Source organism: Sinohyriopsis cumingii, chromosome 17 (genome assembly GCF_028554795.1).
Source record: "Sinohyriopsis cumingii isolate HCF-2022 chromosome 17, ASM2855479v2, whole genome shotgun sequence".
Lineage (NCBI taxonomy): Eukaryota > Metazoa > Mollusca > Bivalvia > Unionida > Unionidae > Sinohyriopsis > Sinohyriopsis cumingii.
In genome coordinates, this window is record NC_142977.1 from 109,304,238 (window position 1) to 109,376,326 (window position 72,089).

The following is a 72,089-nucleotide window of genomic DNA, read 5'->3' on the forward strand; positions in this document are numbered from 1 at the left end:
GATAAAAATCATTTAAGGTCCGAGATCTGAACTCCGATACAATTAAGGTCACAAGCCGTTGGAACTTTATCTTGCGTCTGACGTTATAAAATGGGGGGGGGGGCGGGCTATGTCAGTATTAAAGAGACAGAACAAAAGAGAACTCTCTCCCTGACGGTTTCCAAGGTAAAAAATTGTTTTAATAAACTAAACGGAATAGATAAATCGATAACAGCAGCCATAACCACTGTTATCTCTCTTTCCCTCTGGAAATATATATATATATATATATATATATATATATATATATATATATATATATATATATATATATATATATATATATATATATATATGTTTTACCACGTTTTCAAATATGCTCGAATATCTGTAATATTAATATCAGCAATTGTTTACATTCAGGGAATGGATCTAGATAAGCTATTCAACACGTGTCCAATCCCAAAATATTTCATAAAACGAAGATGAATCATGCTTAAAACAAAAGAAAACAAAAACCCAGTATTTTACTGGAGATATTACTGTATAGTTTAAAGCAGCCGATAAAACACGAAGTAGGAAATGAGCGCAAAGAGGGCTGCAATGACGCTTCGCTACACGGCCATTATACATTTAAGCAAATTATTCTTTGATCCTAGTTAAATGAAAATTAAATATGAATTATTATAATTCTCGCACGACAATAAGTATATAAATAAATATATAAATATAAATAAATAAGTCGCGCACAAATATAAATCACTTGCGAACGGAATTTTGTTTTTAAGGAACAACCATGTATTTTGCGCGCGGAGAATAACTGTTTTCCGTAAGATTATATTTTACTTTGCGTCACTTATTCATTCTCGTGTACGACATACTTATTGCTCGTTCATTTATTTTTAATTTCTGTGCGTATTATTTTTTCTGGGTCAGATACAGTAATATGTTATTTATCATCGCTTATTTTCTGTACGCGACATAATAATTTATATACATGCCATATTTATTCACACGTGTGACATATTCATTTATTCTTTTTTTTTATTTTATACATGAGGAGAGTTTCAAATACGCTCAAGACGATGATGAAAAAAGATTCACAATAATAGTATGGTTTAAAAAAAATATAAAATACACGAGGAAGGATTAGCTTTGAGGGAACTGGGATAAAATCTACGGGGAAAATGAATAGTTCGGAAAGAAAATACAAAGCTTCATACAATATGAAAAGAATACAAACATACAGATAGGTGAAGTTTATTGGGTTTTTAGTGTATACCAACAACAGTGAGAAAGTCAATATATAATACGGATTCTCAAACGCGACATAACAATTTCCTTTCGGGAATAATTCCTTTGTACTATGTCTAATTAAGTTCAGGCCCTGTAGTTATTTCGTGCCTCTCTCTCTCTCTGATTTTGGATTTTTAACGTAGCTTTAAAACATTTTCAGTCATATCTTTACGATGTCTGCCGTGTGACAGTTTATAGTGATGACTAGTACTGGGGCATCATACCGCAGACATCGTTGTAGCATCATGTCCCACCCAGTCACATTATCCTGACACCAGATCGACCAGTCCTAACACTAACCTCTTAATGTTGAGCGCCAAGTTGGTAGTACTATTTTTATAAGACTCAGCCGGGTTTCGAACCGCGACCTTCCGCATATTTTTCTCTATCTTGGTCATCTTAACGCACCCCCCCCCTTCCGATACATGCCACACTTAATCAATGAATATTATTTCTTCAAAAAAAAAAGTTGTAAAAATACCATGAAGCGAAGATACGTTCATTTCTACCAATCTCTGTATTAAATTTATGGCTAGAACATCTAATTATGAAAAAGTCATTACGAATGTGCATAGATAATTTTAAATGTTCAGTAATTACTTTTATTACTTATATTACAGAGTTTGCGGACAGGTTCATCTTTTCATGCCAATTTTGATACATATATTTCTTTGTACTCTTTGAGAAACCTCATGCATGACATGTTTAATATTGCCAACATTTTGAGAAATTAAACGCCAAAGCCAAAAATAACGAACAAGTTATATACTCGTGACGTCACTGAGATTTGATCGCTGTAAGACAACGATGCCGTATTTTGTATCGATTTGCAGGGTACACGTGACGTCACTGTAATTTGATCGCTGTAAGACAACGATGCCGTATTTTGTATCGATTTGCAGGGTACACATGACGTCACTGTAATTTGATTGCTGTAAGACAACGATGCCGTATTTTGTATCGATTTGCAGGGTACATGTGACGTCACTGTAATTTGATTGCTGTAAGACAACGATGCCGTATTTTGTATCGATTTGCAGGGTATACGTGATGTCACTGTGATCTGATCATTATAAGACAGTGATGCAGTGTATAGGTGATAACCATTTGCAGTTCACACCAATATCGTATAATTGAAAACGGTAACAAACTCAAATGTCCTGAAAGTTTTCCAGTCGTACAAAAAATTAACTGAAACATAGCACCATATATTTTTATCTTTTCAAAGTTAATGTAGCAGTGATTCGATAGTACTTTTTTATATATTGTTGTTGCATCTAGTGAAACAACACATTTGTCATTCATTCTAGCTCACTCCCAGCTATATAAAATGTCCCCTTTCTAGCGTAAAATTTCCAAATTTGTAGCAATTATATATTAGTACTTTTGTTCTCCCCACGAAATAAATATACTTGTATATACATAAGTTATCATTTCTTTTAAATATTATTTTAGATAATGAAATAAAAGTAATATTCTTGTCATTACTATAAAAAAACCATAACAACATGGCTTCATAACCATTTCCATAACAGATATGTGGAAATAAAAAAGCACCATAATAACGCGGCTTCACAACCTGGGACCTCATTTCAACTTTTGTTTGGGGGGGGGATGGGGAGGGCAAATCTTGATTGGGAGGAGCAAAACTTGATTCATGCAAATATCAACGCGCTGGCTCAGGCTGATTAACAGATTAGAGAGATAGTAATAGGGACGTCATTTAAATTTTTTTTTGGAGGGGGAAAAACTTGACGGGCTTGTTATTTTTCGTACATTGGCTACAGCAATTTTACAGCACATGCAAATTCAGGGCATGGCAAATGCCCCCCCCCCCCGCCTCCTCCTCCCCCCATGACGTCCCTGTTCACAACCATTTCCATACCACAGATGTGGAAATAAAGAACAGAATTTAGCTCAGGTGGCAAGGGATAATTACGTAAATTGGCCCCTGTCAAATTTCTTAACTTAAGGCTATGGTGTTACTTTTTCAGCTATTATTGTTTACTGACCAAAGATACAGACATATTTGTGAAGTAGGCGTTTCAGGCTTGTGTGTTTCTTGAAACTGATGTGAGGCGTGTACACCTCTCATAGTTACTATGCAGCATGTACAAAGTAAAGCACCAATAGTCGGCTAGGAAGAAAAGGTACCTTCTTCCCCGCCCCCCCCCCCCCCGGGCAGTAAACACGTGGCAAGTAGGGCAAGTAGATTAACTCAAACACGGCTTGGATGACATCTATTTTCAGTTGCACCAACCTGTTTAGTACACAATGTTTTGCAGAATTATCACCTAGGACAAGGGCTTGTGTTTGCACTGTGAGCGTCACATGGTGTCAAAAATGACCTTCAGACGTGAAAAATGAAGGTATAAATTTTGGGTTTGGGTTGCATAAACTTGTTTTGCTATGAACTGCCATTGATTTCAAGTGGATAGTATCTTATGCTTTGCTCTATTATAGCTATCCAAAAATATGGACCTTTTTGACTTCACTTGTGTATTTTTTAATGATTTTGTTTTAAAATACAAGGCCGCTGAATGCGGCATTAAATTTGTGCATAAAAACTGTCCCCTGCCCCCTCAAGATTCGCTGTAGCTTACACCTTGTTGTTCCTCTACCTGCCTGAAAACAACAGATCGGCGCGAAAGCTGTTTTGGGTAAATGACATAGTTTATATTTACAGCAATAGGGCGACTTCCAACGTGGGTTATTAAACGTATATATACGGTAAAGTTGACTGTTCGGAGTTCATTTTAAGGTCATGATTTGGAGACATATTAAATGAAAGGTTATTTATTCAGTCTTTAAGGTGTAATTCTATATTTTTTACTATACGGTAGTCGACGCCCTTTCCAGATCTGAAAGAAGGTAACGCATAGACATGCATTCAAGACAGAATAGAAAGAATGATGGACACAAAATAGAGAGCACATAGCTGTCTTATATCAATCAAACCAAACGAGTGATTCGTTGTTTGCGAGAAATTGTATAATATTTTATGATCTGTCGACTGGATGACTGATTAATTCGATTTCAGATATCCACGATATCCAGATATTAAAATAATGTTCTCTTCAGAATGGTATATACAAGTTTCTTTTGAAAGCTTGCCATTAGCTTCTCGTGGGTCGGTGGTTCTTCCCGGTTTTTTCCCCCGGGTTCTTCCTCCACCATTGATATTGGCCGCCATGTATAGCCAGCCTATCGTGTGCTGAAAAATGGCGTTAAACCCTAGAACAAGAAGAAGAAGAAGTTTCTTTTACACTGTAAAAGATCGTCAGGTCTTAAAAAAGATTTTTTAAATGCTTAATAAGTAAGCATCATGTATATGTTTGTGTCTAATCCAGTCTGCCCCTAGGAGAGTTTTGCACGAGCTCAGTGCAGGACAGTTTACCGTTAATGCATTCTACATGTTACGGCCATATACTGAGGTGGTGTTTTTTTTTTCTCCAACTTTACTAAAAGATTGTGTTTTTCGAAACACGAAGGTATGGAAGGGTTTGAGAGTAAAAATATGCTTTTAGCATGACACGTTGTGTGATGTCAGGTATGTCATAAGTCATGCAAAGGATATATTAAAAAAATGCTTGGTTGTTGTTGTTGTAGCGCTTAACGCCATTATTCAGCACAAGATATGCTATACATGGCGGCAAGTATTAGTGGTGGAGGAAGAAGACGGGAAAAGCCCGGAAAGAACCACTGACCCATGAGAAGCCACTGGCAAGCTTTCTCTCATACCCACATTGGCCACTCGGGGCCCCCAACTGCTTGATTTTATAACTACAGAACAAGAATTTTTGCAGTGTACTATGCAAAATTCCTATCTACTGGTTTAATCTCCTGGTTTTGTCACATGTATGTATTGTACAAATACAATAATGTACAGATAATGTACAGATAATGCACATGTATAGATCCAATAATGTACAGATAATGCACATGTATAGATAGAATAATGTTTATTTTGTTCATCTGAAATTGTTGTAAAAAATGAAGTGTCGATCCTGATGTGGCATAGCAGGCTGTTCTAGGTTTATGTTGTTCACTTAAAACTATAGTTCACATGAACAGCGCAGACCCAGATGGGGCATAGCCAAATGTGCTGGCTGCTCTGTGTCTGTGTTATTCACTAGGAACTGTAGTCCAAATAAACAGCATAGATCTTGATATACAGGTGCATTTTCTGATATTAGATTTTGGTCAATGCTCCATGCAGTTGGATCCATATTCATACATGCCAACCCCACCCCACAGGTATAAGCATAATTAATGCTATTATAAGTAACAAAAAGCATAATTTGGGCGTAAAAAGTGTAATCCATATATTAATACCTGAATTACGATTTACAATTTCAACGGAAGCAAAAAATTACCTGTAAAAGAAAAGACCAATAATAACTGTGTATTTATTTACATAAAAGATTTTCAAACTCTGACCGCACTGTTTTCCACATGTACTTCTCAACATCAACCTGAAAAAATGAATGGATATCAGATACACCTAAAAAATGAATGGATATCAGATACACCTAAAAAATGAATGGATATCAGATACACCTAAAAAATGAATGGATATCAGATACACCTAAAAAATGAATGGATATCAGATACACCTAAAAAATGTGGACAGAGGTTAAATTAAAGTATATTTATTCAGAACAGTTACTCATAAATCACAATGCTGACTGCATTAACGTTACCAAACCAATCATCTCATCTGCTCCACTATGGCATCATTTTATAAACCACCACAACAAAAAGTAGGTCACTATAACTAACGTTTAGTGAGCATGAATTCTCTTAAATGAATGCCCTTTAAAAGATTTATGATTGTACAAGCAATAGAGTTCAAGATCAGTAGATGAATGTCAGAACTTTCACCACTGGAGCATGAAAATTAGGTCACAATGACCTGATTTTTCTCATGTTAACTAGTACCCATCGAGATGAATGCACCCACCATGTTTCAAGTTAAGACATTCAAACAGGATAAGAGAAATGAAGTTTGAAGTTGAATACTAAAATTTAATGTAATCACCGTGACCTACTTTTGCCCATTATAAATTAAACCCCTCAAAACAAATGCAATCAACATGTTCTATGACTTTACATGGAACAGCTGCGAAAAAAAGGATGCAATAAAAAAACTTAATGTTGATACCTCCATCCATCCAAAATTCCACTGGAATTGAGATACCAACCAGTATGTCTCACCTAAGCTTTCCAAGAGAGACATTAAGCAAGAGGCCCCTGCAGGGACTGACACTCTTCTTGCCAAAATGTTGTTTCCAGGAATTCAAGATAAGTCCATTTTAACTGTTGAATGTTGAAACTATCTCTGATAGTTTTGAGTAAAATCAAGAATGTTTTAAATTAGCTGCTCTGACAGTCATACTGAATTCAAGATCAATAGTTTTCAGAAGGTGTTTGGTGGAAACATCATATTAATTTGGCCATGAACTCAGGAGCATTTGTGATACCAATAATATCAGATTATCAAAAATGGCCAGCAAGACAGCCATATTGGAAGTTGATTGGAACAGTATTAATTTAGAACCAACAGGTTAAATGTTGATCATAAGGAGTCTTACATTGCAACCAGTCTTAAGTAGTCCCACATACAGTCCAACCAGTCTTAAGTAGTCCCACATACAGTCCAACCAGTCTTAAGTAGTTCCACATACAGTCCAACCAGTCTTAAGTAGTCCCACAATCAAACACAGTCAAACTTGTCTTAAGTAGTCCCAAAATCAAATACAGCCCAACCAGTCTTAAGTAGTCCCACATACAGTCCCACCAGTCTTAAGTAGTCCCACATACAGTCCAACTTGTCTTAAGTAGTCCCACAATCAAACACAGTCCAACCAGTCTTAAGTAGTCCCACATACAGTCCCACCAGTCTTAAGTAGTCCCACAATCAAACACAGTTCAACCAGTCTTAAGTAGTCCCACAATCAAATACAGTCCAACCAGTCTTAAGTAGTCCCACAATCAAATACAGTCCAACCAGTCTTAAGTAGTCCCACAATCAAATACAGTCCAACCAGTCTTTAGTAGTCACACATACAGTCCAACCAGTCTTAAGTAGTCCCACAATCAAATACAGTCCAACCAGTCTTAAGTAGTCCCACAATCAAATACAGTCCAACCAGTCTTAAGTGGTCCCACAATCAAATACAGTCCAACTTGTCTTAAGCATTCCCTGAATAAAACACAGTACAACTTGTCTGAAGCAGTCCCACAATCAAACTAGTCTGAAACAGTCCCACAACTAAATACAGTCCAACAAGTTTTAAGCAGCCTCACAATCAAATAGTCTAACTCATCACAATCAAACACATCAAACTAGCCTTAAACAGTCCCACAGTCAAGTACAGTCCAACCAATCTTAAGCAGTCTCACATACAAATACAGTCCAACCAGTCTTAAGCAGTCCCACATACAAATACAGTCCAACCAGTCTTATGTAGTCCCACAATCAAATACAGTCCAACCAGTCTTAAGCAGTCTCACATACAAATACAGTCCAACCAGTTTTAAGCAGTCCTACATACAAATACAGTCCAACCAGTCTTAAGCAGTCTCACATACAAATACAGTCCAACCAGTCTAAAGCAGTCCCAAATACAAATACAGTCCAACCAGTCTAAAGCAGTCCCACATACAAATACAGTCCAGCCAGTCTAAAGCAGTCTCACAATCAAAAACAGTGCAACCAGTCTTAAACATATCCACTTCCAAATACAATCCAACCAGTTTTAGGCAGTTCCACGATCAAACAGGTCAACCAGTCTTAAGCAACAAACAATGTGTCCCAGGTAAACTAGGTCATATTATAATAAAGTGGCCCAGGTAAACTATGCTGTATTATATCTTTGCTTGGTCCAAAGTGGCCCAGGTAAACTAGGTCATATTATATCTTTGCTTGGTCTAGAGTGGCCCAGCTAAACTAGTCATATTATATTAAAGTTGCCTAGGTAAACTAGGTTGTATTATATATATGCTTGGTTTAAAGTGGCCCAGATAAACTAGATCATATTATATCGTTGCGTGGTTTAAGTGGCACAGGTAAACATGGTCATATTATATCACTGCTTGGTCTAAAGTGGCCCTGGTAAACTAGGTTGTATTATCTCATTGTTTCAATATAATGTTTTCATGTTTGCCTTTGCCACCAAAAACTAATGGTGAATTTCAGGTGTTTCATTTTCTTTGTGTTTGCTAAACTGGGGCTAAAGTACTTGTGGAACTCATGTATTGGAGACGTCTACCACTTATCACCAATAAATGTCAACCCAGTTTAGCTTACTGGAAAATGGAAAGCAAAGATAATAACCTGCAATCGTATTTAAACACATTATATAACAGAAGTAGATCCACTTTACTGAGACTGTGTACTGTCTACATCAAGATGCCAGGTATATCATCACACTGTATATTCAGGAGTTGTGGAGCATTTCTGTAGTTTTTACTCTTGCTGAGTTACTTGACCTGCAGGTAATCCAAGCCATAATAGGGGTAATTAAAACAGTTTCCTGGTATAATTGTTGCCTATTCAATCACCTGTTTTAACAGCCTTTTCTTTAAGTTCCAGCTTCAATCAGCTGTAAGATAATACACCTTGTGTCCATGAAAGTTATGTACTATTGAAAATTATTTCAAATTTCGAAAATAAAGTGTCTGGAAAATTGGAGGATCAGAATATTGTACATTGACAATGTAATAAAAAATTTGGACTTCTTTCTAAAAATCTTAATCATATAATTATGATGGCTGCAAAACAACAACAACAAAGAAAGAAGTGTGACAAACTCAAAGGTAACCTATTGGCACTTACCTGAATGTTGTGACTCCTTGCAAGGTGTGGTTTTCTACAAAATTCTCTCAAGCGTTTATATAGCTGATTTGGTGTATTGTACAGGTATGATTCTAGAAGTCAAAAATGAGGTGTGTCAGAATTTTTCCCAGAAAAAATGGAAGTCTTGAGAAATATTCAAATACATGCAGAATATTTATCACACTTTTCATTGCATGCATCAAATACACAAATACATGTAATATCATGATAATCGTAACTCTGCTTCAAAAGTCAACTCTATTAACCAATCACTTGTGTTGAACAGACTCTTTTTAAAGTCACTTCCAAAATTATTTTTGAATTTTTCTCAAATATAAAGTTAAATCCAGTACTCCATCATTAGTATGCTGTCCATGGCAGCCATACAGTGTAGCATACAGTGTAGCAGCTTAAAATGAGACTACTTCATAATGAATATATTTTACATAAAATTTTACTGCCAGGACAGTGTATCCATGACCATACTTGCCTTAAAACAGGATATGTGTAATAATTAACCATGTTATAACAAGAACTGTGTTATAATGAACCATGTTATAACAGGAACTGTTATAATTAACCATGTTATAACAGAAACTGTGTTATAGTTAAACATGTTATAACAGGAACTGTGTTATAGATAACCATGTTATAACAGGAACTGTGTTATAATGAATGACCTTAGAGTGAGGGAATGCTGTACTACAAAGTGCTTAAATGATTCATAAGATAGCTATGTTTGATATGCTTGCAAAAATGATTAATAAAGCATATGTCCTTTCAGCCCTTTCTACTTCTTAACAACTAGCTGAAATTGATCACTCATGTTGAAACACTGGTTCTTGAATAAAACTCTGTTCAGGGGAGAGAACTGGTATATAGAGAACAATGCCTTGTACTGCGCAGATAAATATAATTCATCCAATATAATGGGATTTATGAACATAACTATGTTATTTCAGGGACAGTGTTATTATGAGGTGCTTTACAGAAAGATCCATTATTACAGCCATTTAATATCAGGGACTGGCTTATAATGAAGAACTTTAGTGAGATCAATGACCATACATACTATATCAAAGACTGTGTTATACTTAGGTACTTTATGGTGAAATCCATGACCATAGCTGTGTTATATCAGGGACAGTGTTGTACTGAGTTGCTTTACAGTGAGATTCATGACCATGCTGGTGTTATGTCAGGAACCATGGTATAACGAGGTACTTAAATGTAAGATTCATGACTATACACATATATCTGGGATTGTGTTATGATGATGTAGTTTATAGTGAAATCCACAGTGTTATACTTAGGTACTGTATAGTGAAATACATGACTTTAACAATGTTAAAACTATGTGATAGAGATATCCATGTCCGGATGTTTTATATTGTGCAGTGTGTTATGATGAGGTACTTAACAGTGAAATCAATTGTCATGTGTATGTTACATAAGAGACTATTTTATAAGGAGGTGTTTATGGCGATATGTATGATGATACAAATGTTACATCAGGGACTATGTTATAATTTGTTTTTTTAAAGTGAGATCCTTAAATATGTGTTATATGGGACAGTGTTATAATGGGGTGCTTTAGAATGAGATTTATGACTATACCTGTGTTACATGGGACATAGTTCTAATTAGGTATTTATAGTGAGAGTCATTACCGTACCAGTGTTATATCATGTTATAATGAGGTACTTTATAGTCAGTTTCATAACCATACATGTATTACATGGAATAGTGTTATACTGAGGTTTTATATAGTGAGATCCGTGACCATACCTGTGTTACATTAGAATTTAAGTTATAATGAGGTACATTATAATATGGGACCAATATATTCACTTGGTAAATGTAAAGGTAATTATCATTCATCACACAATTTGTAACACTTGTCAGACAAGCAATAAAAATTCATAAAGAACATTTTTTGTCTTGACATTGGAATGCATCCCTTGATGTGCCTGAGTATATAAAATAAAAATTCTAGTATTCAGTAGTAAAGGACATTCAAATGCTGCTAATCCTAATACCCCATTACGAATACCCCTACGAATACCCCATTACAAATACCCCATTATGAATACCCCTACGAATACCCCATTACGAATACCCCATTACAAACAAAGCAAAATGTGAACAATACCTAAGTATTCCCTAATGGCATACACTACATGTCTATAACTCTCTTGGAAATTAATATCTTGCGTCATATGAAGAAAGACATCATAAAAATACTTCTTAATTAACAGCCTATTAATTTATGACCCGATTGTAAATCTTTAAAAGAATGATTTATTTTGGATGACCTGATTCTATACAAAGGTTTAACCTTGACCCCAATCAAAATGACTTTGGCAAAAACAAATCAATGTAGTCAACTGAAATTTTTCAGGTTCTAATGTTTAACAATTTTGATTAATGTATCAATTATGTCAGCTTGTAATGCCGTACACTGATGCTTATTGTATCAATTACATCGCATTCTAATGTTGAACACTGATGCTTATTGTATCAATCATGTCAGCTTCTAATGTTGAACACTGATGCTTATTGTATCAATCATGTCAGCTTCTAATGTTGAACACTGATGCTTATTGTATCAATTACATCGCATTCTAATGTTGAACACTGATGCTTATTGTATCAATCATGTCAGCTTCTAATGTTGAACACTGGTGCTTACTGTATCAATTACATCACATTCTAATGTTGAACACTGGTGCTTATTGTATCAATTACATCACATTCTAATGTTGAACACTGATGCTTATTGTATCAATCATGTCAGATTCTGATGTTGAGCAAAGGTACTTAATGTCTCAAGTCATGCGTTCAAACCCTAGCTGAGTCATAACAAAGACTTATAAAAAAATGGTGCTAGCAGCTGCCTTGCTAGGCACTCAGCATTAAGAGGTTAGTGTTTGACTGGGTGGGACATGATGCTACATGTCTACGGCATGATGCCCCAGTACTAGACATCACTACAAACTGCCACACTGAAGACATTGTAGCAATATGACTCAAACTGTTAAAGCTACATTAAAAATCAAATCACACACACACTTAAGGTATCAATTATATTGAATTCAAATGTTGAGCAATGGTGCTTAATGTACCAATTGTTAGATTCTAATGTGGAGCACTGGTACTGAATATATCAATAATCTGTCAGGCTCTACTGTCAAGCAATGGTACCGAATGTATCAACTGCAGCTGATTCTAGAGTTGAGCAATGTTATTTAATGTATCAATTATAATACATTCTAATGTTGATCATTGGTTTCAGAATGTATTAATTATGCTAGATTCTAATGTTGAGCAATGATACTGAATGTATCAATAATGTCAGATTCCAATGTTGAGCAATGGTACATAATGTATCAACCATGTTACATTCTAATGTTGAGTAATGTTGCTCATGTATCAACTGTTAGATTTAAATGTTGAGCGATCATGAATAATGTATTAATTACAGAGATTCTGAGCAAATGTGTTTAATGTGTCAGTTATGGCTCTGATAAACGTGTGATTTGGTTTTGTGACCAAAAACATGCCACCACCCTACCACTTCCCTCAACCATGATAATGTTTTTGTGACAATGGTACTTGACAGAAGGGAAAATAAAATTGATCAAGGTGTGAATACAATGGAATTTGCTTTGGGGTGTGACTCAAACCCGATTTGCTTTTGCGTGTGACACACACCTGATTTGCTTTGGGGTAACAAAGACCTGATTTACTCTAGTGTGTGACACAGACTGTATTTGTTTTGTGGTGTGACACAGACCTCATTTGCACTGGGGTATGATACAACCTATCTGATTTGGAGTATAATACATACATGATCTGATTTGGAGTGTGACACAGACCTGATTTGATGTATGGTGTGACACATACCTAATTTGCTTTGGGATGTGACAGAGCTTTATTGCTTTGGGGTGTGACACAGACCTGGATTGCCCTGGGGATTGTCACAGACCTGATTTCTTAAGGTATGGTTTATGGTCGTCCTCTTATAACATCAAAACAGTTCAGTCAAATTTGGCATGCAAGCAGAAATATTACAAAAGAGGGGACAGCTGACTGAAATCTTGGTTCAAAAAGCAAACAAAAAATGTCCAAGTCCCAAAAATTCAAAACAAAACCAAAACATGTGAAAATTTCTATAACAGTATGAAAATCTAATCAAGTCATTTACATATGCCTACACACATACAAGACAAATTGCTAAAGCATGCCAAAATGGTTTCATTACAACAAATCTAAGTACATATGATCCAAAACATTTGTTTAAATCAATCGAAAAACTGCTGCAATGGCCTGAGATTTTGATCCTGGACATCATGATAATATAGAACTCAATCACAGACATCATGATAATATAGAACTCAATCATTAACATCATGATAATAAAGAACTCAATCACAGACATCATGATAATATAGAACTCAATCCTAGACATCATGATAATATAAAACTCAGTCTTAGACATCATGATAATATAGAACTCAATCCTAGACATCATGATAATATAGAACTCAATCCTAGACATAATGATAATATAGAACTCAATCCTAGACATCATGATAATAGAGAACTCAATCCTAGACATCATGATAATATAGAACTCAATCCTAGACATCATGATAATATAGAACTCAATCCTAGACATGGTGATAATATAGAACTCAATCCTCGACATCACGATAATATAGAACTAAATCCTAGACATCATCATAATACAGAACTCAATCCTAGACATCATGATAATATAGAACTCAATCCTAGACATCATGATAATATAGAACTCAATCCTAGACATAATGATAATATAGAACTCAATCCTAGACATCATGATAATATAGAACTCAATCTAGACATCATGATAATATAGAACTCAATCCTAGACATCATGATAATATAGAATTCAATCCTAGACATCATGATAATATAGAATTCAATCCTAGACATCATGATAATATAGAATTCAATCCTAGACATCATGATAATATAGAACTCAATCTAGACATCATGATAATATAGAACTCAATCCTAGACATTGTGATAATATATAACTAAGTCTTAGACATGGTGATAATGTAGAACTCAGTCCTAGACATCATGATAATTCAGAACTCAATCATAGACATGGTGATAATATCAAGAGTAAAAATAACTCACCTGGAAATATCTCTGGATACACAAGTCTGTTTGGACACAAAGGGTAGCATTTGAAATAAACAGCCTCAAGCCTAGAAAAAAACCTCACAGTAAGTTGTCAATCTTACTAAATAGTAGCGATATTAGTTTAAAACATGAGTCCCTCAAAAGAAGTGATGTTTTACTGGCCTAAAGAATCTCCAGAAAAACATGAGAAGCCTTCCCTCCATCGTTTTTTAAAATGAGTACTGAAACCATCTGATGTATATTGAACATGTAATATAGAAATCCTACTACAGCAATTACCGTTAAGTAAAATAGAAATACTAAGACAGCAACTATTGTATGTAAGATATAGAAATACTACTACAGTAATTACTGTATGTAATACAGAAATAATGCTACAGCAATTACTGTACATAACACAGAAATACCACTGCAACAATTACTGTATGTAATATACAAATGCTACTACAGCAATTACTGTACCTAATAAATACCACTACAGCAAATACTGTATGTAATATATACAAAAATACTACTACAGCAATTACTGCATGTAATATAGAAATACTGTTACAGCAATTGCCATATGTAATAAAGAAATACTGCTACAACAATTACTGTATGTAATATAGAAATACTGCTACAACAATTACTGTATGTAATATAGAAATACTGCAACAGCAATTACTGTATGTAATATGGAAATACTGCTACAGCAATTGCCATATGTAATCAAGAAATACTGCTACAACAATTACTGTATGTAATATAGAAATACTGCAACAGCAATTACTGTATGTAATATAGAAATACTGCAACAGCAATTACTGTATGTAATATAGAAATACTGCTACAGCAATTACTGCATGTAATATAGAAATACTGTTACAGCAATTGCCATATGTAATCAAGAAATACTGCTACAACAATTACTGTATGTAATATAGAAATACTGCAACAGCAATTACTGTATGTAATATAGAAATACTGCTACAGCAATTACTGTATGTAATATAGAAATACTGCTACAGCAATTACTGTATGTAATATAGAAATACTGCTACAGCAATTACTGTATGTAATATAGAAATACTGCTACAGCAATTACTTTATGTAGTATAGAAATACTGCTACTGTAACAGCAATTACTATAAGTAATATAGAAATACTGCTACAGCAATTACTGTATGTAATATAGAAATACTGCTACAGCAATTACTGCATGTAATATAGAAATACTGTTACAGCAATTGCCATATGTAATCAAGAAATACTGCTACAACAATTACTGTATGTAATATAGAAATACTGCAACAGCAATTACTGTATGTAATATAGAAATACTGCTACAGCAATTACTGTATGTAATATAGAAATACTGCTACAGCAATTACTGTATGTAATATAGAAATACTGCTACAGCAATTACTGTATGTAATATAGAAATACTGCTACAGCAATTACTTTATGTAGTATAGAAATACTGCTACTGTAACAGCAATTACTATAAGTAATATAGAAATACTGCTACAGCAATTACTGTATGTAATATAGAAATACTGCTACAGCAATTACTGTGGATAACAGCTGTACTTCTGATTTTCTAATTTTTTAAAAATAAGATGGAATTAAAAGTTATTTGGATTCTATAACCGCAAATAATGGCATTAGTTATACATCCATAAATATGTAAACACACACACACACACACACACACACACACACACACACACACACACACATGGCTTATGCAGATATTGTATTCATTTAATCCCTCTAAACAGTGAAGTGAATAGCATCTGTACTGCCTGGACTTTAGACTTCCTGCTATCAATATTGTAAAATTAATAAATCTACCTGTCTGTCTTTCCATCTGTATGCATATATCTATCTAGTGTCTGCTTGGAATTTTGAGAACTGTTATTGGCATCCTGCAGTGGCACTTGTTCAAGACCCCAAAAGACAGTAAATGTGGCCTTAGGACAGTGTGAGATGATTGACACAATAATCCATTGACCCAGTTCTATTACTATATTTATTATCACCATTTTGTCATCACTTGACAAGATCAAAGAATAATGATGCAACATGATCTCAGTGTCTCTTATTGGTGAGCAATGTCAAAGTCTTCTGGCCAGGAAACTAATGGTTACTATTTTTGTCTCATAAAATTATTCCTGTGTTTACCATACTTCAAACTATATCTAGACTCAAAGGAAATATCCAAGGTGGTAAGACATCAATCAATAAATCAATCAATTTAGTCAGCCTTTAAAAAACTTACACAATAATGAAACACAGATCTCTTATATATATATATATATATATTCCTTGTTGGTGGCAAAATATACCATCTGGCAATGTTTATCATTGGCGATATTGTTGGCTGTTTAAACTTGTATATAAAACCATTGGTATGGAGTGTGACCCCGCTATAGCACGCTCAATTATAACACGAATTCGGATATAACATGGTCGCGGCATGGCTCCTGAACTGTTATTATATATGTATTTTTCTCACACACATTTGTTTTAAAAAGACATTATTTTCTTCTCACACAAAGAAAAAGGTAAAAGGTTTATTATCATTTTGGGGAAGAGATTGCACATGAATAATACAAGACAACCGTGGCGTGGCTCCTGAAATTATATTTGTACTCATACATGAAAAATAGTTTTATCTTCTTAAAAGTAAGTAAAATAAAGTGTAAAAAGTACATTCATGGATCTTCACCACTGTTGCAAACCGATTTTATTTTCCTTATTGGTGGCAAAATATACCAACTGGCAATTTTTTTATTGGTGACATTGCTGGCTGTTTAAATTTATATATAAAACCATTGATTTTGAGTGGAGAAATACAGAGGCCCCATGAAAGAAGCCACCAACACAAATAAAACAGTTTGCTGATATTTCAAATAAAACATTACCTTTGAAGCACTGACTGTTATGAAAATGTACTAAGCAAATGGAAAAAAATCAAACTCCATCATGCAATACTATTATTTGATGTTACTGCCACAATAAGAAAATTGCATTTGTTTGGTTCTCCAAAGCTGGCATTTAGCAGTGACTTCAATAAGGCATGCACCTTTCATCAAAGAAAGCCGACTACAATCTTCAATAAAAACAAAGAACTTTTCTTCAAAGAATTCAATACCAAACTTAAATGCAATGGAATCTGAAGGATTTTCTCATTTTCTAATATGACTGGAACATGTTTACTGTGCCATGAAAGTTTCCTTTTTGCAGGGAAACGTTTGTCAAAGAAGTCAATACCAAACTTAAATGCAATGGAATCTGAAGGATTTTCTCATTTTCTAATATGACTGGAACATGTTTACTGTGCCATGAAAGTTTCCTTTTTGCAGGGAAAAAGTTTGTGCTTACAAACGCTACCAATGGCAGCCTAAAACGCAAACTAATTTTTACCGACTTGGAACATACTGAAAAGTAAATGTGCTTCATCATTCGTTACGTGATTGTGCTGTTTATCCACTGAATTCAGACCTATATGGCCTGTGACAAAATTATTGAATGTCTTAAATCTGTGTGTGTACGTTTTTTTGATAGAATTATTTGTATTGTAGATTCAATGTATGTGATGAGATTCGCTGGTGAGTACATGGTGTTGATACTCTATTCATACTATATATTAGACATGTATACATAAACAGTATTCACGTATATGCACCCTTCCATGGTTCTCTAAACAAAGTAAAATATCACATCTGCCTTCTCTGTTTTCACTACAGGTGTATTTCCCATTTAATATGTATCGATTTAATATGGTAACTGTGCCAATGAAGCAACGTATTTTACTGCCTACATTTATCACCTACCTCCCTCCCGCAATTTTTTTTTGGTACATGCATCATTTTCTTCAGCTGACTGACCTGGTTGCTTATAACACGGTCGGGTTCTATGATTCCCAACTACCGTGTTATAGTGGGGTCACTATAAATAAAAGTAGAGCATAACATGGGGGGGGGGGAATTATCTTCACCGTGATTTTAATTAGCTTGCTGCTATATTGTAGTGACATTTTTGCACCATGCAGCATTTATATTTACAAAAAAGAACTTGTCTGTACAAATTTTGAAAATTTATCAACTTTGTTTCCTGAATATTCTGCAGATGTGATTAATATTTGTGGTATCAAGTTCCAATCTTCGATTGTTTGGGGGTCAGTAGGGGGAAGCTGAATTTAGAACTACCAGCTGAAGCAATGGTACTAAACAAGTATATTCCTCTTGATATTTGTTGGGATTTGTTTCTTCTGGGTTTTCTGATATACTCCATCTCCTATGTGGCCCTTTGCCAGTATAAGTATTATTTACAGCAGTACCATTAAGACTGCATGTGTGTGTGATTTGGATTTTCAATGTAGATTTAACAATTTTTATGTCATATCGCTATGCTGTCTGCAGAGTGGCAGTTTATAGTGATGTTTAGCACTGGAGCGTCATGCCACAGGCATGTAGCATCATGTCCCACCCAGTCACATTCTCCTGACACCAGGCCGACCAGTCTTAACACTAACCTCTTAATGCTGAGTGCCTGGTGAGGCAGCTGCTAGTACAATTTTTATAAGTAAATGTTATGATTTGGCCTGGGTTCAAACCCATGACCTTCCATATTTGAAGTGGATGCTCTAACCACTAGACCAGAGCAGTCATCAATGAACTGATGCAAAACAGATTTTGTTATAAAAAACATGTCCAAAATAGCTTAATAAAAAGCTGCAAAAATATACTGAAGTCTCCTTTCAAAGATATGTCCATATAAATGGCACAGTCAACAATTAACAAATCTCTTATGTCATTCCTTTGCATCATAATCAATGCAGTAAAAAAAAACCTGTTCATGAACATTAATATTTTAGGCTTTCTGAGTTTCCCTAATAAACGTTTTTAAAAAACAATAAAAAAATGTCTATAGTCTTACATAGCCACACCAAAAAACTCATGCAGAGCTGTTGACACAACACAGTCAGCCTGCTGTAGCACTCTGTAATAGTCGGATTTTTTTTCCTGGTATCCCCATGTTCTAATTTGAGCTGACAGCTTCTGTTGGGCCTCTTCAAATATAGCTGCAGGCAAAACATAAAAATTTAATTATCGTACACTTATTTGGGTGTGGTCTAAGTCAATAGGTCTGTCAAGTACGATAAGAATGAAAAATAAGTAGTTCTACATACTATCAAGGTAAAAGATGGTCAATATATGTAAAAATGATCAAAGATAATCATGCATCTAGTGAATAAACTTAATTATCCAATGTACAGAAGTCGACCTGGTAACGTAATTAGATAAAATAATGAAGTCTGTCTGATAACTTAATTATCTACAAGTAAAGTCTGTCTGATAACTTAATTATCGGAAGTACAGAAGACTGTCTGATAACTTAATTATCTCAAGTACAGAAGTCTGTCTGATAACTTAAGTATTTACAAGTAAAGTCTGTCTGATAACTTAATTATATAAAATACAGAAGTCTGACTGATAATTTATTTATCTGAAGTACAGAAGACTGTCTGATAACTTAATTACCTACAAGTAAAGTCTGTCTGATAACTTAATTATCGAAAGTACAGAAGTCTGTCTGATAACTTAATTATCTGAAGTACAGAAGTCTGTACAATAACTTAATTATCTAAAGTATAGAAGTCTGTCTGATAACTTAATTATCTGAAGTACAGAAGACTGTCTGATAACTTAATTATCTACAAGTAAAGTCTGTCTGAAAACTTACTTATCGGAAGTACAGAAGTCAGTTGGGTAACTTAATTAGATAAAATACAGAAGTCTGTCTGATAACTTAATTAGCAGAAGTACAGAAGACTTTGATAACTTAATTATCTACAAGTAAAGTCTGTCTGATAACTTAATTATCTGAAATACAGAAGTCTGTCTGATAATTTAGTTATCTGAAGTACAGAAGTCTGTTTGATAACTTAATTATCTACAAGTAAAGTCTGTCTGATAACTTAATTATCTGAAGTACAGAAGTCCATCTGATAATATAATTAACTGAAGTACAGAAGACTGTCTCATAACTTAATTATCTACAAGTAAAGTCTGTCTGATAACTTAATTATCTGAAGTACAGAAGTCTGTTTGATAACTTAATTATCTACAAGTAAAGTCTGTCTGATAACTTAATTATATAAAATACAGAAGACTGTGTGATAACTTAATTACCTATAAGTAAAGTCTGTCTGATAACTTAATTATCGAAAGTACAGAAGTCTGTCTGGTAACTTAATTATCTGAAGTACAGAAGACTGTCTGATAACTTAATTATCTGAAGTACAGAAGACTGTCTGACAACTTAATTATCTAAAGTACCGAAGACTGTCTGATAACTTAATCATCTACAAGTAAAGTCTGATAACTTAATTATCTGAAGTATAAAAGACAGTCTGATAACTTAATTATCTGAAGTACCGAAGACTGTCTGATAACTTAATTATCTGAAGTACAGAAGACTGATAATTTAATTATCTACAAGTAAGGTCTGTCTGATAACCTAATTATCTACAAGTAAAGTCTGTCTGATAACTTAATTATCGGAAGAACAGAAGACTGTCTGTTAGCTTAATTAGATAAAATACAGAAGTCTGTGTGTTAATTAAAAGAAATACAGAATGCTGTCTGATAACTTAATTATCTGAAGTACAGAAGACTGTCTGATAACTTAATTATCTGAAGTACAGAAGACTGTCTGGTAACTTAATTATTTGAAGTACAGAAGACTGTCTGATAACTTAATTATCTACAAGGAAAGTCTGTCTGATAACTTAATTATCTGAAGTACAGAAGACTGTCTGATAACTTAATTATTTGAAGTACAGAAGACTGATAACTTAATTATCTACAAGTAAAGTCTGATAACTTAATTATCAGAAGTACAGAAGACTGTCTGATAACTTAATTATCTGAAGTACAGAAGACTGTCTGATAACTTAATTATCTACAAGTAAAGTCTGTCTGATAACTTAATTATCTGAAGTACAGAAGTCTGTCTGATAACTTAATTATCTGAAGTACAGAAGACTGATAACTTAATTATCTGAAGTACAGAAGACTGTCTGATAACTTAATTATCTGAAGTATAGAAGACTGTCTGATAACTTAATTATCTACAAGTAAAGTCTGATAATTTAGTTATCTGAAGTACAGAAGCTGGTCTGGCAACTTAATTAGATAAAATGTAGAAACTTATCTGGAAAAGTACAAAAGCCTGTCTGATAACTTAATCAACTAAAGTTGAGAAGTCTGTCTGTTAACATAATAAGTCCAGTAGCCTGTCTGTTAACTTACGAAAGTGAATAAGTAATAACCACAAGAAAATGCTTAACTTTTTTTTTATCAGAGACTTGCTCAAAGATTTAATGTCAACATAATTTTTTTATATACCAAAAATACTGACAATATCTTTCAAATACCTTATATGTATCTTTCCATGAAATCATCCTCCCATCAATCTTTACATCAAGATATAATTAAGGGTATATATGGACAACTTAGTAAATAACAGAATTATCTCCCTTCCACAGCATTTAAACTGAAAACATATACGTTGCTCAAGTAAATCTAAAATACCTGACGAATGCAACAGCCCTGAAAACAACGTAGAGAAAGGTATTTGAAAATACTCACTTGAAGAAAGGCATATTATTTGTCATGTGTAAACTGAACTGCTGTTTAAGATACATGGACATACTGTTAAATTAGGGGCCCCAAGTGGCCGAGTGGTCTAAAGTGCTCTTCGTTACAGATCACTGCCATCTCACCTCTGTCTGCATGGGTTCGAGTCTCGGATTCAGCTAATGTGGATATGTGAGAAAGCTTGCCAGTAGCTTCTCGTGGATTGGTGGTTCTTTCCGGGGTTTTCCCGGGTTCTTCCTCCACCATAATACTGGCTGCCATGTATAGCCTATCGTGTGCTGAAAAATGGCATTAAACCTTACAACAACAACAACAACTGTTAAATTACAGTACATGGATATACTGTTAAATTACAGTACATGTAGATACTGTTAAATTACAGTACATGTAGATACTGTTAAATTACAGTACATGTAGATACTGTTAAATTACAGTACATGGATATACTGTTAAATTACAGTACATGGATATACTGTTAAATTACAGCACATGTAGATACTGTTAAATTACAGTACATGTAGATACTGTTAAATTACAGTACATGTAGATACTGTTAAATTACAGTACATGTTGATACTGTTAAATTACAGCACATGTAGATACTGTTAAATTACAGTACGTGTGGATACTGTTAAATTACAGTACATGTAGATACTGTTAAATTACAGTACATGTAGATACTGTTAAATTACAGTACATGTAGATACTGTTAAATTACAGTATGTGTGGATACTGTTAAATTACAGTACATGTAGATACTGTTAAATTACAGCACATGTAGATAATGTTAAATTACAGTACATGGATATACTGTTAAATTACAGCACATGTAGATACTGTTAAATTACAGTACATGTAGATACTGTTAAATTACAGTACATGGATATACTGTTAAATAACAGTACATGGATATACTGTTAAATTACAGTACATGTAGATACTGACCTGGAACTTCTGAATACTGCTCTCCAATGACTGAGAGACGGAAATCCAACCCTTCATCACGCAGCTGAAACATCACTTTGAAAAATGTCTCTGGATCTTTATCATGCTCCCTGCAAGACACAGTGATTCTCTTATAAAATTATATTACACAGTGATTCTCTTATAAAATTATATTACACAGTGATTCTCTTATAAAATTATATTACACAGTGATTCTCTTATAAAATTAAAATACACAGTGATTCTCTTATACAATTGTATTACACAGGGATTTTCTTATAAAATTATATTACACAGTGATCCTCTTATAAAATTATATTACACAGTGATCCTCTTATAAAATTATATTACACAGTGATCCTCTTATAAAATTATATTACACAGTGATCCTCTTATAAAATTATATTACACAGTGATTCTCTTATAAAATTATATTACACAGTGATTCTCTTATAAAATTATATTACACAGTGATTCTCTTATAAAATTAAAATACACAGTGATTCTCTTATACAATTGTATTACACAGGGATTTTCTTATAAAATTATATTACACAGTGATCCTCTTATAAAATTATATTACACAGTGATCCTCTTATAAAATTATATTACACAGCGATTCTCTTATAAAACTATATTACACAGCGATTCTCTTTTAAAATTATATTACACAGTGATTCTCTTATACAATTGTATTACACAGGGATTTTCTTATAAAATTATATTACACAGTGATTCTCTTGTAAAATCATAATACACAGGGATGAAATAAGTATCAATGCAATGTCCTTATGCAGACACAATCGAATTTCAGAACATGAAAGCAGGTAAATAAATAGAATGATGCATGTACTACTTGAATGTGGCTTATTCTTGCATAATTAGGTATAGAGTATTAAGTTGCTCAACTGCATCAAAAATAATTTCACAAGAAAACAATCTTCATTATAGACAGAGATTTAAAGCTATATACAAAATCATCTGTATTAACAGTGGCATACATGTAGATAATATAATATCCATCATGGCAATAAACTAAATGAGAATTTAGTGACTAAAGTATAGTTTTAGAACATTTACTGTATTTAATTGGTAGATTTGTTGCGATTCAAATATTTTGATCAAAGGTAACCATGGGATAAAGATCTGTATGAAACAATAAGTCACATATATCAAAGAAACTTATGTTGAATGAGAAAATAAACTACATAGGTATATTTGGGTTGAACCAGCCTCACATAGGTATATTTGGGTTGGACCAGCCTCACATAGGTATTTAAGAGGTAGGACTAGCCTCACATAGGTAAGTTTGGGGTTGGAGCATCCTAACAAGATATTTTTAGGGTGTGGACCAGCCTCACATATGTATTTTTGGAATCAGACCAGCCTCACATAGTTATTTATGAGGTTGGACCATCCTCACATACACAATTTGGGGTTGGATCAGTTTCAGATCAGTATTTTGGGGTTAGATCAGTTTTTACATAGGTATCTTTGGGGTTGGAGCAGTTTCAGATAGGTATTTTGGGGTTGGAGCAGTTTCAGATAGGTATCTTTGGGGTTGGATCAGTTACAGATAGGTATCTTTGGGGTTGGTGCATTTTCATACATGTATTTTGGGGTTAGATCAATTTTAGATAGGTATCTTTGTGGCTGGAGCAGTTTCAGATAGGTATCTTTGGGGTTGGAGCAGTTTCAGATAGGTATCTTTGGGGTTGGAACAGTTTCAGATAGGTATCTTTGGGGTTGGAGCAGTTTCAGATAGGTATCTTTGGGGTTGGAGCAGTTTCAGATAGGTATATTTGAGGTTGGAGCAGTTTCAGATAGGTATATTTGGGGTTGGAGCAGTTTCAGATAGGTATCTTTGGGGTTGGATCAGTTACAGATAGGTATCTTTGGGGTTGGTGCATTTTCATATATGTATTTTGGGGTTAGATCAGTTTTAGATAGGTATCTTTGTGGCTGGAGCAGTTTCAGATAGGTATCTATGGGGTTGGAGCAGTTTCAGATAGGTATCTTTGGGGTTGGAGCAGTTTCAGATAGGTATCTTTGGGGTTGGAACAGTTTCAGATAGGTATCTTTGGGGTTGGAGCAGTTTCAGATAGGTATCTTTGGGGTTGGAACAGTTTCAGATAGGTATATTTGAGGTTGGAGCAGTTTCAGATAGGTATATTTGGGGTTGGAGCAGTTTCAGATAGGTATCTTTGGGGTTGGATCAGTTACAGATAGGTATCTTTGGGGTTGGAGCAGTTTCAGATAGGTATCTTTGGGGTTGGATCAGTTACAGATAGGTATCTTTGGGGTTGGTGCATTTTCATACATGTATTTTGGGGTTAGATCAGTTTTAGATAGGTATTTTTGTGGCTGGAGCAGTTTCAGATAGGTATCTTTGGGGTTGGAGCAGTTTCAGATAGGTATCTTTGGGGTTGGAACAGTTTCAGATAGGTATCTTTGGGGTTGGAGCAGTTTCAGATAGGTATCTTTGGGGTTGGAACAGTTTCAGATAGGTATCTTTGGGGTTGGAACAGTTTCAGATAGGTATCTTTGGGGTTGGAGCAGTTTCAGATAGGTATTTTTGGGGTTGGAGCAGTTTCAGATAGGTATATTTGAGGTTGGAGCAGTTTCAGATAGGTATATTTGGGGTTGGAGCAGTTTCAGATAGGTATCTTTGGGTTAGAATAGTTTCAGATCTTTGGGGTTGGAGCAGTTTCAGATAGGTATCTTTAGAGTCGGAACAATTTCAGATAAGTATCTTTGGGGTCAGAACAGTTTCAGATAGGTATTTTGGGGTTGGAGCAGTTTCAGATAGGTATCTTTGGGGTTAGAGCAGTTTCAGATAGGTATATTTGGGGTCAGAACAGTTTCAGATAGGTATATTTGGGGTCAGAACAGTTTCAGATAGGTATATTTTGGGTCAGAACAGTTTCAGATAGGTATATTTGGGGTCAGAACAGTTTCAGATAGGTATCTTTGGGCCTTCTAACATAGTGATTATATTCCGAAGGCTGCTAAAATAAAATATCAAGAAATACTGACAATCTCTGAAGATGTGAGTAGTTTTAAAATTAAAATAAAAATATTACAAATAGTTACAATTCCCTGTACAGTAGCTTCCTGTGAATTATTTCATATATAAATTAAAATAAATCTATAAACAAATCAAATATTATAAACTGTATCTGACTAAAGTTAATTTTGAAGACAAGGTAGACAAACCCTACAAAGGCAAGAGTGTTGTATGAAATCACATAATAAAAGGGAAATAAATCCTTTTGCCTTCTGGTGTGACTGGCATCTTTATTTCATAATTAGCTTATAATCTCATTAAAAAGAGAAAAGGCATCTGAAAAGTAATTTTTTGTTGGAAAAGAAACTCAGTCTATGGACCATTTATACAGATATTAATTGAAGATATTATCATGTTAAAATTTCAAGGTTTGCCAAACAGTTGTTTGCAGTATGATCACCTGACATATGGCTGACAGGTGTTCTGGGCCTTGGCCTATAAATCTGGCTAAAATTTAAATCATTTGAGAAAGCTATTTAAGAAGCAATATTCAGAAATTTACAATTTTTGTGACTGAAGTTGAAACATTTCATACTGAAGTAAGACATTTTGGGATTGGGACCAATGTTTGTCTCCTGAGGACCCTTAGTAAAATGTCTGATAAAATACTGGCTACCCTGTTGTCATTAGTAGATGTAGGGTCTTACATATGTGCACAGTCCATAAAATAACAAGAGTCCTTTGACAATAACAAGACTTTAATGACAGCCACTACTGGAAGTCAGACTGGCACCATTTTCATTTGAGACCAGCAAGAAATTATAAGAAGTCCCCATGTCAATATGGCCATCTGATAAGAGGAGGCAACAAGAACAAGACTTTAAAGATGGCCATTTTGGATATCAGATAGGCATCATGTTTCTCTTTTGATAATAACTAAACACCATAAGAAATCTTTGAGTGAAAATACCATAATGATATAACCATCCATTCAGAAGTAGTAACAAAAGAAGCTGAAACTAGATTTTGAAGACAGCCACTATGTCAAATCTAGCAGCAGACCCTTTTCTTTTCAGACCAACTTGACATTATAGGAAATCTTTCAATGACAACCCTATGTCAACAAGACCATCCATTAAGGAGTAAAGTTAAAAACATTTTTTTAAGCCTGCCACCATGGTGACAATATTGTTAAGTCAGATTGGCACCATTTTCATTTAGAACTCACTAGCTATTACAAAAAGTTTATATATATATATATATATATATATATATATATATATATATATATATATATATATATATATATATATATATATATATATACAAAACTCAATGTGGAAATGACCATACATCAAAAAGGACTAAAGATAACAAGATTTTTAAAATTACTACCATGATGACCATACTAGATGTCAAATCAGCACCATTTTCATTGGTAATGCTGCAATTCACTCTTACCAATCATTCTGAAGGAACAGTGATAATAAGACTTACATGGTCTCCAATGTGGTGGTCATATTGGAAGTGGCAACATTTCTTTTAAGATCAACTTGACCATGTTATAATTGATAGTGTGTAAAGTTTAATGGCAACCCCCCCCCCAAGTTGTTTAGTAGTAATATTAAACTTAGCTAAAAGTCTAATGATACACAGATGATGGACAGACAAATGTACAGACAGATGATGGACTGACAAATGTACTGGCAGATGCACAGACAGATGATGGACGATGCACAGAGAGATGATGGACTGACACATGATGTACAGACAGATGATGGACTGACACATGATGTACAGACAGATGATGGACTGACACATGATGCACAGACAGATGATGGACTGACACATGATGCACAGACAGATGATGGACTGACACATGATGCACAGACAGATGATGAACTGACACATGATGTATAGACAGATGATGGACTGACACATGATGCACAGACAGATGATGGACTGACACATGATGTACAGACAGATGATGGACTGACACACGATGCACAGACAGATGATGGACTGACACATGATGTACAGACATATGATGGACTGAGACATGATGCACAGACAGATGATGGACTGACACATGATGCGTAGACAGATGATGGACTGACACATGATATACAGACAGATGATGGACTGACACATGATGTACAGACAGATGATGGACTGACACATGATGTACAGACAGATGATGGACTGACACATGATGCACAGACAGATGATGGACTGACACATGATGCACAGACAGATGATGGACTGACACATGATGTACAGACAGATGATGGACTGACACATGATGTACAGACAGATGATGGACTGACACATGATGTACAGACAGATGATGGACTGACACATGATGTACAGATAGTGGACAGAGAATGGATGGATGGATGACAGATGGATGATGGACTGACACATGATGCACAGACAGATGATGGACTGACACATGATGCACAGACAGATGATGGACTGACACATGATGTATAGACAGATGATGGACTGACACATGATGCACAGACAGATGATGGACTGACACATGATGTACAGACAGGTGATGGACTGACACATGATGTACAGACAGATGATGGACTGACACATGATGTACAGACAGATGATGGACTGACACATGATGTATAGACAGATGATGGACTGACACATGATGTACAGACAGATGATGGACTGACACATGATGTACAGACAGGTGATGGACTGACACATGATGTACAGACAGATAGTGGACAGAGAATGGATGGATGGATGACAGATGATGTACAGATAGTGGACAGAGAATGGATGGATGGATGACAGATGGATGATGGACTGACACATGATGCACAGACAGATGATGGACTGACACATGATGTATAGACAGATGATGGACTGACACATGATGTACAGACAGATGATGGACTGACAGATGATGTACAGACAGATAGTGGACAGAGAATGGATGGATGGATGACAGATGATGTACAGATAGTGGACAGAGAATGGATGGATGGATGACAGATGGTTGATGGACAATATTCACTCTCCTGGTCTTTTAAAATTATGAATTCAAATAACTGCATTGATGAGCACTGCATAGAAATTATTAAATGGGTTTTTTAAACAATTCCTGGTATAAACAGGGTTCAATTTATGGATTTCATCTATCAAATTATGAAATAAACTTATGATGTGCCCAACAGATTTGTACAAATTCACTAATTCAACTTAAATTACACGTGGATGCCTTGGATATAAAAGCTTTCTACGGTGATTGGGATTGGGTCATGGGTCCAAATAGGAACAAATGCTTTCTAGGGTTACTGGGATTGAGGCCTGGGCTCAAACAAGAGCAAAAGCCTTCTAAAGTGACTTGGACTGGGCCTGGGCTCAAACAAAAGCAAAAGTGTTCTAAAGTGTCTGGAATTGGGGCCTGGGCCCAAACAAGAGCAAAAGCCTTCTAAAGTGACTGGGATTGGGGCCTGGGCCCAAACAAGAGCAAAAGCCTTCTAAAGTGACTGGGATTGGGGCCTGGGCCCAAACAAGAGCAAAAGCCTTCTAAAGTGACTGGGATTGGGGCCTGGGCCCAAATGGGTACAAGAGCTTTCTAGGATGACTCAGATTGGGGTCTGTGATCAAATATGAATGTAAGCTTTCTGGAGTTACTGGATTGGGGGCTTCATTGTAGGAGTATTCTAGGGTGACTGGGATTCAGCTCTGGGTGCAAGCCAGAGCTTTTAAGGGCAACTGGGATTGGGACCTAGGTCCAAAAAGGAACAGGAGTTTTCTAGGGCAACTGGTATTGGGGCCTGGGCTTGAATAGTAACAAAAGTTTTCTGGGATGAGTGAAATTGGGGCCTGTATGTAGGAACTGTAATATGAAACAGTGTAATATGAAACATTGCATGTGCAATTTGAGACATTGTATGTGTAATATGAAACATTGTATACGTAACATTAAGTTTTATGACAGTGTTTTAATGTTAGAAACATCAGTTACAACACCTACTTAAAGAGGTAATATCTAAAAACTTTTAAATAACATAACGTAGGAAACACACCCTAAACACCTCGACTAGTAATACCATAATAACCTTGAAAATCTCTCTTCATATATGATTTCTACTAAGAACCTCTATAAACAGCATAGAACATCCCCCCCCCTTAGAAAATTTTGAAAAAAAAAAAAAAAAAATCGCAAGAAACACCAGGCAAATGCAACAAGAAACCAGCGATGTAAAGCAAGCAGGACTGTTCCCGAGCTCTCCTTCCCACTAATGACAGCCAACCATTCAACTGTAGGGACCTTTATGGACCCACAGATTGAGGCCAAACTATCAGGGTTCCTGAGGCCAAACTATCAGGGTTCCTTGAATCCATAAAAGCCTGGGGGAGGTGGCACCATCCCCTTCCCCAGGAACAACTAGCAGACTGCGGTGCAGTCAGAAAAAAGTGGCACATGCACAATTGTGCGCACGCCACTATAATTAAACTCAACAACAACAACAACCTACCATCTGTGGGGCCAAACTATATGGAATAAATGCATAAATGATCCCTTTCCTGGTGGTGAAAGACATGGTGGAAGTGCTGAGGTATCACAGTTTTCAAAATTCCCTTCCTGTGTATAGCTCTTATTTTTTATTCCGCAGTTGTTTGATCCATCCCAGTGACTCTCTGTTGGATCTTTATGACCTGTCAAAGTGTTACATATAGAATCATCCAAGTAATCTTGTTTTACATAAGAACCATCACCAAATTTCATATTATTGGCTGCCAAACATTCTTTAGTATTAATATCTGTGTCTGGATGACATGTCCTATTGATATCTGTGTCTGGATGACATGTCCTATTGATATCTGTGTCTGGAGGACATGTTCTATTGATATCTGTGTCTGAATGACATGTCCTATCGAAGACTGATTCCCCTTCAATGTATCTGCTTACAGCAGATGAACAAGCTTGATCATCTTTACATGATATAGAAAATGAGCATTGTGAACTAGTTTGTATGGCTACTGTATCCCAATCTTCCTGGCCACAAATTTCTGTGGTATCCACTGAGTTCCCAACCTCTGACAGACTGACACCTGCCCTGGAAGTGTCATCAAGGGATGTTACATATTCTGGTATCTCCAATGGAAAAGAAATCACCTGACACTTTGGTCTGAAAGTGTTAGCTAAACCTTTGGGCCTGTAATCTGGCATAAGATTCAGGAATGAATTAATGGAAGAGAGAAAGGAATCCATGTTGTATTGGGAATTGAAAACAATCACATCTGCAACAAGGCTGAAAAGAAAAAGAAATACATTTAAGATTGATTAACAGATGTGTTTAGCTTTTCTTCACCAATTGTTCTCAACCCAGTACTTTTGGATGAAGACAATTGTTTGATCCTCTATTTTTTTCCCATTGGAGTGAAGTAACACTGAGACTTATTGGCATTTTTCAATGTGTTTTGTAACAGAAGGTGTCTATTTCCATCTATAAAAATCTATTGGTACAGATCCTGTTCACAATAAAAGTGTTATCTCCCTTTCTATGACAAATGCAAGAAGTACACATACAATGGGAGACAAGACCTATGTTGCAAATATGTGTTATCTCCCTTACTATAACAAGTACTGTTGGATATGCTTGAAGTATTTTTTTAAATTGCCAATGTATACAAAAACTTCAATCAATTTTAACTTTTTTTTATAATTCTACCAAAAATTTAATATTACCTATTTTATTTCCTTATTCAACAATTCTATGTAGGAAAAATATCCAATATTTGTACTTTTATGCACTTGTGAAAATTTAACTCAATAATTAAATAATTTCTTGATAAAGAACAGGTTTGAAATTCTGTAGAACAAACTATTATTTTTTCAAAATGCTAAACAAGGTAATTAATAAATTGAAATGAACTCCCATAAATAAATACTACTCTCCATCACATACAATTCTTAGCCATGCTTAATGAAGCACATTTATTAGTCATGCATAATGAAGCACATTAATCAGTCATGCTTAATGAAGCACATTAGTCATGCTTAATGAAGCACATTTATTAGTCATGCATAATGAAGCACATTAATTAGTCATGCTTAATGAAGCACATTAGTTATGCTTAATGAAGCACATTTATTAGTCATGCATAATGAAGCACATTAATTAGTCATGCTTAATGAAGCACATTAGTCATGCTTAATGAAGCACATTTATTAGTCATGCATAATGAAGCACATTAATTATTCATGTTTAATGAAGCACATTAGTCATGCTTAATGAAGGACATCTATTAGTCATGCTAAATGAAGCACATTTATTAGTCATACTTAATGAAGCACATTTATTAGTCATGCTTAATGAAGCACATTTATTAGTCATGCTTAATGAAGCACATTAATCAGTCATGCTAAATGAAGCACATTTATTAGTCATACTTAATGAAGCACATTTATTAGTCATGCTTAATGAAGCACATTTATTAGTCATGCTTAATGAAGCACATTTATTAGTCATGCTTAATGAAGCACATTTATTAGTCATGCTTAATGAAGCACATTTATTAGCCATGCTTAATGAAGCAAATGTATTAGTCATGCTTAATGAAGCACATTAATTAGTCATGCTTAATGAAGCACATTTATTAGTCATGCTTAATGAAGTATATTAATCAGTCATACTTAATGAAGCAAATTAATCAGTCATACTTTATGAAGCACATTAATTAGTCATACATAATGAAGCACATTAATTAGTCATATTTTATGAAGCACATTTATTAGCCATGCTTAATGAGCATATTAATCAGTCATACTTTAGGAAGCACATTTATTAGCCATGCCTAATGAAGCACATTAATCAGTCATACTTAATGAAGCACATAAATTAGTCATACTTTATGAAGCACATTTATTAGTCATACTTAATGAAGCACATTAATTAGTCATACTTTATGAAGCATAATAGCCATGCTTAATGAAGCACATTAATTAGTCATGCTTAATGAAGCACATTAATCAGTCATACTTAATGAAGCACATTAATTAGTCATACTTTATGAAGCACATTTATTAGTCATGCTTAATGAAGCACATTTATTAGTCATACTTAATGAAGCACATTTATTAGTCATGCTTAATGAAGCACATTTATTAGTCATACTTAATGAAGCACATTAATCAGTCATGCTTAATGAAGCACATTTATTAGTCATGCTTAATGAAGCACATTTATTAGCCATGCTTAATGAAGCAGATGTATTAGTCATGCTTAATGAAGCACATACAGTAGTCATGTTAATAAAGCAAATGTATTAGTCATACTTAATGAAGCACATTTATTAGTCATGCTTAATGAAGCACATTTATTAATCATGCTTAATGAAGCACATTTATTAGTCATACTTAATGAAGCACATTAATCAGTCATGCTTAATGAAGCACATTTATTAGTCATGCTTAATGAAGCACATTTATTAGCCATGCTTAATGAAGCAGATGTATTAGTCATGCTTAATGAAGCACATATAGTAGTCATGTTAATAAAGCAAATGTATTAGTCATACTTAATGAAGCACATTTATTAGTCATGCTTAATGAAGCACATTAATTAGTCATGCTTAATGAAGCACATTAATTAGTCATACTTAATGAAGCACATTTATTAGTCATGCTTAATGAAGCAAATGTATTAGTCATGCTTAATGAAGCACATTAATTAGTCATGCTTAATGAAGCACATTTATTAGTCATGCTTAATGAAGCAAATGTATTAGTCATACTTAATGAAGCACATTAATTAGTCATGCTTAATGAAGCACATTTATTAGTCATGCTTAATGAAGTAAATGTATTAGTCATGCTTAATGAAGCACATTTATTAGTCATTCTTAATGAAGCACATTTATTAGTCATGCTTAATGAAGCACATTTATTAGTCATGCTTAATGAAGCACATTCATTAGTCATACTTAATGAAGCACATTAATCAGTCATGCTTAATGAAGCACATTTATTAGTCATGCTTAATGAAGCAAATGTATTAGTCATACTTAATGAAGCACATTTATTAGTCATGCTTAATGAAGCACATTTATTAGTCATGCTTAATGAAGCACATTTATTAGTCATACTTAATGAAGCACATTAATTAGTCATACTAAATGAAGCACATTAATTAGTCATACTAAATGAAGCACATTAATTAGTCATACTTAATGAAGCACATCTATTAGTCATGCTTAATGAAGCACATTTATTAGTCATGCTTAATGAAGCACATTTATTAGTCATGCCTAATGAAGCACATTAATTAGTCATGCTTAATGAAGCACATTAATTAGTCATGCTTAATAAAGCACATTAATCAGTCATACTTAATGAAGCACATTAATTAGTCATACTTAATGAAGCACATTTATTAGTCATACTTAATGAAGTACATTAATTAGTCATGCTTAATGAAGCAAATGTATTAGTCGCGCTTAATGAAGCACATTAATTAGTCACACTTAATGAAGCACATTTATTAGTCATACTTAATGAAGCACATTAATTAATCATACTTAATGAAGCACATTTATTAGTCATGCTTAATGAAGCATATTTATTAGTCATATTTAATAAAGCACATTTATTAGTCATATTTAATGAAGCACATTAATTAGTCATACTTAATGAAGCACATTTATTAGCCATGCCTAATGAAGCACATTATTAGTCATGCTTAATGAAGCACATTATTAGTCATATTTAATCAAGCACATTTATTAGTCATATTTAATGAAGCACATTTATTAGCCATGCCTAATGAAGCACATTTATTAGCCATGCCTAATGAAGCACATTAATTAGTCATACTTAATGAAGCACATTTATTAGCCATGCTTAAGTGATTAGAATGTCCAACTCGGATGCAGAAGGTGGCAGGTTCAAGCCCCAGCCAAGTCATACCAAAGAAAAATGGTACTAGCAGCTGCTGCACATGGTGTTCAGTATTAAGAAGTCCGTGTTAAGACTGGTCAGCCTGGTGTCAGGATAATGTGACTGGGTGGGACATCATGCTACATGTCTGTGGCATGATGCCCCAGTGCTAGACATCACTATAAACTGTCACAATGCCTACACTGTAGCGATATCATTGAAAAATTGTCATAGCTACATTAAAATTCCAAATCCAAAATTGTGGAGTGGAAGAGTGGCAATGCTACTTGACAGATGGCTGTTAATTGGTTTTAAAACTGTGGTGTGGAAGAGTGGCAATACTAACTTATGGATGGCTGTTAACTGGTTTTAAAATTGAGGAGTGGATGAGTGGCAATGCTACTTGATAGATGGCTGTTAATTGGTTTTAAAACTGGAGTGGAAGAGTGGCAATGCTACTTGATAGATGGCTGTTAATTGGTTTTAAAACTGTGGTGTGGAAGAGTGGCAATACTAACTGATGGATGGCTGTTAACTGGTTTTAAAATTGAGGAGTGGATGAGTGGCAATGCTACTTGATAGATCACTGCTAATTGGTTTTGAAACTGGAGTGGAAGAGTGGCAATACTAATTGATGGATGGCTGTTAATTGGTTTTAAAAATGTGGAGCAGAAGAGTGGCAATACTAGTTGATAGAAGGCTGCTAATTGGTTTTAAAATTGTGGAGTGGAAGAGTGGCAATGCTACTTGACAGATGGCTGTTAACTGGTTTTAAAACTGTGGACTGGAAGAGTGGCAATGCTACTTGATAGATGGCTGTTAATTGGTTTTAAAACTGTGGAGTGGAAGAGTGGCAATGCTACTTGATGGATGGCTGTTAACTGGTTTTAAAATTGTGGAGTGGAAGAGTGGCAATATGAACTGATGGATGGCTGTTAATTGGTTTTAAAATTGTGGAGTGGAAGAGTGGCAATTCTACTTGATAGATGGCTGTTAATTGGTTTTAAAACTGGAGTGGAAGAGTGGCAATGCTACTTGATAGATGGCTGTTAATTGGTTTTAAAACTGTGGAGTGGAAGAGTGGCAATGCTACTTGACAGATGGCTGTCAATTGGTTTTAAAACTGTGGAGTGGAAGAGTGGCAATAATAATTGATGGATGGCTGTTAACTGGTTTTAAAATTGTGGAGTGGAAGAGTGGCAATATGAACTGATGGATGGCTGTTAATTGGTTTTAAAATTGTGGAGTGGAAGAGTGGCAATACTACTTGATAGATGGCTGTTAATTGGTTTTAAAACTGTGGAGTGGAAGAGTGGCAATAATAATTGATGGATGGCTGTTAACTGGTTTTAAAATTGTGGAGTGGAAGAGTGGCAATATGAATTGATGGATGGCTGTTAATTGGTTTTAAAATTGTGGAGTGGAAGAGTGGCAATGCTACTTGATAGATGGCTGTTAATTGGTTTTAAAACTGGAGTGGAAGAGTGGCAATGCTACTTGATAGATGGCTGTTAATTGGTTTTAAAACTGTGGAGTGGAAGAGTGGCAATAATAATTGATGGATGGCTGTTAACTGGTTTTAAAATTGTGGAGCAGAAGAGTGGCAATACTAATTGATGGATGGCTGTTAATTGGTTTTAAAATTGTGGAGTGGAAGAATGGCAATATGAATTAATGAATGGCTGTTAATTGGTTTTAAAATTGTGGAGTGGAAGAGTGGCAATACTACTTGACAGATGGCTGTTAATTGGTTTTAAAATTGTGGAGTGGAAGAGTGGCAATATGAATTGATGGATGGCTGTTAATTGGTTTTAAAATTGTGGAGCAGAAGAGTGGCAATACTAATTGATGGATGGCTGTTAATTGGTTTTAAAATTGTGGAGTGGAAGAATGGCAATATGAATTAATGGATGGCTGTTAATTGGTTTTAAAATTGTGGAGCAGAAGAGTGGCAATACTAATTGATGGATGGCTGTTAATTGGTTTTAAAATTGTGGAGTGGAAGAATGGCAATATGAATTAATGGATGGCTGTTAATTGGTTTTAAAATTGTGGAGCAGAAGAGTGGCAATGCTAATTGATGGATGGCTGTTAATTGGTTTTAAAATTGTGGAGTGGAAGAGTGGCAATACTACTTGACAGATGGCTGTTAATTGGTTTTAAAATTGTGGAGTGGAAGAATGGCAATATGAATTAATGGATGGCTGTTAATTGGTTTTAAAATTGTGGAGCAGAAGAGTGGCAATACTAATTGATGGATGGCTGTTAATTGGTTTTAAAATTGTGGAGTGGAAGAATGGCAATATGAATTAATGGATGGCTGTTAATTGGTTTTAAAATTGTGGAGCAGAAGAGTGGCAATACTAATTGATGGATGGCTGTTAATTGGTTTTAAAATTGTGGAGTGGAAGAATGGCAATATGAATTAATGGATGGCTGTTAATTGGTTTTAAAATTGTGGAGTGGAAGAGTGGCAATACTACTTGACAGATGGCTGTTAATTGGTTTTAAAACTGTGGAGTGAAAGAGAAATAGTGGCAATACTAACTGATGGATGGCTGTTAACTGGTTTTAAATTTGTGGTCTATAGTAACCATTAAATCCAAACATATTGTGACCCAATGAAAATAGTGAATTGAAAGTAATCATCACATGTTACTAATAAATGCATGAAACTATCTGGATTAAGAGAGTATATTAACTTAAGGCAATATACCATGTTAGGATTTGGTTGTATCCATACTGGAAGTCCCTGTCTTGGTGTTTTCTGACTGGGTACACCAGCTGGTTCTCATGAAAATAGACTATCTTCTTCAGCCTGGACAGGTCTGGTCGGAGTGCCACCAACTCTGACAGGTTCAAAACAGAACTTGTAAACAGCACCCTGTAAAATAAAAGGTGCATGTTTTTGAAGCAAATATATAACAAAAAATGTAAGAATTTATAACTGACTAAAAACCATCTGAAATGAACCCATGATATCATGTAGCAGAGTATGATTGTCTTATTTAAGTATAAGTGTTAGTATCCCATGGGCCTTGTCACAGTATGCTTAGTTCGACTGATCTCAGTCTATATGTCAGTATTCCATGGGCCTTATCACAGTATGCCTTAGTATGACTGATCTCAGTCTATATGTTAGTTTTCCATGGGCCATGACACAGTGTGCATAGTATGACTGATTTCAGTCTAAATGTTAGTATTCCATTGGCCTTGGGGGCCCCGAGTGGCCGAGTGGTCTAAAGCGCTCTTCGTTACGGATCACTGCCATCTCACCTCTGTCTGCGGCGGTTCGAGTCTAAGATTCAGCCAATGTGGGCATGTGAGAAAGCTTGCCAGTAGCTTCTCGTGGGTCGGTGGTTCTTTCCGGGGTTTTCCGGGTTCTTCCTCCACCATTAATACTGGCCGCCATGTATAGCCTATCGTGCTGAAAAATGGCGTTAAACCCCACAACAACAACAACCATTGGCCTTGTCACAGTATGCTTAGTTCGACTGATCTCAGTCTATATGTCAGTATTCCATGGGCCTTATCACAGTATGCCTTAGTATGACTGATCTCAGTCTATATGTTAGTTTTCCATGGGCCATGACACAGTGTGCATAGTATGACTGATTTCAGTCTAAATGTTAGTATTCAATGGGCCTTGTCACAGTATGCCTTAGCATGACTGATCTCAGTCTAAATGTTAGTATTCCATTGGCCTTGTCACAGTATGCCTAGTATGACTGATCTCAGTTTAAATGTTAGTATTCCACTGGCCTTGTCACAGTATGCCTAGTATGACTGATCTCAGTTTAAATGTTAGTATTCCATGGGCCATGACACAGTGTGCATAGTATGACTGATTTCAGTCTAAATGTTAGTATTCAATGGGCCTTGTCACAGTATGCCTTAGCATGACTGATCTCAGTCTAAATGTTAGTATTCCATGGGCCTTATCACAGTATGCTTAGTTCGACTGATCTCAGTCTAAATGTTAGTATTCCATGGGCCATGACACAGTGTGCATAGTATGACTGATCTCAGTCTAAGTGTTAGTTTTCCATGGGCCTTATCACAGTATGCTTAGTTCGACTGATCTCAGTCTATATGTTAGTTTTCCATGGGCCTTATCACAGTATGCTTAGTCCGACTGATCTCAGTCTATATGTTAGTTTTCCATGGGCCTTGTCACAGTATGCTTAGTTCGACTGATCTCAGTCTATATGTTAGTTTTCCATGGGCCTTGTCACAGTATGCCTTAGTTCAACTGATCTCAGTCTATATGTTAGTTTTCCATGGGCCTTGTCACAGTATGCCTTAGTTCGACTGATCTCAGTCTATATGTTAGTTTTCCATGGGCCTTGTCACAGTATGCTTAGTATGACTGATCTCAGTCTAAATATTAGTATTCCATGGGCCTTATCACAGTATGCCTTAGTATGACTGATCTCAGTCTATATGTTAGTATTCCATGGGCCTGGCCACAGTATGCCTTAGTATGACTGATCTCAGTCTAAATGTTAGTATTCTATGGGCCATGACACAGTGTGCATAGTATGACTGATTTCAGTCTAAATGTTAGTATTCAATGGGCCTTGTCACAGTATGCCTTAGCATGACTGATCTCAGTCTAAATGTTAGTATTCCATTGGCCTTGTCACAGTATGCCTAGTATGACTGATCTCAGTCTAAATGTTAGTATTCTATGGGCCTTGTCACAGTATGCCTAGTATGACTGATCTCAGTTTAAATGTTAGTATTCCATTGGCCTTGTCACAGTATGCATAGTATGACTGATTTCAGTCTAAGTGTTAGTATTCCATGTGCCTGGCCACTGTATGCTTCCATGTAGTATGACTGATTTCAGTCTAAATGTTAGTATTCCATGGGCCATGTATGGAATGCCTAGTATAACTGATCTCAGTCTAAATGTTAGTATTCCATGGGCCATGTATGGAATGCCTAGTATGACTCATTTCAGTCTAAATGTTAGTATTCCATGGGCCATGTATGGAATGCCTAGTATGACTGATTTCAGTCTAAATGTTTGTATTCCATGTGCCTGGCCACAGTATGCTTCCATGTAGTATGACTGATTTCAGTCTAAATGTTAGTATTCCATGGGCCATGTATGGAATGCCTAGTATGACTGATTTCAGTCTAAATGTTAGTATTCCATGGGCCATGTATGGAATGCTTAGTATGACTGATCTCAGTCTAAATGTTAGTATTCCATAGGCCTGGCCACAGTATGCCTTAGTATGAATGATCTCAGTCAGTATGCCATGGGCCTGTTTAACTTATCTCATGTTCGTGGCATCATGCCTCAGTGCTAGACATAAAAACTGCCACAATGCAGACACTGTAGCATTATTACAGAATTTTTTTTAAAGCTACATGAAAAATCCAAAAACAGACAAACAAATAATAATAATAATAATAATAATAATAATAATAATAATAATTATTATTATTATTATTATTATCATTATTTCTATTATCATTATTTTTTAATTATTATTATAATTATAATTATTATTATTATTATTATTATTATTATTATTATTATTATTATTATTATTATTATCATAATTATTATTATTATTATTATTATTATTATTATTATTACTTTTAATTTTTTTATAAAGCCTGTTTCATATGCATTTCACACAAAATGTTGCAAGAGTAAAATCTAGCTCAGGATTGATTTTCTTTTTTTTCATCTTTCCTTAGCAGAAAATGCATGGGTAGGAATGCTTTGTGTTATGTACAGCTATAACTTCTGTACGTTTTAGTCATGACTATAAGTTACAGTATCTTTAGTTCAAATTTCGTACATGCATAGATTGTATGTTAAGATATAAACAACATAAAATTGCATAGGATCAATAAACTGATGCTTTAGTTTAAATCTCTAACCATTTTCTTGGTTTCCAAGTAATTGGTTTAAGGCTGATCTCTTTATTAGTACCCTGGTAACAAGTTCCAGGCAAAATGTACAAAATGTAAGACTTTGGTCTAATATTGGGCCTTTCTGTAGACCACCAGCCACATTAGCAGCTTCCTTCAGTTCTTGTATCAAGCTTATTAAGCACTACATGTTTTTGCAAAGGACTGTACAATGATGAAAACTAACTTACCAGTATTCAAATGTCATACACAACATAAATTTTATTACAAATCCAGAATAATATCACTATATCACCATTAATATGTATATAACTAATTGCACAATAAGTGTGAACTCTTTCCCTATACATGGCCTACTTGACACAGCATAGAATCCACTGTAGAAAATCACACACATGAATACATCTACTATTAACTGTCACTAAGCATGATGTCCTATGCTATGCTAAGTTTAAATTAGCAATTAGTGATGATCAAAACATCGAACAGTACCATCTAAAGTATACAGCTGTGTATATATCTTATTAGATCAGTTTGTAATTTTGTTCAACTTTGTCTTTTTCTTAATCTGAACCACACTCTTGCTTTGCGGGAAGTGCCTTCTCACACACTACCATTTCTGCATACAACAACTGCAATAGTTCTCATATTTATAACAGTTTCAATATATATTTCATTTATGCATACAATTTCAAAATATATCCCATTTATGCATACAATGTCAATATATGTTCCATTTATGCATACAGTGTCAATATATATCTCATTTATGCATACAATTCAATACATATCCCATTTATGCATACAATTTTAATATATATCCCATTTATGCAAACAATTTCAATATATATCATATTTATGCAAACAATTTCAATATATATCTCATTTATGCATACAATTCAATATATATCCCATTTATGCATACAATTTTAATATATATCCCATTTATGCAAACAATTTCAATATATATCCCATTTATGCATACAATTTCAATATATATCCCATTTATGCATACAATTCAATATATATCCCATTTATGCAAACAATTTCAATATATATCCCATTTATGCAAACAATTTCAATATATATCCCATTTATGCAAACAATTCAATATATATCCCATTTATGCAAACAATTTCAATATATATCCCATTTATGCAAACAATTTCAATATATATCCCATTTATGCAAACAATTTCAATATATATCCCATTTATTCATACAATTCAATATATATCCCATTTATGCAAACAATTTCAATATATATCCCATTTATGCAAACAATTTCAATATATATCATATTTATGCAAACAATTTCAATATATATCCCATTTATGCATACAATTCAATATATATCCCATTTATACATACAATTCAATATATATCCCATTTATGCATACAATTCAATATATATCCCATTTATGTAAACAATTTCAATATATATCCCATTTATGCAAACAATTTCAATATATATCATATTTATGCAAACAATTTCAATATATATCCCATTTATGCATACAATTCAATATATATCCCATTTATGCATACAATTCAATATATATCCCATTTATGCAAACAGTTTCAATATATATCCCATTTATGCAAACAATTTCAATATCTATCCCATTTATGCAAACAATTTCAATATCTATCCCATTTATGCAAACAATTTCAATATATATCCCATTTATGCATACAATTCAATATATATCCCATTTCTGCATACAATTCAATATATATCCCATTTCTGCATACAATTCAATATCTTTGGCAGATTAATATTAAAAAAAACTATGTTCAGTGAAAGAAGAGAGGAAAAGAAGTAAAATGTAAACAAGCTGTAAGTATTTTTACAGCAAGCATTTCAGCAAAGTTTCTGAATTTGTTTTTGCTCTCATCAGTACCAAATACAAGTGTACTTTCAATATGAAAAGGTTGACAGCCATTAGGTGATATGTATGTGTGTAATATTACCGTCAGTCCAGGGACCATTTAGACTGGAACACCAATACAGCAGTCCCAATTTTGTGTGTGTGTGTGTGATTTAGATTTTTGATGCAACTTTAACAATTTTAGTCATATTACTACAATGTGTGCAGTGTAGCAGTTTATAGTAATGTCTAGCACTGGGGCATCATGCCGCAGACACGTAGCATTATGTCCCACCCAATCACATTATTCTGACACCAGGGTGACAAGTCGCAACACTAACCTCTTAATGCTGATTACCAAGTGAGGCAGCTGTTAGTACCTTTCTCATAAGTCTTTGGTATGGCTCATATTGAACCAAGGCCCAATGTATATGAAAAATGTAACACACTGCATCGAATGCTAACTGATTTGGACCGTGGCTGATTCAGCCCATAGCTGATTCAGCCCAAATGACGTGCTTATTCAGCCCAAATTACGGGCTGATTCAGACCAGATGATGGGCTGATTCGGACTATCTAAACTATTATAAGATAAACCGTGTAACACACACATTATTTAGTTTATAGGTCATTAATGTTTTTGCAGACATACTAAGAGAATATAAAAAGTTGATATTCGGCTTCTAAATTTACGTAAGAAAGTTGTTAGCAAATTTCTAACTGAAATCAGAACAAACTCCATATTAACTATAGTATTTAGATTTTTTCAACCAAATTAAAGAATATATATATATATATATATATATATATATATATATATATATATATATATATATATATATATATATATATATATAAACTGACAACGAACAGTGCAAAACTAGTATCTAATTTGCCTGAGCATTTTCGACTCTTAATGAGTCTTTTTCAAAGGCAAATACAAAACACAGACAAGACAAACAAATAAAACAGAAAAATGTGTGATATTTTATCAAACTAAATCAAAAATTGTACAGCACCTCACTTTCTCATTTAATATATAAGTTTTATGTAGTACTATTAGTATACAGCAAAATAGACAGTATAAATAAATTCTACATAAATCTAGCAAAGGCATAAACCTACCCAGAGCTGTATGTGCAGACAAAAATAATATAAACTCAGATCAATATGTATGAATAAATGTTGCTGCATGGACACTGTTTTAGCGATTTGTGTTCCAAACAATCTGCATACAATTTAATGATCGATTCCTTAAATGCAATTTTATGATCAATTCCTTAAGTGCATATTTGAACTGTTCAACACGTCTGGGAAATAATGAGAAATACCGTGTCTTAAACAAATGTACATGTCACATTTAAATCTCAGATGAAACTTTTTGATATTTCACATGGTCTGAATCAGCCAAAAATCTGGTCCGAATCAGCCAGAAATCTGGTCCGAATCAACCTGTAATTTGGACCGAATAAGCCTGGTCCGAATCAGCCATGGTCCGAATCAGCCTGTTACCACTGCATCTTGCTTAGTCTTTATACAACACGATAATTACAATACAATAGCTGAATACTAGAGTATCTCAATACTGTGATCTACTCAACATAAAATACTGCATCAAAATTCATCTTTTATCGCATATAAATATATTTTTCGCAAACCAGATTGCCCCATAACATTTTTTTTCTTTTTCTTACACTTAATAATTTATAATTTTCATTTATCTGGGTATACCACATTCACCCACCCTGTTAAGTCTATTTGGACTACCAATACTAGCCCTTAACTAGTTCTATAACACTGGTCAACAGTGAAATCATTACTGACTTGAAAAGGCCCTAATCTGTAGTATTTTGGTGTGCCGAACACGAATATAACCGTGAAAAATTTGTATTGGCTCTCGTTTTGAAGATATTCATATACCTCATTTTCTATGTTTCACTGTGTAAATTTCTCCAGTAGGACTGCAGCAACATCCGGAATAATGATGTAACATTGCATAATACCATCATGCTCACATCATCCACAGTTGATTGCATCATTTTCTGATGCAATGCAATACTAATGCCATGCGGCTGCTGAAGTAAGTTGACGTCAGCAGTGTACTATACATGTGTAGGCCTATTATACTAATGCCAGGCGGCTGCTGAAGCTGACGTAAGCAGTGTACTATATAAAGCCCAATCAGATAGGTTCAGCATTTAAAATATTTTAGACGTTGTGCGAGACAGTTCAAGCTACTGTTACATAAAACTTATTATTTTATCCATTTACGTACAATAAAGAACAGTAATGCCTCGAAAGTGTGTTAATACCGTGGACAATTTTTGCTATATTTGTGGGGAAGTGACATTTGCCAACCAGAAGAAAAGTATCAATTCTCAAGTGAAGAAGGCATATCATCTTTACTTCGGATGCAAGGTTGGTGACCAAGACAAGCCTTGGGCTCCGCATATATGCTGTGCTACATGTACAACACAGCTTTCACAGTGGTTGAATTGCAAAAGGTCATCAATGCCGTTTGCAGTCCCAATGGTGTGGAGAGAGCCAAGCAACCACCTAAATGACTGTTACTTCTGCTTGGTTCCTCCTCTTTCCGGCGGAATAACGAAGCGAAAGAAGTCGAGAATAGTCTACCCAAACATTCCGTCTGCATTGAGACCAGTTCCACATGGTGAGGGACTTCCTATTCCAGAACCTCCAGCAGAATATTCTCTTGATTCATCTGACGAAGACAAAGGTGAGTCGACCTGTTCTTCTCCTGGTCCATCAGCATGCAGTGATCCAGATTTTCACTGTGGTGCATCATCAACCCCACACAGAATAACACAGGAAGAACTAAATGACCTGATTCGTGATTTGGACTTATCAAAGAACAAGGCAGAATTGCTAGGATCAAGACTCCAACAATGGAATCTTCTAGAAGAAGATGTCACAATTACTGCATATCGAAAGCGCCACCAGCAATTGGAGCCTTTCTTCAGAAAGGAAAGTAATCTGATATTCTGTTCCGATATTGAGGGCCTCATGAATGCTTTAAAAATCACTCATGACCCACAAGAATGGAGACTATTTGTGGACTCTTCGAAACTGAGTCTCAAGGCTGTGCGTTTGCACAATGGAAACATTCTTCCATCTATTCCAGTAGCGTATGCTGTCCACATGAAAGAGACATACGATAACTTAAGGCAGCTACTGAATTCCATTGAGTATAACAAGTACAGCTGGCACCTCTGTGGTGATTTGAAGGTAGTTGCCCTTTTAATGGGACTGCAGCAAGGATATACAAAATACATGTGTTTCTTATGCGAGTGGGATAGCCGAGCAAGGGAAATGCACTACATGAGGAAGGAATGGACTCACAGGCAGAATGTAGCCATTGGAGAGAAGAATATCCAACACCCAGCTCTGGTTGAGGCTCAGAAAATCTTGCTACCACACCTTCACATCAAACTAGGTTTGATGAAGAACTTCGTGAAAGCCATTGACCGGACTTTGCCAGCATTCCGATACCTGCATGAAAAATTCCCTCGACTCAGCGAAGCAAAGATTAAAGAGGGAGTTTTTGTGGGTCCTCAGATTCGAGAGCTTTTCAAAGATGACCGGTTCAACAACTTGCTGGAAGGTGACGCGAAACAAGCATGGAATGCTTTTCGCCTAGTTTCTACAAACTTCCTCGGAAATGTTAGGGCAGAAAACTATAAGGAACTAGTAGAAGACATGTTGATGAAGTATAAGAAACTTGGCTGCAATATGTCTCTAAAGATTCACTTCCTTCATTCCCATTTGGATTTCTTTCCTAGCAACTGTGGTATTGTTAGTGATGAACACGGCGAACGTTTTCATCAAGATATCGCAACAATGGAACAAAGATACCAGGGAAAATGGTCCACTACAATGCTGGCTGACTACTGCTGGACACTCCTCAGAGATGCTCCCGAACAGCTGTACAAGAAACAGGCGAAGAAATCTAAGATGTAGTCAATGACTTGATTTTTTATAGGTAGGCTATTACAGTTGACCTTTTACTATTGGAATGCATTTCGTTATGTAAACATTAATTTCTTGCAGATTACAAAAAAACTAGAGCCAATTTTGCAATTTGACTGTCATATTCGTGTTCAGCACATAAAAATTGATAAGAATTGACTAATTTTATTTCAGTAACATGACTTTTGTAAAAATTTGTTGTCCAGTGTAATGTAAGAGATAGCACAGGTTTTTGTTTTAGAACAACAAAAATATTGGGTGATGTGCCTTACATTGTAGGACTAGCCCTTAACATGATTTAAGGAGTTTAACTTAACTGTTTTATATTACATGGATCGTCCCACCCTGATCTGATGTAGTGTTATTTGATATGTATGTTTTGATAACCATAGTCTGATAATACAAACCCATTTGTTTGTACCCCCCTACTGATTTAAATAAAAGAAACCTTTAATGTGATAAAAAGTGCAAGGAACTTAGTCAATTCATTCATTGATTTATAGTTTCTAACCTGACTCTGAGTAACACGGTCATCTTATGCGTGTTTCATGCTTAACAGAAGTTTTCAGTGTAATAGACGGACATGCTTGGATCCATTTCCAGTTTCTGGACAAGTCCATTTTCAGCAAAGGGGTGTACAACGACTACATATGTACATACATAAGTCGTCTGCTTCCGATATTTACGGTGTTGAATCAAGCAAAGGAAAATAATGACAACTTCAAATTTGCTTTTCATGTGGATTTAACAAGCAGTTTAATTTCTATGTTCATATATGCAGAGGGATATAATTCCAAATTCTCAAAGTTATGTAATTTACGCAATTATTCAGCAGTTACCAAACAGGATGAACTACGTCAGTATGTTGTCTGCTGGAAATAAACTAGCCTATAGTGTACGCAATATGGCACTGTGTTAGTATAGAAAGTCCGTTAAGCATCAAATGGTGCAGGGGATGCCAGCATTAGTGCCATTCTGGTCAGTCAGGTTAGAAATTATAAATCAATGATTCAATTGACTTAGTTCTGTGCACTTTTTATCACATTAAACGTTCTCGTATTTGAAATCGGTAGAGGGGTACAAACAAATGGGGATGTAGAGTCAGACTATAATGAGGCATCACTATTTGAAAACGTGAAAGTAAATATTTATGAAATTACGTGCGAAACATCCGAGTACTCCAGGGCTTGGAGCCTTGTACTTTTTATAAAGCAGTATAAGTCTTATTACAGTATTTGTATACTGTATAAGACAGTGGAATATGTTCATACAGAAAATGATATGTCTCGTCGCTTTACCTATATTCTACACGTTGGGGAACCATTTGACTAAAGACAAGAGCCGCTGTTCTCGCTCTCCAATGCCATTTCTTCCCCGATAAAACAAATCTGTCACAGCCAACGATATTCCTGTACAGCAGATCGGACAGCTGCTTGTGCGAACCCGCGTAAAATGGATCTAATAACAGAATATTGTTTTCTTTGGACATGTTTTGTCCACATGGCGGATGTAAACAAGTCAAGTATGGTTTTCTACGTTTTTGTTTCAGTTAAATTTGCTGTTTTAAAGACTTAGGAGAAAACCGGTCTAATAAATCGGGACAGTGACGATATATATTTACTCATCTAAATTTTACATCCAGGAGTTTTGGTACAACATACAAATTCTCTGAAGTTTCATAATGTTACGACTCTAGGATTCAAAATGTATGTGTATGTGTGTGTGATTAGGATTTTTAACGTAGCTTTAACAATTTGTCAGTCTTATCGCTACGATGCCTGCACTGGGGCATCATGCCGCAGACATGTAGCACCATGTCCCACCCAGTCACCAGTCCTAACAGTATACTACATAATAGAAAGGAGTTAAAAGCATAAAGCTTTGTAAAATTTCATAGATATCTTATTTCCTCGAATACAAAGTGAAAATGCGAAAAGAAAGCTACGGTATTACAAAATAAATACCAAATAATCATTGAAATACTAACACAAGTTCTAATGATTAAAATTATAAATTAACTTTGGTAGTAAACTAAAACAAACTATAACGCTAGAAGTGTTGATGTCCCTGTGGTGACCCGTGTTGTGGTGATGTGCCAACAGTCTTTTGATGAATCACAATAATACAATACAAGAATATTTCTTTATTTGAATTTCATTGTAATTCGCAGTTAATGTCTCTTTCCAAGAATAATTTAGATGATGAGCACTTTGTATTTCAAGTGAATATATAATTTGAATAAACAAAATCCAGCCCAAATGAAATACTGGACATAATGATTCTGCCTCAAGTTCTTATAGCAGGAATAAATAATTTCTAGAAAATCAAGTTTATATTAGTCATCTTCTTCATCTCAGATCACAATTTATATTTTCTAACAAGAACTATTACCAACTGGAAAACGTCATCCTGGAAGGTTTCAAATGTTTACAAGACAAAATCTTTGTTATAATTAGAAAGACTATTACGACATTTATAATAAAGAACAAGGTAAACGCAATGTCTTTGTCTCAGGAAAATGTGATGTGATTTTGATTTGTAACGTAGCTTCAACAATTTTTCAGTCATATCGCTACGATGTCTGGAGTGTGGCAGTTTATAGTGATGTCTAGCACTGGGGCATCATGCCGCAGTCACATTATCCTGACACCATGCCGACCTAACAATAATCCCTTAATGCTAAGAGCCATGCGAGGCAGCTATTAGTACCATTTTTGTAAGTCTTTGGTATGACTCGGCCGGGATTCGAACCCACGACCTCCCGCTTCTGAGGCAGACGCTCTAACCATTGGACCACCGGTTTGGTCTCTCAAAATATATAACAGAACGGGAATGAAACCAAAAATTTAAGTAAAATTCAACAAAAAATGTTTAGTTCTCTAAGTTAAATGTGAAATCTTAAAACACAATATCAGGAATTAAATCCAAAATAATCCTAAATGTCATATCAAGTCCAAAAGTATAGAATCTTCCGAATGAATTCCAATAGTCTTGAATGTCCTGATTTACCGAGATGTTGAATGTCCTGATATGCCACAATGGATTTACGTCGCGTGCATGTGCGACGGGTTTATTCCCGCACAGCGGGATGCTAAATGTTCCTGGGGGAAGGAATTAGTGCCACATCCCCCAGGCGTTTATGTGCTCAAGGAGCACTGCTAATTTAGCCGTCCCTAACGACCTGAATGAAAGGCTTTCATGAGTGTGAATGAGCCCAACACATACTATTGTTAACAAAGAGTTGATTTCAGTCCGTTATTGACTGTACTAGGTGTCGACCCAAGCAGTATGTAACGCCCGTTGCGATTGGTCGCAACGATGACGTCACAACTAGCTTTAAGAGGGTGGAAATTGTTCCACATCTCCGCCGTTATACGATGTTCGAGAGAGGCAAGAGGGCAAGGAACTCGGCAAGCAAGCCATTGATGTCGTGCACTCCAAAGAACGTCAGCCCGTACTTAGTCAAATTTAGTCTAGTTGTACTAATGGACAGTAAAAAAAAAAATGCCAATAATGTGTTAGCCACCTGTGTAATTGGGTCAAATCAAAAGAAGTTGTAAAATTTTCCTTCGTCCTAACAATCGTACAAATTCTAGTACATAGTGTACGTTGTAGATGCCTTACACATTTTTAATAACTAATATGTCTGAGCGAAATATAAAAAGTTTGGTCACTGTTAGGTCATAAAAGTTTGAATTTTGAAGCGGTGGATTGAAGGATCAAGTTAGTGTGCATAATAGTTTTATCGAAACGGGATACCAAGCAAAAATGGTTCCCTGGATTAGAGGCAATATTGGTAGCCCTCAGAATGGCTTTTTAAGCAAAAGTTCGCCGTTTTGCTTCTGCTTCGTTACATTTCTCCGCAGTCCTTTTTCCTTTCAGTTAATTTCGGGGAAAAGGTAGCTGTGTAGTGTAAAATGTAGTTAGCTGATTCTACTAGCTGCTGGACTGGGTAGTTCTTGTAGGCTTCTTGAGAGAATTGTGTAAGGATTCTGACACCATAATGTCATTCGCTATTCATTTATTTTTTCGTTTATTTATATTAGGTGTTTCATACGCGCATTGCACGCTTATTTGTGTCCCACTGGAGCAAGAGAGGAAGTGATCAGGAAGGTATGCGACCATCTGCAGGCAGGAGTCCGCTCATTCCAGGGTACTGGTCTAAATGGATGTACTTGCACGAATTTTGAGCTTTGGTTCTTGTGTCCGAAATTGTTCTAAAAATAAGCTAGGTTGGATTTGATGGAAAACTGTGCTGCTTTTTAGTGTTAGCATGGTCTGTATCACAGAAGTAGGACGCGGTATTTTACCGTGGCTGTCTTTCTTGTTAGGGCTAGGTAGAGATAAGAGAATAGATTTTCTTGGGGGGGGGGGGGGGTATTTTTATATATTAATTTTGTTGAATTTTATGGATATATTTGGGATTTAAGACGATGAGAACCTTTGCTGAGTATTTAGGTCCCTAGGGACGTATTAAAAGTGCCAGTCTGTCTATATATATTAATCTAGTTTTAGAGCGTATTTGTGTGGGGTATGTACGTTTTACAGGTTGCTATTTTTAACTTAGAGGGACAGTCTTCCAGAGTACTCAGGTCCCCAAGGACCTGTCAAGTGTGCCCATCTGCTAGTGGAAATTTATTTTTAAGTGAGGTCGGTTGGTTTATTTTATGCTTTTAGGGTGTTTTATATTTTTTCTTTTAGCTTGGATGTGTCTAGGAATTTAAGTATGTTCTTGTAGATCATATTTATGTTGGGGTTGTTATTTTTAAGGAAATCTGGGTAAGTGGTAGGAGTACCCAATTTTTTTTTCGGGGGGGGGGGGGGGGCTTTTTAAAAATTCCATTCTAAATTCCTGATATTTTGAGCAGCTATTGAATATATGTGGAAGGTCTTCAATGGTTTTGCAGTGATAGCAATTGATATTAGCAGGCTTGGGTCCTAGATGTTTGCCAAAACCTCTTTTGTTTTTAGGTTACAATGACATTAATAAGTTTTTGGTCCAGGCTGTTCACTTTGGGTGGTTTGATGGACCTATTGGTTTCTTTTATAATGGAGTAGAGTATCCTGCCTTTGGTAGTGGAATTCCAGTGCTCCTGCCATTTCTGGTTAATATAGTTTCTTGTCATGCTTTGGGCTTCTTTTATGCTATATCTGAGTGGGGCAGGGTTAGGGTTCCCTAACATGTTTTTTGCGACTTTGTCGGCTAGCTCATTACCAGGGATTCCTATATGCGAGGGTATCCACATGAATTCAACTTTCTGATCCACTGTGGATAATTCCTTAAGCATATAGAAAGCTCTTGCCAAGAATTGCTCTCTTTATTTGGTGCTGTGAGATTTGATGGATTCTATTACACTAATTGAGTCGCTGATGATAACTGCTTTTGGAACTTTTGGTCTTTAATCCATTTTAATGCTTGTATTAGTGTTCAGAACTCTTTGGTGAAAGTAGAGCAGTGAATTCGGGAATAACCACTGCAGCTGCTGTTCTGTGGAGTAGGGAGTTTCGGTTGTTTTGGATCCGTCAGTGAAAATTTTTACGGAGCCAGAGTAGGTGTCTTGTATTTCCATTACTACGATGGTTTTGAGTTTAGATTCTTGTTCCAATTTGTTTCCATAATTGGTGACTCTAGTGTTGATCCTAGGGATAGGGTTTGTCCATGATATAGTCCCAAAAAATCAATGAGTACTTTGTAATTCCAAAGAATAATTTCAATTAATTATTCACATTAATCTTAATACAACTTAAAATGATTCCACATACTGATATTAAAACAGGAATGAAGACTTTGTTTGCAAAACTTATATTTATATACAGACCGTCACGTGACTCATGACGCAACCGACTCTTGTGGGGAAATTCTATAACTCGTAAACAGGGTCAGGTCTTGAACGTAAATGCAAGTAAATATTATATGTATGCACTCACTACGTCTTAGGTTTTTTTTATATAGGGTTGTGATCAACAGAATTATTTATTCCTATCTTCATATCAGTCATCAGAGTTGTGTAAAGTTACAGTTTGAGAGGAATTATTACTCTAAAAATTATTCATCGAAGTTAAAAAGTGCCCATTAATATTTAGACTACATCACTATTCTAGGATTAGTGTGAATTCATTCAAGGATGTTTTGGATTATTTCATTGTGATACATCAAGAATATTGGCACATCAGCTCATTCAAGACTAATGCTTCAGCAGCACGTTCAAGACTGGAATTCGTTCGGAACATCACTGAAATTCATTTGGGAAACTCTATTCTTTTGAACATGTGATAGAACTTTTAGGATTATTTGAGATTTATTTCACAATACTGTGAGTTCCTTTAACATTTTCACCTTGCATTCTAAAGAATTAAATTATTTGTTGATTTTCCAAAACATTTTGGTCTTATTCTTTCTGTTATTTAGTTTAAGACCACTGAGTCGTAACAGTTTGTACAAATGATTATTTATTAGTAAAAACATAATGCCGTATGCATTGTCCCTGTGCATTGAGTATGTGTGTGATAGTCATCATACCTTACCTCATAACTCCTATCCACTGGTTTTATATGTATGTATATGTCCGTTTATCTGTGTGTTTGTCTATTTAATTTCCATTCAAATCGATTTTTGCAGATTTTGTTTTTAAAAGACTTGCCTATAATGGTCTAATAGAAGAAGATTTAAACATAGTTGCATAGCAATGCTTTTAAATAGAACTGGATTTTGCAGATTTTCCACATTCTAAAATATAAATCTTACCATGCCGTTCCTCTATACAGTTTCGTACGGATTAAGTCATATATCTCAAATTCATTCTTCAGTGGCGAAAGGACAATACCTTTAAATGAAAAAAATATTTGAGGAAGTATTTACACCTTATGGTCTGTCATATAAGACAATTAACAAGGTTAGGGCAAACACACACGTTAAATAATTTAAAGTTAAAGTATTTTAGTGAGGGGTTATATGTATCTAAGGGAATAATATAAAGCGGACACGAACATGTGTGCCCACCTCCCCAAGATGACAAGATATTTACGGGAAAATCTCGTTTTATTTGCTAACGTATATACAGGAGATGTTCCAAATGGCTCATCAAGAGGAAGTTATCTATGCTTTCTTTAGTCTGATACAGATTGCGTCCGAAGAAGAATTAAAAAGAAATGAGTAATTATGTTTTTTAGGCCTGAAGTTAAAAGTACCACATTTGTTTAAGGATGGGTTCAAAAATGTATTAATTGTAAAAACGGCAACAAAAAGGAACATCGCTTCAATTAAAGGTTTAGAAGAAGAAGAAAAAAAGAAGAAGAAGAAAAAAAAATCCAACCACAAATAACGGCAGATTTTTCCGACGTAACGATAATTTATTCTTGTATAGATCTAAATACACCCTATACAGTGCATTGCACGATTTTAGTGTCGATAATGAGGTTAACATTAATGTTACACCGAAAATCTTGTGCTATCCGGACGGACGACTCAGTCATACGACACATTGTCTTTAGCAATGAAGGTTATGCCATTCTGTGACATAACTCAATTGAATGTAACTGCTTCCATTAACACTTTGTGCCATTATATTATTGACATTCAGTTAGCGTCATTTAGCAACTTTTGTATGATAATTAATGAGATTATGTTCCAGTCAATTAGCGCCATACAGTGAAAATAAGATACTTACCTTTTTTATGACCAAAATTATCACTTATTGTTCATAAACATTTAATTTATTGCCTACAATCCGCAAGAGACATGGAGAATTTGACATAGCAAAAAAAAAAAAATAATAAAGAAATCAAACGTTCAAAAGGAAGGGGGGGGGGGGCAGATATGAGAAACCAATGCATAGCATATTGTCTAATAAAATGTGGCAAGAGGGCATTCAACAGCAGGAACTGAAAACCGTAGCTGAAGAAAACATGTCTAGAGCAGAGAGACGAATAACGGCAGAACCGCACGTGTTTCTTGTAATGTAACTAACACTGGAAAGAGAACTATTTGGTAGTTTGTTACATAAACTTTAGGACATAGAATGTGGTTTGAACAGACCAACGGGAATAAAAGAAGTGTTCGTTAATCTTGAACAAAGTGGAAGAGGACACGGTAAGTAAAATGCAGGCAGAACAAAGGAGCAGCTAAAAGAAGAAGATGCATTTCTTGGGACACTGTCAAAATACAACTTCATGGTGTTTATTGGAGTCTCCTGTGTAATTAATAAATAAGTATTATGACAAAGACCAAATAATTTTCAAGGTAATTTTAAAAATCAAAAGCGACGACAAATAAAAGAAGATAAAACGACAAAAGCTCTTCAATTCAAACCAAATGTACTAATAGCAGCAACTGCTGAATTAAATTGACTATGACATAAAAACGGATAGCTGTTGAACAGAACGTTTATTCTGATTAAAAAAAATATTTTCTCTTTTTCTGTTAAGTCAGATATATTGTTTTAAACCAAAAGCTAGTCCCTGTGTTGGCTTACCCAGAACTAATGCGCTTGATCGAACAGACAAAATTAAACATATATAAGGAAAACAATTTGTGTGGTAATACCTTAAAACTAATCAGCTGCAACGAAACTAAACTGATAACAACACTATAATTGTATCTATGTTTAGACCTGAATAGCCCTTACCCCAACATCTTTCTTTAGACCTGAATAGCTTGATCCCCAACGTCTTTCTTTAGACCTGAATAGCTTTTGCCCTATCATATTTTTTAGACCTGAATAGCTTATGCCCTAACATCTTTCTTTAGACCCGAATATCTTTTGCCCTATCATATTTATTTAGACCTGAATAGCTTTTGCCCTATCATCTTTCTTTAGACCTGCATAGCTTTTGCCCTATCATATTTATTTAGACCTGAATAGCTTTTGTCCTATCATATTTATTTAGACCTGAATAGCTTTTGCCCTATCATATTTTTAGACCTGAATAGCTTTTGCCCTATCATCTTTCTTTAGACCTGAATAGCTTTTGCCCTATTATATTTATTTAGACCTAAATAGCTTTTGCCCTAACATTTAGAGTGATAGGTGATCTTGATCAATTCTCATAAAAGGTGAGCGTATATTTCAACAGGAATTTCAATATGCATGGATATCTATACTTTAGATAAGACATGACCGCCATAGCTGCTAGCTCGTTAAATTACAAAACCTCAAGTTGACTTCAAAAGTATTCAGAAAAGAAAATAGTTTAAATACTGGGAATTATATTCTAGTAACTAGAAAGTGCTGATTTGATGCGCATATAATGATTATATAAAGGCATTAGATACGCAATGTTTCATTCTATTTATATTTCAGTTAGAGTTACGAGAGGATTTAGATTTTTTTTTTTTGTTTGTTGAAATTGCAGAGCGGAAAACATTTATTACAAACAGACAGTAGCTTGATGGATTATTTTTAAATTGTTCAAGGACTTGGATATTTATTAGTTTCGTTGGATTACCGTGCAATATTCAAGGACAGTTTTGACATTCAACTTTCACTGGATTTACCTTGAAGTGAAAACTTTTTGGATGTTAGAACACTGTTCTTTTGTGGTGCTAGCAAATAAACACAGTATAACTTTCATTCTGAATACTTTGGAGCGTGTCTGGATTACTGTGAAAATGATAGCCCATTTAGGGAATTATACGAATTGATATCACACAGTAAGTTATTTTCATTTTGTTTTCATTTTTTTTGAATTTATATTTTAGGGAAATACATGTTCATTGGATCATAGAATCCGTTTGGGCTTTATCATTTTTCGCTGCTTAATTAAAGCCCTTAGGACGTAATAAGAGAATTGGGTGTCCTTCCCTTGATTTGAATTTCATTCGAATAATTTCACGATTTGAATTTTGTTCGAATACTTTCGAAATTTGAATATTTCAGAGATTTTTATATTTGAGGCAGATGCTAGCACCATTTTTATAAGTCTTTGGTATGACTCGATCGGGATTTAAACCCGAGTGTATATCTGTAATCATTGTTAAGAGTATATGCTCTTAAAATAAGTAACAGAGTGAAGACAATAAGCTTTGTGAAATTTAACAAATAATTTATTTCCATAGACTACAAAGTAAAAATAAAAAATAAAATAAAAAAAAGAACTTACGGTATTGCGAATTAGATCCATATTGTAATCCAAGAATTAATAAAACCACAAGTCCTATCAATGAAAAGTTCTAATTGAATCACAGTTCAAAACCCGATGAGAATCCAAGACGAAAGGCGATGACGTATGCAATTGTCAGCGTTGTATTGATGTGTCAACAGTCTCTTGTTGAATCACAGAAATAATTATTCCAGCTTTTGAATTCTGTATAAATTCTAGTAAATATCTTTGTCCAAGAATTATCAGAGCACTTTAGTGTTTCCAGGGTAAACAATCACTTAAAATTCAATAATTTGAAGAAAATAAAAGTTATAAGACAAAACAGATTTCCAGATGGAGGTCAAGAGTTCATCTTTCTGGAAAAAATAGAAGTTAGTTTACGAATTAACACGTGCTTCACGTCATGTAGTCCAGGTATGACCGTGACTCAACTCAATGTTTCTTATTCTAAGACAGATAAAAAAAATAATTGTTTACTAAAATTGTCACCGATTATGGAACAAGGTCAGCATCAAGCTGCAATATTTCGATTCTGGACAATGTTAACTCCAGTAAACACTGTTACTTTAAAATAGCATGGAAAAACATATTGTAAAACTAACAGACAAGCAATTAATTTAAATATACATAACATTATATATAAATATATTTACACATATTATCTTCTATTACAGGCGTATGTTAATAATTTAAAACAAGATCTTATTTATGAAGTTAAATCATTTGCACCAGTGGAGAAAGTAAGAACATGTATCTATATATGTATGTATGTATGCATGCATGCATGCATGTATGTATGTATGTATGTATGTATGTATGTATGTATGTATGTATGTATGTATGTATGCATGTATGTATGTACGTACGTACGTACGTACGAATGTATGTATGTATGTATGTATGTCTATATGTATGTATGTATGTATGTATGTATGTATGTCTTCTTTTTTTAACCCTCGTTAGCTGGGCGATGACACTTGTAAAGAAAGAAGGAATTTTCTGCATTTTATTAATACAATGTCGCCTTACAGATATTATTTCTGCCGAGATTGCATCGCACTGAATTACTTTGGAGTATGCATTCTTATAAAGAGAAAATAGCTTTTCAGTTGTAAATGAAAAAGGTACTTATTTATTTACTAATGGTAGAAAAAATATACATCCGTCTAGCATTGTGTAGATTTGTTCTCGTCTTGCTTATGTCATAGTGTTAAATAATATCATAATTGCTCCATGTGACAAACATCAAGGTCAGCACGGTGTTAACAGTGTGGAAAAATGGGAACCAGTCTGTAAATTGGTGGACATAAAATTGAATACATATGGGTTTGGCCGACCAGGTCTGATTGATAATGAAAGTTAGATTTCAGTAAAAAGAATCTTTTGACAATTTATCCTAGTTTCAGCTGGAATTTTTTTTTTAGAGACATTGTTTTATTGATGGAATCTGAGTCCTTTAACAGACCTGACTTTCGAACATTCATTACGGAAATTAACACCCAATTGTATAGTGTGGATTTGAAAGCAAATTTTTCAAACACACTAGATCCAGAAAATGCCGCGGCTCATTTAGTTTTCTCTGCACAAAAAGCTTTTATCCAGAATGCATCTATACTGATAAATATAGGTTTGATCATGAAGACAAGTTATTGAATTTGTAAAATTATGGTGTATGCGGACCGAATTAGTACGGTGCATCGTCAAAGCGTATTAGTATTCACGAAGCAAGAATGTTGTCCCATAGTCCAGGGAATGGTCGTTTTATCTTTCTTTGGATTGTATCAGACATATGTTTACATCAATCCATGGGTGAATAAAATGATGTGCTTAATTAGTGCCTTTACAAAAATTTGATCGAACATCTCTGCTTCTACAGATCCCTGTACATCATTTTTTTGTCCGTGTTGGTCCGCAAAGAGACAGTAAACTGTCATATGTAAAAAAAAATCTGTTCGCATGAGTGTAAAATGTAATAATCTCGTAAGTGTGTCAAAATAAACAATAGTTAGAAATCTAGACAGCTCGCGCTCACCTAAATTTTCCAGGCTCGAAAAATGTGCCCTTACGTCCAAAAGGCATAACGAAGTCAGTGACGATTGCAGATCTGATTTCGTTTTTTCATCTCTAATATTGTATATTTGTTTTTAAGGTGGTGATCTTAGTTGTTTCCAAATGGTGACCCAGGGGCCAAGTCTCAGAGGGAGAGGGGCCCCGAGTGGCCGAGTGATCTAAAGCGCTCTCCGTCACGGATCACTGCCATCTCACCGCGGTCTGCGTAGGTTCGAGTCTCGGGCTCGGCCAATGTGGATATGTGAGAAAGCTTGCCGGTAGCTTCTCGTGGGTCGGTGGTTCTTTCCGGGGGTTTCCCGGGTTCTTCCTCCACCATTAATACTGGCCACCATGTATAGCCTGTCTTGTGCTGAAAAATGGCGTTAAACCCTAAAACAACAACAACAACAACAACTCAGAGGGAGAATAGACCCATAGGTCTATTACGCTTGCGATCTGATTTTTTTTCTCTCTTGTACGTGGCACTATGATACAGATCTCGGTAGTCTATAGCTTATCACCCTGGGACCAAGTCACGAGAACTGGGGTGGGTGGGATGGGGTAAGGTAAGGATAGATGCAGACCCTAATGTCACTGGTATATCTGAAGTCTTTCTGTCGTCCCTTGTAGCTCTGTGTAATGCTGTATGGTGAATATCGCAATAGATTCGAAGTTGTGACCCTGAGGCTAAGTCCCGGGGGTGGGAATTTCGAGGCAAAGAGAGACATCGGAGCCAATGTACATGTTTTATGACTAAATGATTGCAAACTGCATATACCAGATTTAATCCGTAATTTTTCTGTGTGTTTGAACTTTTGACACCTCCACGGGAAGCCAAGTGCGGGGGTCGGTAGAAGCAAAAACCGAACTACGTGTTGCACTAGTTTACATTATGGAAGAAATTTTCTAACAGTTTTCGTGATCTTTCCTCCGAAAATGTCCACGGAGTTAACGTGATGGGCGTACGGACAGACGGATGCGATACAAATATTTTCAAAAAAGTGTTGGCATACAAATAACAACAATGGTAAAATCAATGGAGATACATACGGTACGTTTTCCTAATTTTTGTATTCAATGTTACTGGAACAATTTTTTACGAGTCAGCAATCCAGGATCCTTAATTCTTTACAAACACGACACCATGGCGACTCATTTATCCGGTATCCCTAATTTGTAATATGCTATACGCCAACTTGTTTTTACTTTCTTTCTCCATTTTTAAAGAAGCAATTTTAATCATTTCCGTTTCCAAAAAATATTGCGTACGAATAAAACATCTGCGCCAGAATGTGAATACCATATAAAAATTAGATCTCAGAAAATAGGAATTACAGTCATACTGATTAACCTTCAATGTCCATTTTATAGTGGTTAGAGCGTCCGCCTCGTATGCGGGAGGTCGCAGGTTTGAACCCGGCCGAGTCATATCAAAGACTTATAAAAATGGCACTAACAGCTGCCTCGCTAGGCACTCAGCATTAAGAGGTCAGTATTAGGACTGGTCGGCCTTGTGTCAGGATAATGTAACTGGGTAAGATATCATGCTACATGCCTGCGCCATGATGCCTCAGTGCTAGACATCACTATAACTACCACAATGCAGACATCGTAGCAATATGACTGAAATATTGTCAAAGCTACGTAAAAATCAAAATCACACTACTACTATTACAACTACTACTACTACTAGTACTACTAGCATTACTACTATTTATACTTCTACTCATTTATCATAAACCTAGTGTTATATATCTCTACCTATCATCCAAAGAAATTTATCTTTTGTCGAGCATTTTCGTTGTTTCTCCAGGAAAGAACAAAGTATTAAAGAGGGTTTTGCGTTATGTTTATAATTATGTAGCCGATACCTTAAGTAGGAGAACCAGTCACAGACACTTTTATGTTTGTAAATGAAATAAAATAAATAACAAAAATAAGAATGAGATGTTAATACAAACTTATTCACAAATATTTTATGTTATAACAATTGCTCACAAAATAAAAAAGGAAAATTAAAGAAAGTCAAAAATTTTTTTTCTTCTTTTACAGGATACATTTCATGAAATATGTTTACTTTTTTCACAATACAAGTATTTGTATGTAAGGCTTATTTTTGACAAGAGCTCTGTTAGAATCAGCACTAAATAGCAGTTATTATCATTATGTTCGGAGTTAGTGTATTTCTTGATATAATCCAGATCCTGTCTCGAGCAAGATTATTTCCCCCTTGCACTATCCCATCTAGTGGTTAGATCATTTTTTCACATATCAAGGGTAGATTGGACAAGTCTGTCGATTAAGCTCTTGAAGAAACTTCAGAAATAATCTTTAGCGGGAACTGGATCGCTTAAATAGAACTAAAAGTCATTAAATGTCGCTAATTTTTTCTTTTATTTATTAAAAAAAAGTAAGATTTAGGCTGTAAATCTTAGTGACTTTTAGGTACTTTTTTACTCTCTAAATCATATTGTCTAAATGGTATCCTTACTATCCTCACTCAAATGGAGTGATGTCAAAAATAGCCCTGCAAACAACATAGATGAAATCATTGTAACTGTGAACCCCTTTGATGGCAACAATATCCTTACTATCCTCACTCAAATGGAGTCATGTCAAAAATAGCCCTGCAAACAGCATAGATGAAGTCAGGTAACTATAAACTATAACTGAAATTACAAAACAGCTTGAAAAATAAGAAAATGTTGGAGAACAGATCTTTGCTTAAGCTAACAATAAAACAGCAGCCCAAGGAAGCATTTAAGCTGTTTTCAAACGAAATGAGAAGTCAAAGCAAAAAATGTGATAAAATGTCGAAAACAATCATGACAGTCCAGCCTGAGTTGATTTTTTATTATTTTTGTAACTAATGAATGAAACAAAATGAGTTATACAATGATAAAATCTCTTGTTAATGGAAGATTACATAAAAAAGGCAAAGAAAAGAGAAAGGGACAGATTATTTATTGATTAATTTCACTAGCCAATATTCTCGTCTTAGGAGCGTGAAACGGTTGTGAATCCTACATTTAATTAAATAAAAATGAAACAAGATCTTTTCCCTGGACTGATTTAATTCATTTGTAAAGTGGTTCATGTCCTTTTTGTTTCTGGACCTTTTTACGCAGTATTCACATCAATGAATGTCATGCAAACAGTCAGGAGTGTATTTGTAATTCATATTGCATTTTACCGATGAAATAATTCAGTTCTTATAAAGTTTTATTTGTATATGCTGGTGCATTGATAAATAGCAATTTGGTCTACATTAGCACACAAGACCAGCAATGCCTTGTGCAAACAATCTGCTACAATCAGTAAAAAGTGCATGAGGATTTCAACGTAGAGGTGGACTATACCTACTATGTCCAAAAGTCGAATATAGCTGCATAAATATTAATTGTAAGCATAATTATTAGTTGTAAGCACCAATAATTAAAATTAGTTATTAATGTCCAGAAGAAGATATAGATATAGATATATATATAGTAGATGTTTACATATTTATTGACGATATCCAGAGGTTTAAAATGTATTGTCACTTCATGCATTATCCTGACACCAGGTCGACCATTACTAACAATAACCCCTTAATGCTAAGCGCCATGCGAGGCAGCTATTAGTACCATTTTTGTAAGTCTATGGTATGACTCGGCCGGGGTTCGAACCCACGACCTACCGATTCCGAGGCGGACGCTCTAACCATTAGACCACCGGTTTGGTCTCTCAAAATATGTAATAGAACGGGAATGAAACCAAAAATTTCAAGTCCAAAAGTATAGAATCTTCCGAATGAATTCCAATAGTCTTGAATGTCCTGATTTACCAAGATGTTGAATGCCTTGATATGTCATAATATATACCTGGCATTCTCTTGAAAGTCCTTTCTGGTGGATCGAGCGGCCCTGCATAGATGTTCATACCAGGCTGTGAAGACAGATGACAAGAGACGTGTGGACAGCTGAACGGTCGAACCTCAAGCAATACGACGAAGGTGATACAACTTAATGTGCCTGGAACATCCGCACACTATCCTGAGTCTTGAGAAAATCTTGCACATGATCTTTCTACCTGGCGCAGTTGCATCCATACTGGAGCCACATGCTATAACCTGAGAAGAGATGTAGAGGCAGTACAGAGGCGTGAGCAGATTAAATCTCGGAACTGCAGTACGTTCTTTATAGATCATGCAAACAAGAGTGGCATCTCATGTCAAGTGTGGCACAGACAGTTCCGAGCACAAATTGCTACGATCAGCTTCTCACCTACAGAAATCGAACCGGTTACTGATGTTAAGTGATCTACGGTCATTTTCACCTCGAAGGACGAACAACAAGAACAATAACAGTATTGCGATTTGTTTGGCTTGTAGTTGAGTGATTTCTCTGAAAGTTGAAACATAATTTTCTAGCTCGTGAGCTGGAATTGATATATTGGAATACCTATAGCTTGATTGTTTTAGTGTTTTAGTATTTGAGTATTGTAAGTAAGGACTTGGTCTTGTCGAAATTAGGGGCCCCGAGTGGCCGAGTGGTCTAAAGCGCTCTTCGTTACGGATCACTGCCATCTCACCTCTGCCTGCGTGGGTTCGAGTCTAGGATTCGGCCAAAGTGGGTATGTGAGAAAGCTTGCCAGTAGCATCTCGTGGGTCGGTGGTTCTTTCCGGGGTTTTCCCGGGTTCTTCCTCCACCATTAATACTGGCCGCCATGTATAGCCTATCGTGTGCTGAAAAATGGCGTTAAACCCCACAACAACAACAACAGCAACAACATTGTCGAAATTAACTTGATGATGTGGTAGATGCTAGCACCACCAGCTTGTCTGGAGATTGAGCTTCGATGTCCATCACCATAATATCTTTTGGGGTTTTAATTTATTAACTTTTTAAAACTTTAGGTTGGGGGCCAAGTATTTCATCTCAAACTCTTGAGAGTTGGCTGCCGATTTGTCTATATTTATTGAACAGTTTTAGAGTCTATGTCCTGTTATTGTTGAAAAACGTTGAGGGCTTTTGGTGAATGTGTGGGTCGTTTTAATTTTGAGGGTTACTGACCAACTGTGTTATTTTAAAAACAATACATTTTAGTTTGTGATGGGTGTTTGAAAAAAAAGGATAAGCAGGTGGTGACCTTGGAGGTTTCCAAATAAATTAGAAACGAGGAGAGGGAACGTTTGAAAAGGACGGCTGGGTTTTACATATGGCTCATAGGGTTAGAAACATTTCGAGATGTTGTTAACAGCAGTACTCTTAAGACAAGTTAACCTGCAACATGTTTTTTTTTTTTACCGCGATATTTTATCCGGTGGTACATACTACGGTACTTTTTGACTCTTCATTGGTTATTAAATATGTTAAAGTAGAAGACAAAGATACGAAAACAGAACAGCAGAATTTCCTTGTTAAAATATGCTAATGATTCTAAAATCCAGTCCCGCATGTTAAAAAGAGACCGAATATTTGTTTGTTTTGAATATGTTCTTAAATTATCACCTTTAATTTTAATGCATCAATATCCTTTTTATGAAAACATACAAATAGATAGTTTGAAAGTACTGTAAAATAATGATCTTTCTGTGTAAAATTTAATTTATTTAAGTATTGCTATTCCGTAAAAATTGTCTTTACATTTTCTTGGAAATAGATTGTGTATATTCAGTAAATATGGTATATGAAGAAAGGGTTACTTACTGGTCCAAAACCTTTCAATTAGAGAAGTAATGAAACATGCAGCTTAAATTAATTCATTCGCTCCTTACAACATTTTTTAAACATTCAAAGCTAACGAGTAAATCACCATCTCAGCAATGCAGACATATCGATGACATAACTGCAAAGTATATATCTAGGCCTAAATCCGGTTACGTACTTCACATGGGGATTTTTCAGAGATTGTACTGTTATGTATATCTATATTTTTTTGTAACTCCTGGCACATGATTTTATTTAATCTTTAGTTAGATGTTGCCAACGTGACAGGAGTCTGTTAAGAACATAAAATTACATTGGATATATAAATAGATGCTGACGTATGCACTGACAATTACTAATATTACTCTTAATAATAAGACACAATGCCGTCTTTGGCTTAATTGTTCAATGCTGATGGGGTTTAGACGATTCTAGAAGAATTCATTAAATTCCTATTGGTCGGGCTAAGTCACATGAATTGGCAAGCTTGAGGCAAAACGAGTAGTAAAATCCGTCGCGTGGGGTATAGTGTGAAATATAGTCGCCATAGAAGATGCTCTAACTTCATTCCGATTTTTGAGTCATCCTCATTTCTTGTGTTCCTGTTGACGTGTTTTATGTTGTATTGAATATTAAATGACAAATCATCTTATACCTGCTGATCTTAGCTATTCATTCAGTCACTACATGTAAAGCTTTCAATAAGTGAAATAAGTGAATGGCATTTTTTATTTTGTTACTTGCATATCGCAATACGAACTATAAAATGAATTTGTTCTTTGTTTTCATACTTCTTGAAAAAGAGTCGTGTTATCACACACACACGCGCGCGCGCACACACACACACTCACATACACACATACACACACACACACACACACACACACACACACATATATATATATATATATATATATATATATATATATATATATATATATATATATATATATATATATTCTGGATGAATGTGAATAAATGAATAACATGTTGACGGTGATCCAAAGCTTGGTCATTGGTATGATTTCTTTGAATTTCTTATCCTTCTTCTAGGCCCTATCATTACATACTAACAAGATTCCAAGCAACCTTTCCCAGAACCAATATCTTGAACAAAATATCTCCTTTGTAACATAATTATACGGATGCTGCAGCAATCGCTCGTTAAGATTCAGTACACGCCTTCCTTGAAGCTTGCCAATTCCGCCCCGAAACGAAGTTCGCACCTTATCGTTAGATTAAGATTTAGGTTATCCAGCAAGACGGTTCCGTGTCCTTTCTGGTTCTAGCCCGCTGTATCCGCTTTTAGTCACCATTTGCTGCAAGAAGCACGACTGTTTGTGATCATTTATTTGATTCACTATGACGACGATATATCTCGATCAGTCGTTTCCTTTCCATTTTAAGTTAACTGTGGACCAGAACTGTGTTCATGGAACACTGATTCCCCACATTAGCGCCTGAAATGTCCTAAAAGCGAACATTAAAAAAGAAATTGTGCTAGACGAAACGAAGGACAGAGAGACTAAGGTAACACTTCACGCTCCTGAAACTGTCGTGGTCAGGCATAAAATCTCGTATGGTGGTAAACCTAACTTTGTGATGTCCACCTTACGTTCTAAGGCATAAACGCTGTATATTTAGGAGCAAGTGTCATTTCAATGTGATCTTCTAATTGCCGTCTTCCTATTGGATTTATCGCATTACTTTATCTATGGTATAAAGATTTAACGCAATCCAAATTTTTTTCTCTCGCATAGTTTAATTTTAGTTACAGTGAAGCCTCACATGATCGATAACTCAGTAAACGGAAATCCTCTCAAAAGATTTAATAGCATGTTGGTTCCACTTCTCCATGATGTAATTTCAGTCCAATTAACGCTGTAAATCGAAACCTATCTAATCTGTAAAACCTAACCGAATTTAAGTTCCATGAAGTCTGCTATAAGACACATCGTTTTCCAAAGGAATATCTAAATGTAGCTTTACTCGATAAAGCATAAATGTTTTTTTTTTTTTTTTTTTTTTTGTAGACGTACAGCATCTGTATAACTAGAAAATTCAAACACGTTTGCAGTACACATTTCAGTGCATGGATATACGTCGTATGTCATGAAATTACATCAGCAATTAATAATCATAAAGCTGTACCAATGTACAAGTATACATTTACAAAACTCATTAAGGCGATTTTGTCTTCCTTTTGGTGGGTGGGAGTAGTGATTTGGATAATATCAAGCCTCACTAAACCGATAGCACGTAAAAACGTTTGGTAATTATAATTTTTAGTCTTGACCGGTTCCACTCTATATTCTATATTAAATTTAGATTGTATGGCTTGAAGAGGAATAATAACGGTGGAGCCATTTTGAGACATTAACGCAGGATTACTTACTTTCAAGTTAATGCACATTTAAAAAAAGCCCTAAGCTTTCGCGATAGTCAAAAAATAAAGATCAGAACATAAATTTGGTCTTAACATTTTACAAATCCTTAATGTTGTAAAGATTATTCAGCTTGAGTATTTCATATTAAAACCCAAAACTGTATTTCTATCGAGTGTTTTTAATACTAGAAATAGTGATTTCCCTGTACTGATAAAGCATTCTTGAATCATTGTTATCGTCATAATAATTATTACACATTTATTAATAATGCTTTGTTATTACACATGTATTATTAATGATCAATTGATCTGATTACCAAATAATTATATATCCAAAGAAAAGCTTACAGACGGTACCAATTAATTTGGTGCTCATTCATAAATGGAGAAAAAATCATAGATACATGAAAGTTTAAAGTTTACGGAGGTTTAAACATAGAGAAAATTTAATTCATATTTTGTTTCAGACAAAACAAACTATGAGCTTTTTAAACACTAGATCGTGTACTTAATCAGTCATTGTTTCTGGTTTTCATGTATATAAAGTTGTGAGCTTTTAGAGAATCATACATTGTTTTTTTTTATATATTTTTTATTGTTGAAAATTCAACAATTCGTGTCCCAGACAACATATACATAATGAAGGGATAAAACAACACTTTTACTATATCGACCAATATCAAAATACACTGTTGATATATAAATTATATACTAAAGAAGTAGTCTACACTGGGGTGCCTCAGTACCTCATCTGATAACCGTCAGACTCGTAATCCACGGGTGGCAGGTTTATCACCCACCGAGGACAACCCGATGCGGGAACCTCGACAAGTCATTGAGAAAGGTAGTTTGCTCTCATTTTCTTGGCTTGATGTGTGTGTGTGTGTGTGTGTGAGAGAGAGAGAGAGAGAGAGAGAGAGAGAGAGAGAGATTTGGATTTTTAACGTAGCATTAATACTTTTCTAGTCATATCACTATGTCTGCAGTGTGGCAGTTTATAGTTATAGCTATGCAGACATGTTGCATCATGTCCCACACATTCACATTATCTTGACACCAGGCCGACCAGTCCTAACACTGACCTCTTAATGCTAAACGCCTTGCGAGACAGCTGCTATTACCGTTTAGGCTTGATGTAACCAGTAGAATTTTAAAGGGTGAAATGTGCTTTCCCCCCCCCCCCCATTCCAACAAACAAACAAACAAACAAACAAAAACCACCAAGAAATACACAAGAAATCGCGTACAATGGAAAGGGTCTCTCTCTCTCTCTCTCTCTCTCTCTCACACACACACACACACACACACACACACACACACATTAGGGAACGTTTCTTGTTAACGTAGTATCCTTTACAAAACCGTAAATCAGTTACACAGATAAAGTACAGGAAAATAGGGCAATTATATCTGAACAGAACAGAACCTTATTGCCAACTCACGTCTAACAATAGTATAGCAGATTAGGAACAATTACCAATTTTTTTATTGACGGACATATGGCAACTAGAAAAGAGAAGAGCAGATAGAGAAATATTTTAATCAACATTTTGGACACACGTGACAAAATGGGACGAAATGGCGATAAACATGATTAGTTTGAGTTTACATGGAAACATGTGTTTATTTATCATTATATCAATTTACTTAATTTAATCTATGTTATATTTTGTGTTATTTATCACCTAAATGAATTTATATGCATTAAAACTTTTGAGATACGTTTTACTTGTGTATTGATTTATTATTTCAGAAAAATATTTAAAATGAAAAAGATAGCAAAAGTCATCATCTAAGAACATAAGGCACATCGTCTATACAGTATGAGACACATCGCCTAGACAGTGTGAGGTACCTAGTCAATACAGTAAGACACATCATTTATACAACGAGAGACTCGTCATCTATACCATTTGACTCATCATCTATACAATTGAGACTCATCATCTATACAATTTGAGACTCATCATCTATACAATGTGAGACACATCATCTATACAGTGTGAGACACATCGTCTATACAGAGTAAGACATAGCGTATATATCATGTGAGACTCGTCGTCTATACATTGTGAGACACATTGTATATACAGTGTGACACATCATCTATACAGTGTAAGATACATCCTCTACACAGTGTGAGACACATCATCTATACAGTGAGAGATTCATCATCTATACATTTATAATTTAACATGGTTTCTCTTTCCAGACTGGATAAACTGCTACCCTAAATATAAAACTGATCCCCTAAATATAAAACTGATCCCCTATTTCCCAGTGATGTGTTTCCAAATACAAAAGAGAAACGGTTAGATTACCTTGATTAAAGTATTATTGTTTAAGTTTTTTCAGTGCCAAATTTAAATATATATTTCATGAAGCATATATACAATTCATTTCATGATTTCTATATATCTTTTTCATTACCTACAAGAATATCAATATTTCCAGCATAAAGGCTAATACTACGTTATAGTTTAAGGTACAAGGCAACAGTGTGTAGATTACATTTTTGTCACAAGCACGTTTAGTTTACATTTTTGTCACAAGCTCGTTTCATGATACAATCGTCAAACTATATGAATCTTAATTATCTATATTAGTCTTACACCGATGACTGCCATTCTGACCCTCCGCTCGTCCATTTCCGTCTGTAGTGAAATAAGCTGAGAAACATTTATAAGAATAAATATCAAATTGATGTGTCGGGTGATTCGCCTCTGGCGGAGTCAACCACACATATTACGAGCTGGCGACGAATTACATGTGAGGTTTCTTTCTCGACATGACAGAACATGCCGAGGATGCTCCAATTTTATGATGAACATTTCATCACTTACGCTAACAAACCAGCACAAGTGTTTGATTCTGGATCGGCGACGGAACGCGTTTGATGTGGCGTAGGGATACATCATGGAGACCTAGACGTATTCATAAGCCATGTCAAACGAGTTATTTCCGCCGAATCCGAACAAACAAAGAATGCGGTTTTATATTTATTACATACCCCTTTTACGCTTTCTAAATATGCGTGTCTCTACTGCAAACGAACTGGGATTTAAAAATGTTTGATTCTTTGCGTCTAACAAATATATACGCGCGGACGTCAAAAAATGCACCAAAGTAGTTCGAATATAGAAGTGTGATAAGAAATACGGACTGAATAGCAGTATCGAATGCCAATTCAAGAAATGAAGATTCAATAGGTATGTAATAAAACTGGTTATGATTCGGTATTATTGTTTTAATTATAACTTCAATGTGAACATATGTTTGTCATTACACGAACAAAAAAAGAAATTCATCGAAGTGCGCAATGCATTCTTATTTTAACTCTTCAGGTTAAAATAAAATTGTCCGAGTCGTTTTAATTTTCTGACTGATATGAAAATATATTGAGAATATGTATCAGTAAATGGCAAAGAATATATTATTGATAATAATAATAATAATAATAATAATAATAATAATAATAATAACAACAACAACAATAATAATAATAATAATAATAATAATAATAATAATAATAATAATAACACTAATAATAATAATAATAATAGACGAAGAGTAACAAAACAATTGAAGACGTAACATGTACCTATTGGGTGATGAAGACATGACAATCTGATGAAATGAAAATTTGAAAAAAGAGTACTTCTGAAGTATATAGAATGTACTCGGTACAAAACTATATGGAGGCAAAACTGTCGCATTTTATAAGAAAAATAGAAGAAAAAAAAAACAAGCTGGTGATAACACCTGGACATCACTCCAACTGGAAGTCAGAGAAGAAAATGATTGAACCAGTTGTAACATCACAGAACCAGTCACTCAATGCTAGTCATAACCAATGAAAAAGCAGATATATAAAACGGAGATGTCTCGGCAAATTGCAGAATGTGCAGGAAACAAGAATGAAAACAATCACGTGATCACACAAAGCTAGTTTGGTGTCGAGTACACATTTCAACACGTGATATAAACTCAAGGTAAAGTAACTGGATGAGAACTGTAAGGCGTATAGTGTTTGGGATTTTAACATCCTCTATCTATGTTGGACTAAAGAGGTTAGCGCTCTTTTGAGCATGTACCCCTGCTTTATGCCTACACGGTAGGCTATTTAATTACTCCTAGGGGAAGGAACTGGAGCCACTTCCCCCAGGCATGTATGTGCTCAGGGAGCACTTTTTAATTGAAGCCGTTAGGCAGTAGACCGAACAAGTTGTCCTAACTGTCTGAATGGAGGGCTTGAAGGCGAGTGAGAATAGCATCAGCACACACCCAACCTATTCAGTCGCTACTACTTAACTGCATTTAGTTATGTATGAGTGGGAAACGACCGATCACTCACTCATATGTTGGTACGGAATTCTCTGTGGTATTAAGGGCGTGCACTGCACGCTGTTTGTTTTTTATGTCCGGCCGTGGCAAGAGAGGAGAGGGTGGAAAGGCTGATCCAACGTCACAGGTCGTTGCTCCTACACTTCAGGGTATCGGGTCTAAATTATCGTCCTACACAATTTTGAAAAAAGTCTGTGCTGTTTTGAGTTAGAATTTTGCTTACTAGAGGTGTCTTAGGTGACAATTTTTAGTAAAGTTTGCCACCTTGTGTGGCTGGTCCTGATGGTATTGGACCTTTGAGACCACCTTATATATAAAACTCTGGTTTTAGGTTATTATGCGTCTAAATTATCGTTGTTTTATTTGCAGCCTTGTGCTGCTGGGCCTTATGTTCTTTTAGTGTTTTAGACCAACCTATATTTGCTTATATGAGGTCTCTCGTTCCTAAATTTGTTTATTGGTTTGCCACTTTGTGCGACGGGCCCTGATGGTCTTGAGTGTTGGACCATTTTAACATCCAGACACCACAATTGTAATATGATATCGGTAAACCACAAATGAAAGTATCAAGACTGACTTCGCAATAAAAAATTCAAATATATTACTTTGCTTTTGTAATGTTATGTTGCCTTAAACACAGCATGCCATTCCTTGTTTTGTATAAGTTTTGGACGACTTAATAAAATTTTTTGTTTTTTTTTTGAATTTGAAAATGAGGGTAAATATGTAGCAAGGATGAAGACATCTTCGCCAGCTCAAAGAATGGCTCCAATTTATGTACATAGTAGTTGAAGAAATGTTACATAAATAAATATTTTTAGAAGTTAACTGGATCCACCTTTGGTTGTATGTGTAAATGTTTTGACATACTGTTTACGAACATAGGCATGTAAGATGCAACAGCGATGACATCTTGCACTTTACATGTTGAGTTTTAAACGCT

General features: G+C 35.0%; 1 protein-coding gene across 1 annotated transcript; it reads right to left on the reverse strand.

Moving 5' to 3' along the window:
- Positions 1-5,220: 5,220 nt before the first annotated feature.
- LOC149779653 (tRNA-queuosine alpha-mannosyltransferase-like) lies at positions 5,221-48,091 on the reverse strand. Its single transcript, XM_089940464.1, has 8 exons — positions 47,878-48,091; positions 37,543-37,710; positions 30,424-31,200; positions 22,909-23,018; positions 19,238-19,382; positions 14,306-14,376; positions 9,116-9,207; positions 5,221-5,750 (listed from the first exon to the last, which is right to left on the reverse strand). Exons 1-8 carry the CDS (start codon positions 48,066-48,068, stop codon positions 5,685-5,687), a joined length of 1,620 nt encoding a protein of 539 aa, XP_089796590.1. The 5' UTR covers positions 48,069-48,091; the 3' UTR covers positions 5,221-5,684.
- Between the last annotated feature and the right edge of the window lie 23,998 nt (positions 48,092-72,089).

What these genes read in the sequence shown, in the direction of transcription:
- LOC149779653 (XM_089940464.1), bottom strand. Translation starts at nt 48,068, where the DNA reads ATGTCCAAAGAAAACAATATTCTGTTATTAGATCCATTTTACGCGGGT. An exon ending in GCAGTATTCAGAAGTTCCAG is followed by an intron (nt 19,383 to 22,908) that starts GTCAGTATCTAC and finishes TTTTGCCTGCAG; the next exon opens with CTATATTTGAAGAGGCCCAA. An exon ending in GTATCCAGAGATATTTCCAG is followed by an intron (nt 9,208 to 14,305) that starts GTGAGTTATTTT and finishes TTTGACTTCTAG; the next exon opens with AATCATACCTGTACAATACA.